The 72,089-nt window shown below is 46.7% G+C and overlaps 1 long non-coding RNA gene across 2 annotated transcripts; it reads right to left on the bottom strand.

Moving 5' to 3' along the window:
* Positions 1-39,458: 39,458 nt before the first annotated feature.
* LOC134911791 (uncharacterized) lies at positions 39,459-71,715 on the bottom strand. Of its 2 annotated transcripts, none has more exons than XR_010176842.1 (3): positions 71,511-71,715; positions 68,528-68,602; positions 39,459-39,552 (listed from the first exon to the last, which is right to left on the bottom strand). It is a non-coding gene; the product is annotated as an uncharacterized LOC134911791 (long non-coding RNA). The 2 variants fall into 2 exon arrangements; XR_010176843.1 differs by lacking the exon at positions 39,459-39,552 and adding an exon at positions 67,103-67,317.
* Positions 71,716-72,089: the final 374 nt, after the last annotated feature.

The following is a 72,089-nucleotide window of genomic DNA, read 5'->3' as shown; positions in this document are numbered from 1 at the left end:
TCACCCCGGTCTGTTAGCCCTTCGCCTTTTAGATTGTGTCTTTCCTTTTCTTACTTACACTATCTTATACTCCATACTCCCTTTGATGACACCTAACCCCGGGTTTTCCATACCTGTCCTATATTGTCTTGAACTGTAAGTGATGGTTTTCTTGATTGCTCATTTGATTATGTACTCTGTAATGGGCTCTGCGGATCCCTTGTGGCGCCATATAAATAAAAGATAATAATAATAACAACTGCTCAAATCATAGATACAGTGGAGAGTTTATTTGTTTATTTTTAAATGCAGGTGTGACCTTGTGGAGCTTCATTACTTTCTTTAAACCATCTTTGCTCAACCAAGCCACATAACCAGCTGCTCGGAGCTGTGGACCAGACTTGCAGCATTCTGTCTGCTGGTCTTCTAGCCTCAGGCAGTCTGTGACTGGAAGACAGTTCATTTCTCTGAGCCTGAAGTACCAAATTCTTGCTGACAAGAACATTGAATACAAGATTCATTACAATGTTATTGTTCTGCCAAGTGAACTGAAGCCTGTACTAACATGAACCATGAGTTATTACATATAAAATGCTGGAAATCTATAGCAAGTTGTTAAGAGAAAGAGTCTGGTTTTGTGGCTGTATGATCTCATTAAAATCTGATGTTGTACTGTTGATTCTGAAGTAATTCATAGTAGAATAATATATACACCACACAAAAGTTACTCATATCACAGGTATGTATTCCATACCTCCCAACATTAGGACTTCACGAAGAGGGACACCTCAGAAAAGGGGGACGTAACCTGCAGAAAATGGGGCATAGCTTCGCAGGAGGGCCCGCAATCGCGAGCCACGCCTCCATTTTCATCACTGAGGGTGCATGCCCAGCGATCCGTGAGCTGCTGGCATTCCCCCTCTCCCTCTGTCTCCACAGAATAGACGCTGTGTGCATGTGCACAGCGTTTATTCTCCGCTGCTCTGCTAAGCAGAGCAGCAGTTACAGGAGATGCCCAACTGCCCCCCCTCACCCCCCCCCCCCCCACTGCAGGACACTGCGGCCCATGGGTGGGACAGCGGGACAGTCCAAAAAAAACGGGACTGTCCCGCGGAAATTGGGACAGTTGGGTGGTATGGTATTCCACAAGGCAATGAATAGCACATTGAGAGGTCTATTTAGTGACTTGTCTATCATGGGTGCAGAGTATGGGGGTATCATGGGACTGTAGGGGTAATTCAGATAAAAACGCACAGCAGCAATCAGATCCTAACTGCGCATGAGTATGCACCGCAATGCACACGCGCGTCAGACATGTTAGGATATGGTGCACTCTGTACCTGTCTCCTTCTGTGTATCAGTCTATGGGTGCATCCCCTAATATTAGACCTCTAGTGCCAAAAGTCCCTCGAAGGTGGTCATATGATGTAGTTTCCTGTTCCTCCATCTCAGATAGAGAGTGAGGAGAGTGTGACACAAACAGAGAGAGAGTCCTGGTGTACAAATGTGCAGACCTGAGATTGGGAGCAGACCTCAGCTACAGAGACTCACAGTGTTTCCAGTGCATGAATTATCTTCTCTACAGTGGGAGTCAGACTGCACGGCTGTGCAGTCCTCCATGCTTCACCACCACAGACATCTCCTGATAAGTACCACTACCTAATGCTGTTACCTTGTTTGATATATGGGCTCCAGATTACAGCTATCAGTGTTACATATGAGTCACTTGTGTTTACTAAATAAACCTGCACTACTGTTTAAGTCACTAAGAGTGTGGACTGACGTCACTGCACCAGGCAGCCCAGAGCACTCTGCCAACAGGTTATGGGCCCAGTCCCATGCCCAGACCCGTGTGTACTTGAAGATTAACCCCCTGAGTGGAATAATCACAGTGACACAGTTTAAAGTGACATTTTATACAAATTCAGAAAGGATGTTTAGCACAGGACACAGCATGTACTTTGCTAAGCTGAAGGGTTCAGAGAACTATGCTACATGGAAGTTTGCCATGGAGATGCAGTTTAATCCGGAAAAGTTGTGGAAGGTTACTATAGACCCAGGAGCAGGTCCAAACCCAGATGACGTAGACAGAGCCATCGGAACTATAGGTTTAGCTGTGGAGCAGCATAGCTATTCAATAGTCAGTGGGAAAGTGTCAGCTAAGGACATGTGGACAACCCTGCAAAATGCATACAAAGATAAAGGCCCTCATTCCGAGTTGTTCGCTCGGTATTTTTCATCGCATCGCAGTGAAAATCCGCTTAGTACGCATGCGCAAAGTTCGCACTGCGACTGCGCCAAGTAACTTTACTATGAAGAAAGTATTTTTACTCACGGCTTTTTCTTCGCTCCGGCGATCGTAATGTGATTGACAGGAAATGGGTGTTACTGGGCGGAAACACGGCGTTTCAGGGGCGTGTGGCTGAAAACGCTACCGTTTCCGGAAAAAACGCAGGAGTGGCTGGAGAAACGGTGGGAGTGCCTGGGCGAACGCTGGGTGTGTTTGTGACGTCAACCAGGAACGACAAGCACTGAACTGATCGCACAGGCAGAGTAAGTCTGAAGCTACTCTGAAACTGCTAAGTAGTTAGTAATCGCAATATTGCGCATACATCGGTCGCAATTTTAAGAAGCTAAGATTCACTCCCAGTAGGCGGCGGCTTAGCGTGTGTAACTCTGCTAAATTCGCCTTGCGACCGATCAACTCGGAATGAGGGCCAAAGTTCTAATGAGAAGGATAAGTTTAAGACGCATGCTATATGTAACGAAACCGAGTGCCTGCAAGGACATGAACTATTACATTGATAAGTTATTGCCGATAGCTCAGCAGTTGGCATCTGTGGAGGCACAGGTGGACGAGGAAGAAGTTGCAATGGCTATTTCTCTTACGTCCTAGAGGATGCTGCAGAGGATGTATCCTCCCAGGATGATCCCATTCCATGTAATCAGGATAGCAAAGGTTTAGCACAGATACCAGCAAGGGAACCGGAGTGGTTTTCCTCTATCAAATCTTGGATTTCTCAGATTTCTGACAGGGTTGCAAGTAATGAATCTGCAACCCAGGTATTGCAGAGCTCTATGGCAGTATGGCCGGTTTCTGGTACCTCAGGATGGCCCACTATATACCCCCACAAACGTGCGCTTGTGCAGGTCACACAAGAAGACACGGATACCGATTCTGATACCACAGATGGTGATGGGGATTTGTTGCGGGGGTCCGCATCTCCTGCAAAAGGGGTGCAATTGTTGATAGAGGCTATTAGGGATGTGTTGAATGTTAATGATACCACACCTGAGCAGGTTGAGGAGGCCTTTTTTACTGAAAATAAGAAAGCCTCGCTAACCTTCCCTGCGTCAAAGTAATTGAATGCTATATTTGAAAAAGCATGGGTAAACCCTGAGAAAAAATTCCAAGTCCCTAAAAGGGTCCAGGTGGCGTTTCATTTCCCTGAGGAGGATAGGAAAATATGGGAAAACCCGCCGATTGTTGACGCATCTGTGTCCAGACTCTCAAAGAAGGTGGTTTTGCCTGTTCCAGGATCTACCGCCTTAAAGGAGCTGCCTAAAAGTTATTGCTACTGCATGGATTGCAAAGGCAATAGTAAAGTGGTCGGCTACCTTACTTGAGGATTTGGATACGAGGGATAGGGATGATGTTGCTTTATATTTACGCAACATACATGATTCAGCAGGTTTTATGGTAGAATACATGAAAGACCTGGGTTCCATGGCTGCGGGAATATTTTCCATGTCTGTTTCAGCTCGTCGGGGACTGTGGCTGCGCCAGTGGTCGGCCGGCATGGAATCCAGAAAAAGTGTGGAGTCCCTACCCTATACAGGTCAGGCTCTCTTTGGGGAAGCTCTAGCAGCGTGGATATCCACGGCTACAGTGGGTAAGTCTCCGTTTCTTCCCTCAGCAGCACCTGCTCCGAAGAAATCCTTCTCTTCATCTGCACCGTAGTCCTTTCGGCCTAACAGGCCTAGAAAGGCCAGAACGTCTAATACCTTCTTTAGGGGAGGTCGAGTTAAGTCCAAGAAACCTGCAGCTGCAGGTTCCCAGGAACAAAAGCCTGCTTCAGGTACGCCAAAGTCCTCCGCATGACGGTGGACCACGCGGCCTGGAGGTGGGGCCAGTGGGAGCGAGACTCAGACACTTCAGTCACGTCTGGGTATAGTCCGGCCTGGATCACTGAGTGATAGATATTGTATCTCAGGGATACAGGCTGGAATTTCAAAGTCTCCCTCCTCATCGTTTTTTCAAATCAGGCTTACCAACTCTGTTGGCAGACAGCACTGTACTACAAGAAGCTGTCCAGTACCACCTCATATGCAGAACACGTTACTATTCGAACCTTTTCGTGGTACCGAAACCAGATGGTTCGGTCAGGCCCATTCTGAACCTGAAATCACTGAACCCCTTTTCTAAAGGAGTTCAAGTTCAAGATGGAGTCTCTCAGGGCGGTGATATCAGGTCTGGAAGAGGGAGAATTTCTGGTATCACTGGATATCAAGGATGCGTACCTCCACATTCCGATCTGGCTGTCGCATCAGGCTTATCTCCGTTTCGCATTACTGGACTGTCATTTCCAGTTCCAGGCCCTGCCATTCGGCCTTTCCACAGCACCAAGGGTGTTTACCAAGGTGATGGCAGAAATGATGGTTCTCCTCCGCAAACAGGGTGTGAACATCATTCCATATCTGGACGATCTGCTGCTAAAGGCATCGTCCAAGGAGAAGCTGCTGCAATCCATTGTTCTCACAACACGCTTCCTCGAGAGTCATGGTTGGATTCTGAACCTTCCAAAGTCACATTTGGAACCAACCCAGAGGTTGTCCTTTCTGGGAATGATCCTGGATACGGAAGTGCAAAAGGTGTTTCTTCTGCAGGAAAAGGCGTTGGTGATACAAGCTTTGGGTGGGATGTCCTGAAGCCAGCCCGGGTGTCGGTTCATCAATACATTCGCCTATTGGGAAAGATGGTGGCCTCTTACGAGGCTCTCTAGTACGGGAAGTTCCAGGCTCGGACCTACCAACTGGATCTCCTGGACAAGTGGTCGGGATCTCACCTCCACATGCACCAGAGAATTTGTCTGTCGCCAAAGGCCAGGATTTCACTCCTCTGGTGGCTCCAATTACCTCACCTTCTGGAGGGCCGCCGGTTCGGGATTCAGGACTGGATCCTTCTAACCACGGATGCGAGCCTTCAGGGCTGGGGAGCAGTCACTCAAGGAGTAACCTTCCAAGGACAGTGGTCAAGCCTGGAAGCCAGCCTGCCCATCAACATTCTGGAACTGGGAGCTGTCTACAACGGTCTTCTTCACGGGGCCCCTTGTCACTGACCTAGGTTGGGGGTGTTGTGAACTCGTGGGTTCTTCCGATGGTAGGGAAGAGGAACCACAGCTGGGTCGGAACAGGGATGGCCTGATATAGGTCTTCCTCATACAGGACTCTGACAGTAAGGCTTGGTGAAAATATTGAAGAACTTTATTGCAGGAAGGGAGCAACACAATGTGACATAGCAGCGAGGGAACTTATGGGAGAATGTCCAGGCCTATAGAAGAACCTGTAAGCAATGTTAAAGATGCTAATAAATGAAGTACTTGTGAGTGATGGTGAAAGACACTGAGAACGATGCTTTATAAAGATACTGGTGATTAAAGAGCTTGTGAGCGATGTAAAAGATACTGGTGGTGACTGAAGAACTTGTGAGCGATGTTTTAAAGACACTGATGATTTGAGGAACTTGCGAACGGTGTTTAAAGACACTGAAGATTTGTAGAATTTGAGAACGGGGTTTAAAGACACTGGTGACTTGTAGAACTTGAGAGCGGTGTTTAAAGACACTGATGATTTGTAGGACTTGAGAGCGGTGTTTAAAGACACTGATGACTTGTAGAACTTGAGAGCGGTGTTTGAAGACACTGATGATTTGTAGAACTTGAGAGCGGTGGTTAAAGACACAGATGATTTGTAGAACTTGAGAGTGGTGGTTAAAGACACTGATGATTTGTAGAACTTGAGAGCGGTGGTTAAAGACACTGATGATTTGTAGAACTTGAGAGCGGTGGTTAAAGACACTGATGATTTGTAGAACTTGAGAGCGGTGGTTAAAGACACTGATGACCTGTAGAACTTGAGAGCGGTGTTTAGCCCGCAGCCCACGCTGACTCCGAGAGGCGCTGGTGACTGGACCGCAGAGGAACATACCAGCCGCTGGGAACGCTGGAAACTGTACAGCAACTGGCACCTGGAAATGCCGGAGACACTGGAGTACAACTACAGAGAGACACGCCGGGAACAAGAGCACTGGCATCCACTTCAGGGGAAAAGACGATACTCAGGCGCCGAGGCTCTGCCCGGCGTCTGACTTTGAATCTCCCGCCTCCACTGGATTGGCGGAACAGTCTGATGACCTCACCCGTTAACGGCCCCATGATGCCGGGTGTCATGGTGGCGCCCCTGCCCTGGGGAACCGCCGGGAGCCACGCCAGCCAGACGCTGGAGCCCGTGGACCACCGAAGGCGGAGGCCGCAACACAGACCAGCAGGCACGCAGGGGTAAGCGCGCCGAACGCCGCCTCTGGCGTGTGACAGTAACCCCTCCTCCAGGAGTGGCCCCCGGACACTTTCCAGGTTTTGTTGGATGTCTGGAATGGAAGATCCGCACCAGTCGGCGAGCCATAACTTCAGTAGCCTTGACCCAGCTCCTCTCCTCGGGGCCAAAACCTTTCCACTCCACCAAATACTGTATATTCTTGTGAAGATAACGAGAGTCAAGAATAGCTTTGATTTCAAAGTCCGTTCCAGCTTTAGTCTCTGCAGAGGTTGGCCTCAGGGACTTTGAATGGAACCGGTTTAAAATAAGGGGGCGAAGGAGAGAGACATGGAAGGAATTTGGTATCCGGAGGTGGGAAGGTAATCCCAATTTGCAGACAACCGGGTTCAGGACTTGTAACACGGGGTAAGGACCAATAAACCTCGGAGCGAATTTCATAGTGGGCACCCTTAACCGAAGATTGCGGGTAGAGAGCCATACCCTGTCACCAACCTTGTATTGGGGAGCTGCTCGTCGCTTCCTATCCGCAAAGGACTTATAGCGGCCGGAGACTCTCTTGAGGTTAGCATGGACTCGACTCCAAATTTGACTGAAGTGCCGGAGAGTAGAGGCTGCAGCAGGAACATCCTCCGGAGGACAAATGGGTAATTCTGGAACTTGGGGATGAAATCCATAATTAATGAAAAATGGGGACTCACCAGTCGAAGAGTGGTACAGATGATTATGGGCAAACTCGGCCCATGGCAACAGTTCCACCCAATCATCTTGCGAGGGAGAAAGATAAACACGGAGAAAAGTCTCTAAATCTTGATTGACGCGTTCAGTTTGCCCATTGGTTTGTGGATGGTAAGCGGATGAAAACTTGAGTTTTATTTGTAAGGCCGTGCAGAGGGCTCTCCAGAATCTTGCAGTGAACTGTACCCCCCGATCAGAGAAGATTTCCTGTGGTAACCCGTGCAGGAGGAAATGTTCCCGGATAAATAACAAAGCCAGCTTGGGAGCTGATGGTAACCCGGTCAAAGGTACAAAATGTGCCATCTTAGAGAAACGGTCAATAATTACCCAGACGGTATTGTGACCCTTGGAGAGGGGTAATTCAGTGACAAAGTCCATAGAGATATGAGTCCAAGGCCTCTTAGGGATGGACAGTGGATGCAACAACCCCGCAGGAGGCAGATGAAGAAATTTGGGCTGAGCACACTGAGGACATGAGTTGACATAACCTTGAATATCCTTCTTCATAGTGTCCCACCAGTAAGATCTTCGTAGAAACTCCCACATCTTTTGAACTCCAGGATGACCGGAAAACTTGGAAATATGAGCCCACTGCAACAACCTTGGTCGGAATTTAGCTAGCACAGACATTCTCCCAGGAGGAGGACCCAGAGCGGTGGGAGCCGCTGACATAGAAACTGGACTGAGAATCAAAGCCTTCTCAACGGAATTCTCCTCATCCGAAGCCGTTAAGGAATGGGATAAAGCATCAGCCTTGGTGTTAAAAGTCCCAGCCCGGTACTGAATAACAAACGAGAATCGGGTAAAGAAGAGCACCCATTTAGCTTGACGGGGATTCAAGCACTGGGCCGTCTTGAGGTACAGCAAATTCTTGTGATCAGTGAAAATTGTAATTAGGTGTTTAGCACCTTCCAAAAGATATCTCCATTCTTCCAAGGCAGATTTTATTGCCAAAAGCTCTTTGTCTCCAATGGTGTAATTCCGTTCAGCAGGACAGAACTTGCGAGAATGGAAATCACATGGATGTAACTTCCCGTCTGGAGCGTACTGCGAAAGCACGGCACCTATGCCTACCGTGGAAGCATCAACCTCCAAAAAGAATGGTTTTGAAAAACTTGGTTGTTGAAGTACCGGAGCGGACATAAAGGCTGCCTTCAACTGAGCGAATGCTGCTACAGCTACAGAGGACCAATGACTTGGGTCAGAACCCTTCTTGGTTACGGCAGTGATAGGTGCCACAATGGTAGAGAATCCCTTTATGATTTTCCGGTAGTAATTTGCAAAACCCAAAGATCGTTGTACCGCTTTCAAGGAAAGAGGCTGAGTCCAGTCCCGAATGGCAGTGAGTTTCTCCGGATCCATACGAAGCTCTGTGCCCGAAATGATGTAACCAAGAAATGGAACAGAAGGGACCTCAAAGGTACATTTGGAAATCTTGCCATAAAGATGATTCTCTCGCAATCGAAGAAGTACCTCTTTGACCTGTATTCTGTGCTCTGTGAGATTCTTAGAAAATATCAGAATATCATCCAAATATACCACTACACTTAGGTATAGCATATCCCAAAAGATTTCATTAATGAATCCCTGGAAGACGGCAGGGGCGTTGCTGAGGCCAAACGGCATTACCAGATACTCATAATGCCCATCCCTGGTATTGAAGGCCGTCTTCCATTCGTCCCCCTGTCAGATACGTATCAAATTATAAGCTCCCCTTAAGTCGAGCTTGGTGAAGACTCAGGCTCCGCGAACTCTGTCAAAAAGCTTCATGATGAGCGGCAACGGATACTTATTCTTAATGGTGACATCATTTAGACCACGATAGTCAATACATGGTCTCAGCCCTCCGTCCTTCTTCACAAAAAAGAACCCTGTCCCCGCCGGGGAGGTAGAGGGGCGAATGAATCCTTTCTGCAGACTAGACTTGATGTAGTCCGACATAGCTTGGGTCTCGGGTAATGATAAGGGATAAGTGCGACCCCGAGGTGGCATTTTCCCCGGAATGAGCTCAATGGGGCAGTCCCAGGGTCTATGCGGTGGTAACTGATCGGCCGCCTGTTCCGTCTGAAAACTCCCGATAGGCCTCCGGAATGAGCCCTTCATCTGACTTGGAAGATACACGGAGTGGGTAGACAGGAGTGAGACAATTTGAATGACAAAATGGACTCCAAGATATTATTTGTGTCGAACTCCAGTCGACGTGAGGGTTGTGAAGTTTAAGCCAAGGAAGGCCGAGAACAAGATCGTGGGGCATCTCCCGAATCACTAGGAACTCCAGGCGTTCTTGATGCAGAGCTCCCACTTGCAGCTTGATTGGCACTGTACAACTTGAAATCAGACCGTTAGAAATGTGGGTACCATTGATAGCAGTCAACGCAGGGCCGGATTAACAATGGGGCTGATGGAGCTGCAGCTCCAAGCCCACCCTGAAAAATAGGCCCACGGAATCTGCAAATGTCTTTGCTGCTGTAAACAGGATTTTTTTTCTTCCTGCTACGGCAGCCTGCAGCGCACCCTAGGGCCCGTCCCCTCCGGCATCACCAACACCGGACCCCCCTTACCCCCCAGCCGCAGCGCCAAGCAGTGGCACATGATAAATCAAGTTTTTTTTCATGTTCGCCTCCCACGTCCGTAGCTCCGCCCCCTCACGGCATTAGATTAGGCCACGCCCCTCGCTGCATTATGCCCGCAATCTGCTAGCCTGTTGGTAAGTGAGTCCCGCTGCTGACAGGTAGTCCAATGTCAGGAAGGGAGATGAAGACATTTTTTTTTAGCCCTAACTGAAGGAGCTTCATCACCAGGCTTCCCGGCAAAAGCCCTGGTGCCAGAACAGGAAATCTATTGATCAGCATTGCAAATGAATTGTGGCTCTGTACTTGCATCCTCCTTCTCCCAAGGAGAGAACCGGTGGGCTGATTGGTGTGTGTGGCCGCCTGTCATCTGTGGTCCCGCCTACCCCACCCACTCGTCACTAACTTAATGTACGTTGCCTTGTGCGCTGCGGCCGCCGACCACTAACAGGTGAAGAGGTCTCGCCCCCACACCACCCGGCTGTCAGGAAGAGGTCTGCACGCCAATCTCCGCTGACGTAATCACGCGTACCTCGGAGGAAGAGATGGTGCGGCTGCAGTGGATCCAGCAGGATTGGTATGAGTCTTCTCTAATCTCTCTGACCTCTGCCTACAAACAAAGTGCACTTGTGATAGAGCAGTACTATCACTCCCCTCACCCCCCCTCCCCCCGCACACCCCACTCACGTCACCCCCCGCCCGCGGTGTACTGTGAGTAACAGATGTTGCTGGGCGATTTAATATGAGTATCGGCTAACACTGGGCTTAAGTGGGCTTAAGTAATACACGTCGCTGTGCGGTGTAATGTGAGTAATGGACACCTCTGTGCGGTACAATGTGAGTAATGGACGCCTCTGTGTGGTATATTGTGAGGAATGGACGCCTCTGTGCGGTACAATGTGAGTAATGGACGCCTCTGTGCAGTGTAATGTGAGTAATGGACGCCTCTGTGCGGTACAATGTGAGTAATGGACGCCTCTGTGCGGTGTAATGTGAGGAATGGATGCCTCTGCGCGGTGTAATGTGAGTAACGGATGTTGAAGGGCGCTGTAATGTGACACTACTGTGCTCTGTAATGTGAATAACGGATGCCTCTGTGTGGTGTAATGTGAGCTAGGGACGCCGCTGGGCGTTGTATTGTGAGTAACGGATGCCGCTGGGCAGTGTAATGTGAATAACAGATGCCACTGTGCGTTGTATTGTGAGTAACGGACGTCGCTGGGCGGTGTAATGTGAGTAACGAATGCTGCTGGGTGACATAATGTGCATAAAGGATGCCGCAGTGCACTGTAATGTGAACAATGGATGCCGCAGTGCAGTGTAATGGGAATAAAGGATGCCGCTGTGGGGTGTAATGTGATGCCGCTGTACACTGTAATGTAAATAATGTGATGCTGCTGTGCGGTGTAATGTGAGTAACGGATGCTGTCGTGCGCATAATGTGTACTATGGGTGCCTCTGTGCAGTCTAATGGGAATAACAGATGCCTCCGTGGGGTGTAATGTGACGCCGCTGTACGCTGTATTGTGAATAATGGACGTTGCTGTGCAGTGTAATATGTATAATGGACAGTGCCGGGTGGTGTAATGTGAATAACAGATGCCACTGTGCGTTGTAATGTGACTAACGGACATCGCTGGGCGGTGTAACGTGAGTAACAAATGCTGCTGGGTGACGTAATGTGCATAAAGGATGCCGCAGTGCGGTGTAATGTGACAGTGCTGTGCAGTGTAATGTGAGCAACGGATTCCGCTGTGCGGTTTAATGTAAGTAACGATCGTCGCTGGGAGCTGTCATAAATAAATCTATCTACACACAGAGATGGGAGAGATGTACTAAGCCTTGAAAAGTGATAAATTTCACGGTGATAAAGTACCAGCCAATCAGCTTCTGGGTGGTATTCAGTATACCGGTTGTTGGGATCCCGGCGCACAGTATACCGGCAACGGAATCCCAACACCCGGCATACCGACACCTTTTCTCCCTCTTGGAGGTCCACGACACCCCCGGAGGGGCTCATTTGCGCTCACCCCACTGTCGGCAAGCCAGCAGTCAGGATCCCGGCGCCGGTATGCTGGCCGCCGGGGACTCGGCCGCCGGCAACTCATACTACACCCCAGCTCCTAACTGCCATGTTACAGGCTGGGATTGAGAAATGACAGTTAGGAGCTGGTTGCTTGGTACTTTATCACCGTGAAATTTATCACTTTTCAAGGCTTAGTACATCTGGCCCAAATAATCATCCAGTAAAGGAGCGCAGCACACCACACTCATTTCTTTTACTTAAAACCACTCAGGTTTAAATAAAAGCCGCTGAGGTTACCATACCACAAACAGACTGAGACCTCCCGCAATCAGCGCCAGGTGAACTGGAGCTATTGGTTACAAGGGGCTACATAATCTGAATGTGACCACACAGACTGATCCTTCCTAGCAGACCTTGGTCAAGCGGTTACACTCTGATTAGAACAGCCCTATTGTTATGAGCCACGGCTGTGGCTCATTCCTGTTTTGCATTTTTGTTATGTATTTTATGTTATACTTCTGTTTATGTTCCCCGTGGGTGTCATGGGGTGCTCGGAGCTCACCCTTAAGGAGGGGATACTGTTATGAACCACAGGTAGTGGTTCATTTCTATTTTATGTTTATTTTGTTGTCTTGCATGCCAGGATTTCCCATTGCTCTGTTTTAGATTACTCTTGTCTGCTGCCACTGGTGAGTCTGTGCAATTGCAGCTTGTTCCCATGTGTTCAGCCTCATCTGGCTGCTAATTGCATCTTGTCAGCTTGGAGTCCTGCAATAGGCCAGCTGCACTGGATTATTAATTAGGCCTCTCTGTTATATGCTGGCTGATTGCAGTTCGCAGATGCTGGTGATATTCCTGGGTTTTCAGTCTGCTTGAGTTCTGAACTTGGTTCCTGCTAGTTCCTGAGCTTCCTGTGTCGATTCCTGTGTCAGTCCCTGTGTCGATTCCTATGTCTGATCCCGTGTCCTGCCGTGAGGCGTAACTGTCCTGAGGTCCGGTACCTTTGCCTGTGCAAGTTTCTGGCTTCTTGGTGTCCACCGGTCTGTCGTTTGGGATTCTGCCTGTCCTCCAGTTCTGAGAGTCTGTGTCAGCAGCATTGGGAGTTCCTGTCCGTTTGCCAGTATTCGTACCGGTTCCGTGAGTAGCGGCACGGCCGCGTCCGTTGGCTTAGGCCGCGGTATTCCCTTATTATTTCTGTCACTGGTGTTTTGCAGAGGGTTCTGCTTATGCTGTCACCGCCGGTACACAAAAGTATTGTCGGCGTGTGATCAGCATTTCCTTTGTTGTTCTTTTCCTTTGGCGGCAAGCCGCACATACTTTGCTTTAGGTTTGTTAGTAGCCCCTGGCCTTGTTGTTTAGTCAGAGGGCCCCTTGTTATCACCCTGTCTCGGTTCACTCTTTGTCTCTCATTAAGACCTGAGGGGGCATCGAAGTTGGGCAGACGTAATCCGCCCTTCAAACGCGGCTGCCATGGGCTCAAGCAACCATAGTCTCGCAAGAGTGTACTGACAGCACGGGTGAGACAACGGAGATAGGGCGCCAGGGGCTATTCCCTTTCCATTCCCCTTTCCCAGCATTCCGTCCTGGTGCTCTGGACTCGCTTCATAACATCTCCCTTGTTCTGAGCACCAGGAACCTAACACCTATTATGTATATGCTTCATTTAAGCAAAGAGGTGAAGGAGATTGAAGTGGGTAAAGGAAGGGGTGGGTAGCTATGCCCTCCTTGGTGCTAGTTGCACCTCACGGCACAGACCACACCCCCATATTAGTAGTCACACCCCCTGCGGTAGCCCACAATAGGCCCTTTATAAATTTCAGCTCCAGGCCCATCAGGACCTTAATCTGGCACCGAGTCAACGTAATAGGTCGTTCGACCGACCGTAACTGAAAACCCAGATTCTGGGCACAGGAAAGGGAAATAAAATTCCCCGCAGCCCCTGAGTCCAGCAGAGCCTTAACGGGTTTGGCTATTGACTCAGAAAATAGAGACACGGAGAGTAAACAGTCCACTGTTGGAGAAGGTTTAGAAGAAACCCCTAGCTCGACTCCTCCAGAACAAGCTAGGACTGCCCGTTTCCCGGGCGAGACTTGCAAAACTTGAGAAAATGATCCACGGTTCCACAGTAGAGGCAGAGTCTACCCTCACGACGACGCTGACGTTCCTCTGGGGACAGCCGAGATCGATTAATCTGCATGGGTTCGTCAGGACTCGGAATAACCGTTTGCTTAGATGGAAGAGATCGGACCCTTGATCGATCTGACCGACTACGTTCGCCACCTCGTTCCCGCATGCGAAGATCCACCTTTACACAGAGCGAGATCAACTGTTCTAAGGAATCTGGCAAATCTCTAGTGATCAACTTGTCCTTTAGACGATCAGAGAGCCCGTTCCAAAAGGCAGCCCGGAGGGCATCATTATTCCAGCGCAGTTCAGAAGCTATGGACTGAAAATGAATCACATACTGTCCCACTGAACGAGAGCCTTGTCGGACACGGAGCAAGTCTGCAGAGGCAGCGGTCGTCCTGCCGGGCTCATCAAAGATCCTCCGGAATAACATAATGAAGTTGGTGTAACTAGAAACCAACGGATCAGATCGCTCCCATAACGGAGACACCCAATCCAACGCTGAACCCTCTAGCAAGGAAATAATGTATGCCACCTTGGACCGATCAGTAGGGAAGTTATGTGAAAGGAGTTCAAAATGTACCTCGCACTGATTGAGGAAACCACGGCAATTCTTTGGATTCCCGTTATAACGAGAAGGAGTAGGGAGCTGAAGGCGTGACCTGGTTCCAGACAAGGATGGAACATTACTAGAGACAACCACTGGAGCAGAAACTGGAACTGGGGCCGGAACTACTGAAGCCAGAGAAGTCTGAATTTGATCCAGCCGGCCAGATAATTCCTGGAGATAATGCATCACCTGGCTCTGTGCTGCTTCCTGACTTTGAACTCGGGAAACCAGGTCCTGGATGGTACTTGCCTCTGGGTTCCGATCCCCCGGGTCCATGGTGCCTGAGTATACTGTCACTGACCTAGGTTGGGGGTGTTGTGAACTCGGGGGTTCTTCCGATGGTAGGGAAGAGGAACCACAGCTGGGTCGGAACAGGGATGGCCTGATATAGGTCTTCCTCATACAGGACTCTGACAGTAAGGCTTGGTGAAAATATTGAAGAACTTTATTGCAGGAAGGGAGCAACACAATGTGACATAGCAGCGAGGGAACTTATGGGAGAATGTCCAGGCCTATAGAAGAACTTGTAAGTAATGTTAAAGATGCTAATAAATGAAGTACTTGTGAGTGATGGTGAAAGACACTGAGAACGATGCTTTATAAAGATACTGGTGATTAAAGAGCTTGTGAGCGATGTAAAAGATACTGGTGACTGAAGAACTTGTGAGCGATGTTTTAAAGACACTGATGATTTGAGGAACTTGTGAACGGTGTTTAAAGACACTGAAGATTTGTAGAATTTGAGAACGGTGTTTAAAGACACTGGTGACTTGTAGAACTTGAGAGCGGTGTTTAAAGACGCTGATGACTTGTAGAACTTGAGAGCGGTGTTTGAAGACACTGATGATTTGTAGAACTTGAGAGCGGTGGTTAAAGACACAGATGATTTGTAGAACTTGAGAGCGGTGGTTAAAGACACTGATGATTTGTAGAACTTGAGAGCGGTGGTTAAAGACACTGATGATTTGTAGAACTTGAGAGCGGTGGTTAAAGACACTGATGATTTGTAGAACTTGAGAGCGGTGGTTAAAGACACTGATGACCTGTAGAACTTGAGAGCGGTGTTTAGCCCGCAGCCCACGCTGACTCCGAGAGGCGCTGGTGACTGGACCGCAGAGGAACACACCAGCCGCTGGGAACGCTGGAAACTGTACAGCAACTGGCACCTGGAAATGCCGGAGACACTGGAGTACAACTACAGAGAGACACGCCGGGAACAAGAGCACTTCAGGGGAAAAGACGATACTCATGCGCCGAGGCTCTGCCCGGCGTCTGACTTTGAATCTCCTGCCTCCACTGGATTGGCGGAACAGTCTGATGTCGTCACCCGCTCCCCGCCCACGTGATGCCGGGTGTCATGGATGGCGCCCCTGCCCCGGGGAACCGCCGGGAGCCGTGCCAGCCAGACGCCGGAGCCCGTGGACCACCGAAGGCGGAGGCCGCAACACAGACCAGCAGGCACGCAGGGGTAAGCGCGGCGAACGCCGCCTCTGGCGTGTGACACCCCTCTTCTAAGAAATCAGGCCATTCAAGTGCAGTCGGACAACGTAACAACAGTGGCTTACATAAACCGACAAGGCGGAACGAAGAGCAGAGCAGCAATGTCAGAGGTGACAAGAATACTCCTCTGGACAGAAAAGCACGCGTTGGCGCTGTCAGCCATCTTCATTCCGGGAGTAGACTGGGAAGCAGACTTCCTCAGCATCCAGGGGAGTAGGGTCTCCATCCGGAGGTGTTCACGGAAATAACAGACCTTTGGGGATTACCCCAAATAGACATGATGGCCTCTCGTCTCAACAAGAAGCTTTGGCGCTATTGTTCCAAGTCGAGGGACCCACAGGCAGTGGTTTCTCCGTGGGTGTTCCAGTCAGTGTACATGTTTCCACCACTCCCACTCATCCCAAGAATCCTAAAGTTCATAAGGATAACAAGGGTTCAAGCGATCCTCATTGCCCCAGACTGGCCAAGAAGGGCTTAGTATGCGGACCTACTGAATCTACTGCAAGAAGAACCGAGGCCTCTTCCTCTTCGGGAGGACCTGCTGCAGCAGGGGCTGTTCGCCTATCAAGACTTACCGCGGCTACGTTTGATGGCATGGAAGTTGAGAACCTGATGCTTGCTCGGAAGGGCATTCCGAAGAAGGTCATTCCTACCCTGATACAGGCTAGGAAAGGGGTAATGTCTAAACATTACCATTGTATTTGAAAGAAATATGTCTCTTGGTGTAAATCCAAGACGTTTCCTAATGTGGAGTTTCAACTCGGACGTTTTCTCCTCTTCCTGCAAACAGGTGTGGATATGGGTCTGAGGTTAGGATCTGTGAAGGTCCAGATTTCGGCCCTATCCATTTTCTTTCAGAAACAATTGGCTGCCCTCCCTGAGGTTCAGACTTTTTTGAAGGGAGTTCTGCACATCCAACCTCCCTTTGTACCACCTACGGTGCCTTGGGACCTTAACGTGGTGTTGCAGTTCCTCCAGTCGGATTGGTTTGAGCCTCTACAGGAGGTGAGGTCAAATTTCTTACATGGAAGGCGGTCACGTTGTTGGCCTTAGCTTCTGCTAGACGCGTGTTCGAGTTGGGGGCTTTATCCTGTAAAAGCCCTTACTTGATCTTCCACGAAGATAGAGCTGAGCTCCGGACACGTCAGCAGTTTCTTCTGAAGGTTGTGTCGGCATTTCATATCAACCAACCTATTGTGGTGCAAGTGGCTACTGACTCCTCAATTACATCAAAGTCCTTGAATGTTGTAAGGGCTCTGAAGATATATGTGAAGAGAACTTCTCGTCACAGAAAGTCGGACCCTCTGTTTGTCCTATATGATGCCAAGAAAATTGGGTGTTCTGCTTCTAAGCAGACTATTTCTCGCTCGATTAGGTTCACTATCCAGCACGCTTATTCTACGGCCGGACTGCCGTGTCCACAATCTGTTAAGGCCCACTCTACTCGTAAGGTGGGGTCTTCCTGGGCGGCTGCCCAGGGTGTCTCGGCTGTGCAACATGTTGATTTATTCTTAATGTTTTACCTTTACATTATGTTTTTGGTTACAGGAGTGACTTTATTGATTTTTTTTATAAAATGTCATGTTCCTTAAGCTTGTGACCGGAGACAGTCTTGAGCGAGGGGTAGTGTTAGGATATGATGCACTCTGTACCTGTCTCCTTCTGTGTATCAGTCTATGGGTGCATCCCCTAATGTTAGACCTCTAGTGCAAGGAGTCACTCGAAGGTGGTCATATGTAGAGATGTGCACCGGAAATTTTTTGTGTTTTGTGTTTGGATTCGGTTCCGTGGCCGTGTTTTGGATTCAGACGCGTTTTGGCAGAACCTCCCTGAAATTTTTTTGTCGGATCGGGTGTGTTTTGGATTCGGGTGTTTTTTTTCAAAAAACCCTCAAAAACAGCTTAAATCATAGAATTTGGGGGTAATTTTGATCCCATAGTATTATTAACCTCAATGACCATAATTTCCACTCATTTCCTGTCTATTCTGAACACCTCACACCTCACAATATTATTTTTAGTCCTAAAATTTGCACCGAGGTCGCTGGCTGACTAAGCTAAACGACCCAAGTGGGCGGCAGAAACACCTGGCCCATCTAGGAGTGGCACTGCAGTGTCAGACAGGATGGCACCTAAAAAAATTAGCCCCAAACATCACATGATGCAAAGATAAATAAATAAAAAAAGAGGTGCAAGATGGAATTGTCCTTGGGCCCGCCCACCCACCCTTATGCTGTATAAACAGGAAATGCACACTTTAACAAACCCATCATTTCAGCGACAGGGTCTGCCACATGACTGTGGCTGAAATGACTGGTTGGTTTGGGCCCCCACCAAAAAAGAAGCAATCAATCTCTCCTTGCACAAACTGGCTCTTCAGAGGCAAGATGTCCACCTCCTCCTCATCGTCCGATTCATCACCCCTTTCACTGTGTACATCCCCCTCCTCACAGAGTATTAATTCGTCCACACTGGAATCCCCCATCTCAGGTCCCTGTGTACTTTCTGGAGGCAATTGCTGGTGAATCTCTCCACTGAGGAATTGATTATAATTCATTTTGATGAACATCATCTTCTCCACATTTTGTGGAAGTAACCTCGTACGCCGATCGCTGACAAGGTGACCGGCTGCACTAAACACTCTTTCGGAGTACACACTGGAGGGGGGGCAACTTAGTTAAATAAAGCCAGTTTGTGCAAGGGCCTCCAAATTGCCTCTTTTTCCTGCCAGTATACGTACGGACTGTCTGACGTGCCTACTTGGATGCTGTCACTCATATAATCCTCCACCATTCTTTCAATGGTGACAGAATCATATGCAGTGACAGTAGACAACATGTCAGTAATCGTTGGCAGGTCCTTCAGTCCGGACCAGATGTCAGCACTCGCTCCAGACTGCCCTGCATTACCGCCAGTGGGTGGGCTCAGAATTCTTAGCCTTTTCCTCGCAGCCCCAGTTGCGGGAGAATGTGAAGGAGGAGCTGTTGATGGGTCACGTTCCGCTTGACTTGATCATTTTCTCACCAGCAGGTCTTTGAACCTCTGCAGACTTGTGTCTGCCGGAAAGAGAGATACAACGTAGGCTTTATACCTAGGATCGAGCACAGTGACCAAAATGTAGTGCTCTGATTTCAACAGATTGACCAGCCGTGAATCCTGGTTAAGCGAATGAAGGGCTCCATCCACAAGTCCCACATGCCTAACGGAATTGTTCCATATTAGCTCCTCCTTCAATCTCTCCAGCTGCTTCTGCAAAAGCCTGATGAGGGGAATGATCTGACTCAGGCTGGCAGTGTCTGAACTGACTTCATGTGTGGTAAGTTCAAAGGGTTGCAGAACCTTCCACAACGTTGAAATCATTCTCCACTGCACTTGAGTCAGGTGCATTCCCCCTCCTTTGCCTATATCATAGGCAGATGTATAGGCTTGAATGGCCTTTTGCTGCTCCTCCATCCTCTGAAGCATATAGAGGGTTGAATTCCACCTCGTTACCACCTCTTGCTTCAGATGATGGCGGGGCAGGTTCAGGAGTGTTTGCTGGTGCTCCAGTCTTCGGCACGCGGTGGCTGAATGCCGAAAGTGGCCCGCAATTCTTCGGGCCACCGACAGCATCTCTTGCATGCCCCTGTCATTTTTTAAATAATTCTGCACCACCAAATTCAATGTATGTGCAAAACATGGGACGTGCTGGAATTTGCCCACATGTAATGCACGCACACTATTGGTGGCGTTGTCCGATGTCACAAATCCCCAGGAGAGTCCAATTGGGGTAAGCCATTCTGCGATGATGTTCCTCAGTTTCCGTAAGAGGTTGTCAGCTGTGTGCCTCTTATGGAAAGCGGTGATACAAAGCGTAGCCTGCCTAGGAACGAGTTGGCGTTTGCGAGATGCTGCTACTGGTGCCGCCGCTGCTGTTCTTGCTGCGGGAGGCAATACATCTACCTAGTAGGCTGTCACAGTCATATAGTCCGTGGTTAAGTGGACATTGGGTACAACTGCATTTTTAGGACACTGTTGAGTCTTTTTTTGACGTCTGTGTACATTCTCGGTATCGCATGCCTAGAGAAGTGGAACCTAGATGGTATTTGGTACCGGGGATACACTACCTCAAGAAATTCTCTAATTGCCTGTGAACTAACGGCGGATACCAGACGCACGTCTAACACCAACACAGCTGCCAAGGCCTGAGTTATCCGCTTTGCAACAGGATGACTGCTGTGATATTTCATCTTCCTCGCAAAGGACTGTTGGACAGTCAATTGCTTACTGGAAGTAGTACAAGTGGTCTTCCGACTTCCCCTCTGGGATGATGATCGACTCCCAGCAGCAACAACAGCAGAGCCAGGAGCAGTCGGCGTTACACTTAAGAATCCATCGGAGGAATCCCAGGCAGGAGAGGACTCGTCAGACTTGCCAGTGACATGGCCTGCAGGACTATTGGCTTTCCTGTCTAAGGAAGAAATTGACACTGAGGGAGTTGGTGATGTGGTTTGCAGGAGCTTGGGTACAAGAGGAAGGGATTTAGTTGTCAGTGGACTGCTTCCGCTGTCACCCAAAGTTTTTGAACTTGTCAATGACTTCTGATGAATGCGCTCCAGGTGACGTATAAGGGAGGATGTTCCTAGGTAGTTAACGTCCTTACCCCTACTTATTACAGCTTGACAAAGGCAACACATGGCTTAACACCTGTTGTCCGCATTTCTGTTAAAATAATTCCACACCGAAGAGGTGATTTTTCATGTAATTTGACCAGGCATGTCAATGGCCATATTCATCCCACGGACAACAGGTGTCTCCCTGGGTGCCTGACTTAAACAAACCACCTCACCATCAGAATCCTCCTCGTCAATTTCCTCCTCAGCGCCTGCAACACCCATATCCTCATCCTGGTGTACTTCAACAGTGACATCTTCAATTTGACTATCAGGAACTGGACTGTGGGTGCTCCTTCCAGCACTTGCAGGGGGCGTGCAAATGGTGGAAGGCGCCACCTCTTTCCGTCCAGTGTTGGGAAGGTCAGGCATCGCAACCGACACAATTGGACTCTCCTTGGGGATTTGTGATTTAGAAGAACGCACAGTTTTTTGCTGTGCTTTTGCCATCTTAAGTCTTTTCATTTTTCTAGCGGGAGGATGAGTGCTTCCATCCTCATGTGAAGCTGATCCACTAGTCATGAGGAACATAGGAGAGGGCCTTAGCCGTTCCTTGCCACTCCGTGTCGTAAATGGCATATTGGCAAGTTTACACTTCTCCTCAGACGCTTTTAATTTAGATTTTTGGGTCATTTTACTGAACTTTTGTTTTTTTGGATTTTACATGCTCTCTACTATGACATTGGGCATCGGCCTTGGCAGACGACGTTGATGGCATTTCATCGTCTCGACCATGACTAGTGGCAGCAGCTTCAGCACGAGGTGGAAGTGGATCTTGATCTTTCCCTATTTACCCTCCACATTTTTGTTCTCCATTTTTTAATGTGTGGAATTATATGCCAGTAAAATATCAATAGCAAATGCCTACTGTACTGTCTGCACTACTACTGCTGGTCACCAAAATGCTGCACTGTCCTACTATATACTGCTCACAATAATGCAGCACAGATATGGATAGTATACTTGACACAGAGCTGCAAGATACAGCAATGGCCTACTGTACTATTCTATATGTATACTGCTGGTCACCAAAATGCTGCACTGTCCCACTATATACTGCTCACAATAATGCAGCACAGATATGGATAGTATACTTGACACAGAGCTGCAAGATACAGCAATGGCCTGCTGTACTGTACTATATGTATACTGCTGGTCACCAAAATGCTGCACTGTCCCACTATATACTGCTCACAATAATGCAGCACAGATATGGATAGTATACTTGACACAGAGCTGCAAGATACAGCAATGGCCTACCGTACTGTACTATATGTATACTGCTGGTCACCAAAATGCTGCACTGTCCTACTATATACTGCTCACAATAATGCAGCACAGATATGGATAGTATACTTGACACAGAGCTGCAAGATACAGCAATGGCCTACTATACTGTACTATATGTATACTGCTGGTCACCAAAATGCTGCACTGTCCTACTATATACTGCTCACAATAATGCAGCACAGATATGGATAGTACACTTGACACAGAGCTGCAAGATACAGCAATGACCTACCGTACTGTACTATATGTATTACTGCTGGTCACCAAAATGCTGCACTGTCCTACTATATACTGCTCACAATAATGCAGCACAGATATGGATAGTATACTTGACACAGAGCTGCAAGATACAGCAATGGCCTACTGTACTGTACTATATGTATACTGCTGATTACCAAAATGCTGCACTGTCCCACTATATACAGCTCACAATAATGCAGCACAGATATGGATAGTATACTTGACACAGAGCTGCAAGATACAGCAATGGCCTACTGTACTGTACTATATGTATACTACCACAAAATCAGAGATCTGTGTTTATTTTTTTTTTAAATCAAGTACTTTTTTATTTGTTTTTTTAACATTTATACATAACTCAAAACAAACATCAACATTCTATTAACTGTAACAGTTGCCATCAATAAAATTATATATGTTAAAATTCAACATTCTGTGTGTGCGTCAATTATAGTCACTGAAAGTTTCTTATCAAACGACATCTGTGTAAAGAAGGACTAAGTGTCCAGTATCGGTCTGCCCAACCTTGTGCTGCACCAACGGTCCCATTTCTCTGTAAATTGAGAGGAGGAACCCCTTATCTTATACATATATCTCTCGTGTCGTATTACTGAATTTACCAATGCCCTCCATTGCTCCACCCTAGGCATGTCAGCTGAGAACCAAACCCTGGCAATGACAACCCTCGCCAGCGTAGTGAGACACAGGACATATTTGTATAGTACCACAGAGTGTGTTTCCTCAAGATCTAATCCAAACAGACATAGGCCGGGGTCTAGTACGGGGAGGGATGGGGCAGTCATGGTTATATTACTCCATACCTTTTGCCAAAAAAGGGAAATTGCAGGGCAGTCCCATAACAAATGCCAGAATCCGGCATCGGTCTCCCGGCATCTGGGGCAGCAAGAGTTATCTCTAATACCAGCCCTCTGCATAGTGACAGGAGTTCGATACACCCTGTGCAGAATGTAAAAAAAGACTTGTTTATATCGTATACATGGCGTAGTATATTTAATGGAGCCCAGGATCTGGATCCACTGCTCCTGGGATAAAGGTCCCAAATCAGTCTCCCATTTGATGCGAAGTGTGTTCAAATGGTCGCGACCATATTTATTATTTAAAGCAGTATATATGACAGATATTTTTCCCCTTCGACTAAGAGAAGTGAGCAACGACTTAACGGGTGAGTCTGCAATTGGAGGTGAGCCATGAGGAAACTGGGTCTGCACAGCATGTCTAAGTTGAAAGTACCGAAACAAGGCAGTGTTAGGTATATCAAATTCGAGTTTCAATTGCTGAAAAGACTTGAGCACTCCATCTTGGTAGAGTTGTTTTAGAGATATTACACCCTTAGTTATCCAAATATTATCTGGAGATATCTTGTATAACTCTGAATACGTACTATTAAACCATAGCGGAGTACTGGCATCCTGCCCCTCCCAATCATATATAGTATGTGCATAGCGCCAGATTAGCAAGGCTTGGCGTAACAAGGGAGGCAAACCAGAAGCCGCACGGCCAGAAAGAAGGAGTTGAAGAGGAGAAAAGGAGAAAGCAGGAGAGCACCTCACCCGCTCAGCCAGAAGACCCCCCATTGTTGGATCCAAAGAATCTCCAGTCCACTCACCAAGATGGGACATTTGCGCTGCTACGTAATATAGTCTCAGATTGGGAAGACTCGCACCCCCCGAGAGTTGTGACCTACTCAGCGTTTTAATAGAGACTCTTGCTGGTTTATTACCCCATATAAATGAGGACATGACGCCCTCAATTATAGTGAAGACTTTTTTCGGAAGGTAGACCGGAGAGTTATGTAGGGCATATAGGAACTTTGGTTGCATTATCATTTTGAATAAATTAACCCGACCCAGGATAGACAGTGGTAGTTTTTTCCAGCTATGCGCCCTCTCTTTAAATGACATCGTAATGGGGTCAATATTTTGGGCCACATAACTACGTGCCATAGGGGTGATCCAGATACCCAAGTATTTAAACCGCAGCGTCCACTGCAAGGGGTACACTCCCCGGGTATTTTCAGGGAGAAAGCCAGACAAGGGAAAAATATGCGATTTATCCCAGTTGATTAATAAACCAGAAAAAACTCCAAATTCCTTCACTACCCGCAGCATAGCCTGCAGGGAGCCCTCTGAGTCCTGTAAGAAAAGGAGCATATCGTCTGCATACAGGGCCACAACATCCACATGACCCCCAACCTTAATACCCCTAATCTCGTCATTAGATCGTAGCAAGGCGGCCAACGGCTCCACGGCAATTGCGAACAGCGCAGGGGATAGGGGGCAACCCTGTCGAGTGCCCCTCTCCAACGCAAACATCTCTGACGTGAAACCATTGGCCGTCACACGGGCCATAGGTAAAAAATACAATAACTGGAGAAATTTAATAAAGCGAGGGCCAAAAGCAAACTTTTCCAGTACCCCCCACAGATATGTCCACTCTACTGAGTCGAATGCTTTGGCTGCATCTAGGGACACCACCACCGAGTCCAACTCCCCCAGATCGCGCCTCTGTAGGTGACAAAACAGTCTACGTAAATTTTGGGCAGTTGATTTACCTGGCATAAATCCCGTCTGATCCGGGTGAATGATTGTTGTGATAACTAAGTTCAATCTAGATGCCAAGATTTTTGCCAGTATCTTGACATCTGTATTGAGGAGGGAAATAGGTCTGTAAGACTCGGGGCGTAGGGGGTCTTTTCCCGGTTTCAGCAAGACAATTATATTTGCCTCGGCCATAGAGCGAGGGAGAGTCCCACCCTCCAACAATAGGTCAAATAATTGTAGAAGATAGGGGGCAAAAAAGCTGCTAAATTTCTTATAAACTTCACCCGGAAGTCCATCACAACCCGGTGCCTTAGACGCTGGAAGGGACAGGATCGCAGCGTTCACCTCCTCCAGAGTAATTGGTGCATCTAGAGCCCCAGAGTCTTCCTGGGACAGACAGGGCAAATCCAACCGAGCCAAATATTCCCTCAATTGATCAGTGGAGTAAGTGGCTCGGGATGTATATAGCGAGGAATAGTAACTACGAAATGTCTCAGACACCGCCGAGCCCGAGTAACACATTTGGCCGTCAGAGTTCCTCACACATTGAATCATTGTTCTAGTAGATTCAGACCGAGCCAAAAAAGCTAAATAACTGCCATTCATCTCCGCCTGAAAATAGTGTGCATGTCCCGCAAAAAGGAGTCTACGCCTGGACTTCTCATATAAGCAATCGGACCACTCTCCCTGCGCGTCTCGCCACAATAGTTCATCAGAACGTAAATGTGTAGCTATATATTGGGATTCCAACTGCTGACATAAGGCCTCCAGTCTTATTTCCTCCCTTTTACTAGATAATTTAACCTCAGATATTCGTTTTATAAAGGAGCCCCGCTGGAACGCTTTGAAAGCGTCATGTTTGACCGCCAGCTCGGTACAAGACAGATTACAAACCTGGAACCCTTCCCAGGCATCAACCAAATCCGCACCCTCCCCTAATAAGGTTAACCAGAAGGGATTAAGTTTCCACATTTTTGCACCGCGCTCCCAACCGACACTAACTGTAAGTGATACAGGAGAGTGATCCGATATACCCCTAGGAAGATAGTCCACCGCCAACACATCAGGGGACAGGTCAGGAGAGATCAAGATCAAATCAATGCGAGAGAAGGCATGATAGGTAGCGGAGTGGCAGGAGAACTGGTTAGCCGTGGGATTGCGACTCCTCCATACATCCACCAACCCCAATTCCCCCACCAGTCGTGCAAATGGAGTAGGGGATTCAGAAGGGGAGGGAGAAGCAACCGACTCTCTCCATCTGTCCAGGGCGTGATCCATCACATTGTTAAAATCCCCCAAGCATATCACTGGGGCAGCAGGGGATTGGGCTAGAAATCGGGCAGCATGCCGCAGAACCTCATTGTTATATGGCGGGGGGACATAGACAGCTAATATGTGGAATAATCTACGATTAATATGTGCGCGCAGAAAGACGTATCTGCCATATTGATCTGTTTCACAGAAGTCTAGGTGAAATTGTATAGATTTTCTAATTAATACAGAGACACCCCTAGCGCTACCTGAGAAAGTGGAGTGGTAAACATGACTAATCCAGGGTTTCTTGAGTGCCAACACCCTACTTCCAACCAAATGGGTTTCGGAGAGACAAATTATGTCTGCCTGGTATTTTTTAACCTGAGTCAAGATCAACGATCTCTTAATTTTTTCGTTCAAACCCCTGACGTTCCAGCTGAGCAGACGAAGCTCCCTAGATACAGCAGACATATAAAGTAGGCAAGAAAAGGGTAGCAGGATATAAAAGAGAGACAAATATCAGAGCCTGGCCGTTCCGGGTCGCAGAGCATTGTAGGCTGTGAATAGGGACACCCAGTCCCCCCATGACCCTGGAAACAGAGGAAATCAAAGCAATATCTTTCGTAAACATCGCAACACAACAGAGCACACACATAAACAAAAATTGATGGCATGAAAAAATACAAACTAACCCCCCCCCCCACTCCCACCCTGTATCACCTTGGAAACTTAAGGTATACCTGGATCCCATAACTCCCACCAAATTAACTAAACTAAGGGATAGGGGCCTAACCAAGAGCCCAAAGAAGAGCCCCTACACTATCTTCGGCATAGGCTCTCCATAGAATACCGATAGAAGTAGTGCCCTAACCCTGAAAAAACATATCTAGCAGCGTACTTCAACCGTAATAATCAAACAAAAGGGGGGAAAACACAAGAACCCTCATTGATATTAGGTTGCCCGATATTACCCCATCAAAGCATTGCTTATGCACTCACAGTGTGACTAGCAAAATAAGAATATGAGACAATTAGGCTTAGCATTAGGAGAGCAATAAATCAACAATTGTGCAGTAACACATCATCGAGGAGGGTGAGGCTGTCGTTCCAGCCATGCAGCAGCATCTTGAGGAGTTGAAAAAAAATGAGTGGTGTTATCAAACACCACACGCAGCCTGGCCGGAAACAGCATAGAGTACTGTATGTTACGGTCACGGAGTTGACGTTTGATTTGCAGAAACTGTGATCTACTCTTTTGCACCTCCAGGGCAAAATCAGGGAAAACGGATATATTATGTCCATCCAGTCGGAGAGGGCCCTGCGTCCGGGCCAGACGGAGTATAGCGTCACGGTCCTTAAAATGTAGGAAACGGGCAATGAATGTTCTAGACGGAGCTCCGGGTGGCGGCATTCTAGGCGGGAGTCTGTGTGCTCTTTCCACTGCAAATTGAGAGGTAAATGCTTCTCTGCCCAATAAACTAATAAGCCAGGTTTCTAGAAATAATTCTTGGGAGGTGCCCTCCGCTTTTTCGGGGAGTCCAACAAACCGAATGTTGTTGCGCCGCAGTCTCCCCTCTATATCGGAAATTTTAGCCTGCATAGACACCATTTGGGCAGACAAGTCGGTCACTTTCGTCTGTAGGGGTGACGTATTATCTTCCAGAGTCGATATCCGATGTTCAGTTTCACCCACTCTTTCCCGGATTTTCTGTAGATCTTGTCTAAGCAGAGAGACGTCCGCCTGTACCTGCCCAATTTTGTCTGTGACCCTGTGTTCAGACGCAGAAATGGCCTGTAGTATTTGCTGGGTAGAGTGAACTTGCTCAGCGGGATCAGAGGCACCAACCTCTGTCGCAGGCGAGGATGGGTCAGTGTCACCCTGCTTTGCCGAATGAGACGGCTGCTGCGACCTAGCATATTTCTCCAGTTTCGCAGCGGCGTTAGCCGCGTTTTGACCTCCTTTCACCATTGCAGCACTGGGCGCGGAGTCAGGACACCGAGAATATTACAGCAAAAAAGTCTCCAATCAGTATGGGGACAGCACAGGGGGCCACCTGGGTCGGGCAGATATGATAAACAATAATATAGCAGAGCAGAGTGGGCTTATGGGCACACTGCAGAGTATTCTGTGTACAGGGAGTATTTCTGCACGGTAGCTAGTTTATGGGCACATGTGTGGCTATTGCAGAGATGCAGGAATCATTCACAGAGAGTATTCTCCCTTTCTCCTCCTTCACCCCTCCCCTGCAGCTATATATGTTTCTGAATATATATGGGGAGGAACCAAGTTCAGGGAACTTCTCTGTACATATCCATTAAGCCCAGGAGGGAGAAAGAGGGGCAGCCCCAGCCGCAGCTCACTCCGCCGTACGGCACCACAGGACAGAGAGGATATCAGGTGCAGGGGGAAGCCTGCAAGATGGCGGTTTTCGCGGGCTTTCCTGCCCGCACTCACCCGTCCGCAGCACCTCCGCAGGGCTTCAGGCAAGTGCTGCCACGATATGCCCGCCGGTCAGAGCCTCCCCCGTCCCGGTCCCCCAGCCGGAGGATCACAGCAAGTCCGCCGCTGTTGTGAGCGCCGTCACGCGTCTTCCCGGACAGAGAGGCAGGGAGCCGGGGCGGCACGTCGGAGGTGTCAGATGCAGGGAGCCGCGTCTCGCACCGGACCAGTGCGGGTATGTGCAGGTGCAGTACAGCTACTTGTGTCAGCTGGCAGGTCACAGTAGCCACGGGTTAGGGGAGAAACGGATAATTAAACAGGATTTCTATGGAGAGCTGAATCTTCCCACTGCTACTCCATGCCTGTCCAAGCCACGCCCCCCAGAGATCTGTGTTTATAACCACAGCGCTTTAACACAAAATTATAGACAAATAAAAATCACCATAACGTCCCTTAATGAAGGTTCCTGTGATGGAGTCCTCAAAGCGAATGTTCTGATGGAATTTCTCCAGAGTATAGTAACATGTAAGGGAATAAAAATAAAGACCAATGTGTAGTAGATTCCTTTTATGTATCCACAGTTCTTAGTGTATTTTTTATATGATAAAGAGGTGGCTTAGGAGCGTACCCCACTCACACTTTGATTAAGAAGCTATAAGCCCATCAAGGTTTCTTTGCCTAATGATGTGGCCTCGCCCACTTGAAATACGCCCGGCGTGATGTTTTAGGATGGAAATATATATAAATGAAGCGTACCCAAGAACTTACACTCGCAAGGTGGGTGTTAAACACATCAAGGTATCTTTAATATGGAAAGGAGTGAAATATGGGTCCACTCAAGCGTACCCCAACTCACAGTGCTCGGTGTGATGATAATCCCATGAAGGTATCTTTCAGTTCTGTTTCCTGGACTGTGTTCATAAAGTGGTAATGTTGGCTTCCCAAAGAAACTCACTCTCCTCAAGTGGAAGCAGGGGGGTACACAAATTTAATAAAAATCACAAACATGAACACTGCTGGTCACCAAAATGCTGCACTGTCCTACTATATACTGCTCACAATAATGCAGCACAGATATGGATAGCATACTTGACACAGCTGCAAGATACAGCAATGGCCTACTGTACTGTACTATATGTATACTGCTGGTCACCAAAATGCTGCACTGTCCTACTATATACTGCTCACAATAATGCAGCACAGATATGGATAGTATACTTGACAGAGCTGCAAGATATAGCAATGGCCTACTGCACTGTACTATATGTATACTGCTGGTCACCAAAATGCTGCACTGTCCTACTATATACTGCTCACAATAATGCAGCACAGATATGGAGTGTATACTTGATACAGAGCTGCAAGATAGAGCAATGGCCTGCTGTACTGTACTACTATAATTATATACTGGTGGTCCCCACAATGCAGCACACTGAGTACAGATATTTGCAGCACACTGAGCACAGATATGGAGCGTTTTCAGGCAGGGAATGTAGATATTTTCAGCACACTGAGCACAGATATTTGCAGCACACAGAGCACAGATATTTGCAGCACACTGAGCACAGATACGGAGCTTTTCAGGGAGAGAACGCAGCCACGTCCTCTCCGTTCAATCTCCAATGCACGAGTGAAAATGGCGGCGACGCGCAGCTCTTTATATAGAATACGAATCTCGCGAGAATCCGACAGCGGGATGATGACGTTCGGCCGTGTTCGGGTTAACCGAGCAAGGCGGGAAGATCTGAGGCTGCCTCGGACCCGTGTAAAATAGGTGAAGTTCGGGGGGGTTCGGATCTCGACGAACCGAACCCGCTCATCTCTAGTCATATGATGTAGTTTCCTATTCTTCCATCTCAGATAGAGAGTGAGGAAAGTGTGACACAAACAGAGAGACAGAGTCCTGGTGTACAAATGTGCAGACCTGAGATTGGGAGCAGATCTCAGCTGCAGAGACTCACAGTGTTTCAAATGCATGAATTATCTTCTCTACAGTGGGAGTCAGTCTTTACGGCTGTGCAGTCCTCCATGCTTCACCACCACAGACATCTCCTAATAAGTACCACTACCTCATGCTGTTACCTTGTTTGATATATGGGCTCCTGATTACAGATATCAGTGTTACATCTGAGTCACCTGTGTTCACTAAATAAACTTGCATTACTGTTTTAGTCACTGAGGGGGAGATTCAAATGTTTGAAAAGTCTGTTGGGTGTCTGTTTTTTCCTGTCTATTAGATAGGAAAAAACAGACTCCCAACTGACTTTTCAAACATTTGAATCTCCCCCTAAGTGTGTGGACTGACATCACTGCACCAGATAGCCCAGAACACTCTGCCAACAGCTACAATGGGCATCGCCGGTCAGCGACGGGATGGTGTGAAGGATCCATTCGCACGGGCGTATGCAAGGTGATTGACAGGAAGAGGCCATTTGTGGGTAGCAACTGACCATTTACAGGGAGTGTCCGAAAAAAAGGAAGGCTTGTCCTAGCGTTTTGAGGGAGGGTGTCTGACATCAGCTCCAGCCCAATCAGCAGGATTCAATCGCACTGGAAGAGTAAGTCCTGGGCTGCGCAGACTGCACAAACTGATTTTTTAGCAGCTCTGCTAACACATAGGAATGCACACTTGCACAGCGAAAATACACTCCCCCTGTAGGCGACTACTATCTGATCGCAAGACAGCAAAAAACGCTGCCCAGCGATCAAATCTGAATTAGGCGTCATGGGACATTTTCTGCCCTCAGTAAGAACTTACTGGCCTCCCAGCACTTTCTGGAGATGTCTTCTAAAAGATTTCCCTGGTACAGGAGATAGCAAATACTCCTGGCACTGTGTCAGAGTCCTTGCTATATTCTGCACATGAAAGATGGTTCTGGTGGCAGCTAGGTAGGGAACATGCCACACACCAAATGTTTTTGTCACTGTGCAAGCACTGGGTTTGCAGTGATGTCACTGCAACCCTGGTCGCAGTGCCCTGGACGCCGCAGCCTGATTGACAGTGCATGTCGTGCAAGATGTATGCACACCTGGAGCTACCGGCCCAGTGTGATTACATCTGCACGAGGTGTGTGCGAACGGTTGCCCTGGAAGCCCAGGTAACTGATCTAGAGCAAACCGTTACGCGACTGAGGGAGATTCACAATCTCGAGCGTAGTTTAGACAGAACGGTGGAGGAGTTGCTGCAGGGGTCACTGGTAGAAGAGGATGATGATCAGGTAGCCAGTTGGGTCACAGTTAGAAGGAAGAAAAAGAGGGGGAGGCTCGACATCTCCGAACTATCAAACCCGAACAAATTTGCCCGGTTGGACGAGGAATTGGAGGATGATAGTGAAGAAATGACGGTGCCGGAGGAGACTGCTCCCTCTAGCATCCAGAGGAACGGTCCCTCTGGCGCGGTTGGGATAAAAGATAGTGAGGTACCTAGTCAGATGGTGGTGGTAGGGAATTCTATCATCAGGAAGGCAGATAGGGCAATCTGCTACCGGGACCGTGATTGCCGTACAGTCTGTTGTCTCCCGGGTACTCGGGTACGGCACATCGCGTTCCGGGTAGATAGATTGTTGGGAGGGGCTGGGAAAGACCCGGCGGTCTTGGTGCACGTTGGCACCAATGACAAAGTTAGCGGAAGGTGGGATGTCCTAAAGAAAGACTATAGGGACTTAGGAAAGAAACTGAAGGCAAGGACATCTAAGGTAATATTCTCGGAATTATTACCCGTGCCACGCGCTAGTCCAGGGAGGCAGAGGGAGATTAGGAAGGTAAATGTGTGGCTTAGGGATTGGTGCAGGAAAGAGGGGTTTGTGTTCCTGGAACACTGGGCGGCTTCTCAGTCAGGCGCCATCTCTTTTGTTGTGATGGATTGCACCTGACTGAGGAGGGGGCAGCGGTGCTGGGGGGAAGGATGGTTAGAAGGTTGGAGGAGATTTTAAACTAGGAGCCTGGGGGGAGGGTTTAGCTAGAAACTACGGGTCATGCAATGAGAAAAGTGGGGATGGCGGTAGTAAACGAAATGGGGGAGAAGTTGGGGGGAGGGTAAGAGCAGGCGGTAAGGTTACTAACATGGGTACTAAAAGAGATTTTACCAAAGCACTAACCAATGACGATTACAGGTCATCATTGCTACATAAGGTGAAAGATGTCCCTAACGCAAGGGAAAATACTTATCTTAGTTGTATGTATGTAAACGCCAGAAGCATTACTGGTAAAAAGGGTGAACTAGAAATACTTGCAGCAAGCAAACAGTATGATATTATAGGCATTACTGAAACTTGGTGGGACGAATCTCATGATTGGACAGTCAATCTAGAGGGCTATACACTGTTTAGGAGAGACAGACTAAATAAAAAGGGTGGAGGGGTGTGTCTTTACGTAAAGCCGTTTTTAAAACCTGATATATGGGAAGATATTCAGGAGGGGACTGTAGACACTGTCGAGACATTATGGGTAGAAATTGCATGCGGGGAAAAAGGAATAAAAAAGTTAGTATTGGGTGTATGCTATAGGCCGCCTGGTATCAACGCATCTGATGAGGAATTGTTACTAAAGCAAATTGAAAGAGCAGCAGGAGAAGGAGACATAGTGATGGGAGATTTTAACTATCCAAAGATAAACTGGAAAAACGATTCATGTGATACTGCTAGGGGCAATATGTTTTTAAACACACTTAATGATAACTACTTAGTTTAACTAATTGAGGAACCAACTAGGTACAATGCAATCTTAGACCTGGTATTAACAAACAATGGGGATTTGGTATCAGGTATTATAGTAGGGGAACCCATAGGAAACAGCGACCACAATATGGTCACATTCAATATCAGTTTCCATAAACAGCCCTATACTGGCTCAACTAGGACTCTAAACTTTAGCAAAGCAAATTTTGAAAAGATGAGAGTATTTTTCAGGGATATTGAATGGGAAGGTTTGTTTTTAGGAAAAAATACTACGGAGAAATGGGAGGTACTAAAATTCCTGCTAGCTAAAAATACACTCAAATTTATTCCTATGAGCAGTAAAAAAAGGAATAAAAATCATAAACCGATGTGGCTTAACAAAAAGATAAAGGAACTTATGGGCAAGAAAAGGCGAGCATTTAAAAAATACAAATCTGACGGGGAAGCAGAGTCATTTCAGCACTATAAGGAATGTAACAAAATTTGCAAAAAGGAAATAAGAGCGGCTAAAGTAGATACTGAAAAACTAGTAGCAAAGGAAAGCAAAGCGAATCCCAAAAAATTCTTTAAATACATTAATAGCAAGAGATTAAAGAAGGAGAGTATAGGCCCTTTAAAAGACAAGTTGGGAGTCTTAAGCAAAAATGATAATGACATAGCGGACACACTAAATTAGTTTTTTTCAACAGTATTCACTAGAGAGGACCCAATTCAGGGACTGACACACAATCTCAATAATGAGAATATCCCACTGATAGGTACTTATTTAAGCGAGAAAGTAGTCTGTGACCGATTAAAACATTTAAAGATAAATAAATCACCAGGGCCCGATGGTATTCACCCAAGGGTTCTAATGGAGCTTCACTCTGAACTGGCAAAACCGCTATCTTTGATCTTTAAGGATTCAGTTATATCAGGTATGGTTCCCAAAGACTGGCATATAGCGGAAGTAGTGCCTATATTCAAAAAGGGAAGTAAAGCTGACCAGGTAATTATAGACCAGTTAGTCTTACATCTATAGTGGGGAAAGTATTGGAAGGTATTCTAAGAGATAGTATTCAGAAGTTCCTTGAAGTCAATAAGGTCATTAAAAGGAATCAACATGGGTTTATGAAGGACAGATCCTGTCAAACCAACTTACTTGGCTTTTATGAAACAGTAAGCGCAAGCCTAGATCAGGGTAAAGACGTGGATGTAATCTTTTTAGACTTTGCCAAAGCGTTCGATACTGTACCACACATGAGACTTATCTACAAGCTACAAGAATCAGGACTAGGAAGCACAATATGCACTTGGGTCAAAAACTGGTTAGATAATAGGGAGCAGCGCGTTGTGGTTAATGGATCTTTTTCAACATTGACTGAAGTGCTAAGTGGTGTGCCGCAAGGCTCAGTATTAGGACCGCTATTGTTCAATATTTTCATTAACGACCTAACAGAAGGTCTAGAGAGTATGGTGTCAATTTTTGCAGATGATACCAAATTGTGTAAGGCTATAAATACAGAGGAGGATGCCGAGTCTCTTCAGAACGACTTAGTTAAATTAGAAGCATGGGCAGCCAAATGGAGAATGCGCTTCAACACAGACAAGTGTAAGGTAATGCACTGTGGTAACAAGAAAAAAAAATGACACCTACCTACTAAATGGGGTAAAATTAGGGGATTCTGTACTGGAAAAGGACTTAGGTGTCCTCATAGATAGCAAACTAAGCAGTAGTACCCAAAGTAGGACTGCAGCAAAGAAGGCTAATAAGATATTAGCATGCATAAAACGGGGTATTGATGCTAGGGACGAGAGTATTATACTCCCGTTATATAAATCACTAGTGAGGCCACACCTTGAATACTGTGTACAATTCTGGGCACCGTACTACAAAAAGGATATCCTGGAGCTAGAAAAGGTTCAGAGGAGGGCGACCAAACTAATTAAGGGCATGGAGACGATGGAATACAAGGAAAGGCTTGAAAGACTAGGCATGTTTACATTGGAAAAGCGGAGACTAAGAGGGGATATGATCAACATCTACAAATATATTAGGGGACAATACACAGAGCTTGCGCGGGACCTGTTTTTGGTTAGATCAACACAGAGGACTCGTGGACACTCGCTCAGGTTAGAGGAGAGGAGATTCCGCACAATACAGCGTAAAGGCTTTTTCACGGTAAGGACAATACATGTTTGGAATTCCCTGCCTGAGGGAGCTGTAATGGCGGAATCTGTCAACACCTTTAAGAATGGGTTAGATAAATTCCTAATGGATACGGATATCCAGGGGTATGGTGCATAGTCATGCATTATAGTTACTATAAATAGGGATAAAATGCAACGGCTGACAGCAGCATCAGTCAGAAATTTTAGTCAAATCATCATGCATAGGAGACCACAAATAGGTTGAACTCGATGGACAATTGTCTTTTTTCAACCTCAGATACTATGTATTTGGGGGAGGAGACGGGGACCATTTCACAAAACTGAGATATATTGATATTGTTTTATGGGAGTGCCGAGGCCAGTGACTGAATCATCAAGTGCAGATATATCTGGCTATATTATTCCTGTAGGCCAATTGCTGTATAGGTCTGATATATACAGGGACGTGCAGTCAGGGGAGGCAGGGGAGGCAGTGCCTCCCCTGTCATAATGATTAAAATAATAGAAAGAAGATACTTATGACACATATTCTGTGTCATAAGTATCTGCTTTAACCTTAATATTATTTTAATCATAATTATCTTTATAAAAAAACAGTTTTAAAGTGTTTTGGAGGCACCTTTCTTGGTGCCTCCCGATGTCAGCGTGACAGGGCTGGAAGCGGGGGGCGGGGCCAGGCGATGTACAGCAAACACCCATTGAAAAAATCCCTGTAAGCGGCACCTAGTAGAAGTGCCGCTTTGACAGGGGCGTGCTTTCAGCTCATATGAAAGCACGCCCCTGTCACTTTAGTCGGAATCGATTGGCCAGTGTTTGATTTGGGAGGGGGGCACGAAGGAACCTTCCCCCGCCATCCCTGCCCGCCCGTCCCCCAGCTCGTCCCCCTGTATAGTGCCCGGTGCCGTCAGAACTTAAAGTATTTTTCTGTTACCAGGAGCCTACGGAATGACCGCTTTACGGCTGGCCACAGCAATTCGGAGCACCCGGCAGCAGTTCCCCGCACTGGGCAACTTGGAGGCCATCCACGCTGCACGGAGCAGTGGAACTCCAGGGCGGTGGTGCTCCCTTCTCCCTCTACACCCACTTCAAGCATCGCGGCCCGGGGGAGCATCAGGTGAGTGCGGGCTCTGCTGCTCCTGTGCCTCCACCCTTCTCTGGGGCAATGCCTGCCTTAATGTGTAAAACGGGGGCAATGCCTGCCTTATTGTGTAAAACGGGGACAATGCCTGCCTTATTGTGTAAAACGGGGACAATGCCTGCCGTAATGTGTAAAACGGGGACAATGCCTGCCTTATTGTGTAAAACGGGGACAATGCCTGCCTTATTGTGTAAAACGGGGACAATGCCTGCCGTAATGTGTAAAACGGGGACAATGCCTGCCTTATTGTGTAAAACGGGGACAATGCCTGCCGTAATGTGTAAAACGGGGACAATGCCTGCCTTATTGTTTAAAACGGGGACAATGCCTGCCGTAATGTGTAAAACGGGGACAATGCCTGCCTTATTGTGTAAAACGGGGACAATGCCTGCCTTAATGTGTAAAACGGGGACAATGCCTGCCTTATTGTGTAAAACGGGGACAATGCCTGCCGTAATGTGTAAAACGGGGACAATGCCTGCCTTATTGTGTAAAACGGGGACAATGCCTGCCTTATTGTGTAAAAGGGGGACAATGCCTGCCGTAATGTGTAAAACGGGGACAATGCCTGCCTTATTGTGTAAAACGGGGACAATGCCTGCCTTAATGTGTAAAACGGGGACAATGCCTGCCGTAATGTGTAAAACGGGGAAAATGCCTGCCTTAATGTGTAAAACGGGGACAATGCCTGCCATACTGTGTAAAAAGGGGACAATGCCTGCCATACTGTGTAAAAAGGGGACAACGCCTGCCATACTGTGTAAAAAGGGGACAACGCCTGCCGTACTGTGTAAAAAGGGGACAACGCTTGCCGTACTGTGTAAAAAGGGGACAACACCTGTCGTACTGTGTAAAAAGGGGACGATGCCTGCCGTACTGTGTAAAAGTGAGCTTTACCTGGCGTAATGTGTGACAGGGGTTCTACCTGGTGTAATGTGTGTGAGTGGCGCTACTGTGTGGCGTAATTTGAATAATGGAGACTATTGTACAGCTTAATATGCATTGGTATTATTTTGTGGCCACGCCGCTATCCCCATGAAGCCATGCCCCTATATTTTTTGGCACGCACTGGCCCTATTTTAAATACGAGGAGGGGGGTGTGCCAATGCTGTTTCTTTTCTTATACACTTATACGACATGACAGTCCGTCATGTCATATAAGATTTCCTCCAACCTCCCGGCATCCTCCCCGTTGGTAAGATAGTATTAGATATATCGTATGCCGTTTTTTTTGCATACGATGTATCTTTTACTTTCCCATCAATTAACTGCGGGAACCGACATATAATGAGTTATATGTACATGATATGTGATATGTCAGATCTAGGGGGATCCGATCCAATGCACACGGGAACGCGCATCGGATCGGGGGGAAAGCACACCAAAAATGCCCGATTTCACCCAATATATCGGGCCGAATGCCCGAATTGGGCTGAAAGCGGGCATTATCGGTCTAATGTATGGGGCCCTTAAGCGCCACACTACAGTTCTAGGCCTAGGACCAGGTAAGTAAATAGCACTATAATGTAATTCACTGCCTATCCCCATTACCCTTTATTTCTCTCTGTCATACTCTAACGCACTGCTACTGCTGTTACCCTTTCCCTGGCATCACTCCCTGTCTCCCGCTGCTGTTGCCCTTTCCCTGGCATCACTCCCTGTCACCCGCTGCTGTCACCTTCTCCCTGGCGTCACTCCCTGTCACCCTGTCCCTGGCGTCACTCCCTGTCATCCGCTGCTGTCACCATCTCCCTGGCATCACTCTCTCCCTGTCACTTTCTCGCTGGTGTCACCCTCTCCTTGTCATCCACTGCTGTCACCGTCTCCCTGGCATCACACTCTCCCTGTCACCTTCTCGCTGGTGTCACCCTCTCCCTGTCAGCGACTGCTGTCACCCTCTCTGTCGTCACCATCTCCCTGTCAGTGACTGCTGTCACCCACTCTGTCGTCACCATCTCCCTGTCACCCTCTCCCTCTCAGCCACTGCTGTCAACTACCTGGCGTCACCATCTCCCTGTCACCCACTGCTGGCTATTTTGTTGTCTTGGACTTCCGTTAAATTAATAGCGTCGCATCCACGGCGCTATTAAGTTAATGGAAGCCCTGGACAACAAATTTGCATTCATGTACTCCACCCACTCCCTTCCCAGTCCTAAACACGAATATTTATTTTATAAAAATGTACAATATATTAGCCGCCTGCTCATCACAAGTCTTCTGAGCAGGCTGGCTGCAGGCATTGACAGCGACAGTATTAGACTGAGATGCGAATTAGTGGCGGGGGGCCTGGGCAGTTGATGGTGGGTGATTTTGTAAGCCATCGGTGGGGGCAGTGGCCATTAATAATGGGGGTAGCGGGCATCAGGGATGGCGACGGTAGCGGGCATTGGTTCCATGATGGTAGGTTTCGTTGGCAGGACTCGGCGGACATTATGGCTGTAGTGCCTCACCAGCCACTGACCTCACCGCACGCCACTGGATATATATATATATATATATATATATATATATATATATAGTATATATATATCAGACCTATACACCAATTGGCTATATTATTACTGTAGGCCAATTGGTGTATGGGTCTGATTATATATATATATATATATATATATATATATATATATATATATATATATATATGTGTGTGTGTTATCCGGCACTCTGGATGAATAGTATTATTTATGCCTGGGTGCCCTCCTCTATCGGCATGTAGACAAAAGGATGCTTTGTGGAAGGAAACACAGGCGGCACTCCAAGGTCTTGTTAAATAGATTTGTATTGAAAAATTACAACATGGTGCAAAAGCAGCAACGTTTCAAGACCATTACGGTCTTTTCATCAGGCTGTGCATCATAAATAGTGATACAAGTGACTAAACAGTGCTAACATGTGCTTACCTGTGTTAAATACCTGTGTGTGCAGCGTGCGGTGTCTCTCGGAGTCCCGGGCCGTCGGCTTCCGGGTGCGTCAGCAGGTCGCTCCGTCCGTGACGTCATGGTTGCTGGGCAACCCGATCAAGCCTCAGGACCCGTTACGCCGGGAGAACCTGGAGTGTAAAAATAAAAAAAGATCAAGCTTCAATGTTCCAAATGCTTATAAATAAGCTTGAATGTTAATGATAGGTGATAAAAATAAAGTGAATGTGAGTTAAAAATTACAATTAAAAACTAAAGGTACAGATGCTCTACCATAATAAATTGTAAGCTACCTATGTAATGCAAAAAATACGTTATTGAAGTATATACTTAATAAAATCTACTTCTATTCATAATTACAACGTTTATATTATAGGAGCATAATTTTAATTAATATGGTGAGCTATTTCAAGTTAGGAAGGTGTTCCAGGTGAATTTTTCATTTAATCCATTGGGTGCCAACGCTCCCAACGGGAATATCCATTTAGATTCACATTTGGTCAAGAGTTTTTGACGGTCACCTCCTCTTGTCAAGGTTGGGATATGATCTATGATTTTGCAACGAAGATCTGACAGACGATGTCCATGTAGTCGGTAGTGTCTCGCTACTGGTTGATCTATATTTTTGCCTTCTAGCGCTGCTTTAACTGCCGATCTATGTAGGGCCATACGATCACGTAGATTGCGTATAGTTTGTCCCACGTAAGTGAGACCACAAGGGCATGTGATAGTGTACACAATATGTGATGTAGTGCATGTCACTACATGTTTTATTTTATATTTATGTCCGGTTTGTTGGTTGACAAAGAAATGTCCTGGATCCATATATTTACAAGTGGTGCAAGATATGCACCCATAACATCCCGGTTTACCAAAACTTCATAAGAATCCTGTGCAGCCGCCGGAAGACCCATCATCTCGACGAGAGATTCACTGTATCAGCCGGTAGCACGTCTTCTGGATCATATTCTCCAACCACTGCTCCCACGGAAAAAATAATTCCTTAAGGACACTACGAGTTTCCTGAATCTATTATCTAGTTTTAAGGAGTTGACGCCGAATACACTGCTATGCTGTTTGGATGTATGCAGTCTTTATACATCCATACCTCACGACGCAGGGCTCATTGCGATGGAGCAATTCTTGAGTGAATATTTATCATCTACAGTGTTTGATCAAGACCTGTTTCTTCAATTATTATCCCTGACTCTACATCGAAACTTCTTTCTATATGATGGGAAATTCTATCGCCAAGAACAGGGCTGCACCATGGGGTCCTCAGTCGCTCCGTCATACGTGAATATATATATGTTTGCACAGGAAGAGAAGCTGTTCTTTGCAGATGAGAATATTTCGCAACATATATTATTATATACACGATACATAGATGACGTGTTTGTACTATGGTCTGGAGGCGCACGTCGATTTGAGGAACTGATGACTTCTATCAATGTACTCAATAACGCCATCAAATTTACATACACATACAGTGAGGAATTCGCCCAGTTTCTAGATGTGATGGTTCGAGTTAAGGATGGTGTTCTGTCTACAGAAATTTACTATAAGCCTACTGACAGAAACACCATTTTGGCAGCGTCTAGTTATCATCCAGCAACCCTGAAAAAGGGACTGCCATTCTCCCAGATGGTGAGGGTGGCAAGAATAACCAGCAACCCGAACATGGTGCCTCAGTGTCTGGATGCTCTGATTAATAAATTTCAACAAAGGGGTTATGATAGGAATGAGTTGCTTCGATCTAAACACAAAGTGCTACAATTACGACGTGAGCAATTACTGTGCCCTAAAGCTAAGGATAGTAAAAAAATTCTACCATTGTCAAGTGACTTTACCACAGCTAGCCCTATTATTCGACGTGCTTCCCAAGCTTTGTGGTCCATTGTCAAGTCGGATAAGGACTTGCCGTCCCTGAGAGACATTAGGCCGGTGGCGGCTTTTTCGACGTGGACGTAATTTACGAGACTTTCTGGTCCACACTGATATCACAGGGATGAACACTCCTAAGATTCCTAATGTGTATTCGAAGGCACCAGGTTGTTACAAATGCGTACAATGCGAAACTTGTAAATTCATGATTAGTACTAAGACTTTTAAACATCCCCACAATGAGCGATTATACAGTATCAGACATGTGTTGACCTGTACTACTACGCATGTCGTGTATATTATAGTATGCCCATGTGGCTTATATTATGTGGGTCAGACCATCAGGAAGTTTCGCGAGCGGATGGCACTTCATCGATCCGCCATTAAAGCGGCCCTTTCGGGCAAGGAAGTTGAACAACCGGTGGCGAGACATTTTAAACTACATGGCCACAGCTTATCATCCTTAAGATACTTTATCATCGATCATGTGAAGGAATCAATCAGAGGTGGCGATAGATCCAGGAAATTGTTGAATTTGGAAACTAGCTGGATTTTCAGGATGAACACGGTGCTACCGTATGGTCTGAATGAGAAAATCAATTGGAACTCTCTAATCTAACTACTATTTCCTTACTATTAATTGCAGGCATTGTGTAGTATTATGCTATCATTATAGTAAGATCTTTCCATTGATAGAATTATTATAATACAGCCCTGGTATATTGTGAACCCTATATGCTCTCTGCTATTTAGAGGTCAGGTTGATGTGTATGTTTATAGATCAAGTTTATATTTAAACACTTCGTTCATTTTTAAATTGTTTTTAATTTATCACGTAGATTTGGTCATGGAGCTTCCACCGTCACTAACGCGATCCCTGAGCATGCTGTCAGAAGCCTGGAACCACTCTGATTCGCCACCATATGGGCAATGGAAGCACTGCGCTGCCCGTAGACAGTAGTGTTACCATGGAAACGGGTGAAACGCAGGGCTGACTTCCGCCATTGGGTGGAACGCACGGACCGGAAGTGTGTCTGAGAACGGCGGACGTGCACGAGGATGCGGGTGCCAGCGGGAGCTTCTCAAGCGCACAGCGGTGGGGTATTTAGTGGGTAAGTTTTCTGTATCACTGTTATGTATGTTTATGCTGTGATTCTGAGAAAGGGGGTTGCACCCCGAAACGTCGATCTCAATACATCCTTTTGCATTTAAAAATTTAAGTCTCTGAGTGCCATCTGTCTTCTTGGATATTGCATTACTACTTATGGATGGAGCACCTGAGCTTGCTGTATTTGAGTACCTGAGTGCCGGCTGTTTGTGGATGGTATATATATATATATTGTAACACTGTAGGGGTGCAAGGTGCCTTTTCCTGGGGAATATGGCAGCACGCAGCAGCTGAGGAACAACACAAGTCCAGTTTCTGGTACAACTGACCCCGGCCAGTTTTATTGAAACAGAAAATAAAACAAACCCCAAAATAAAAATACCTTGCCTGTCCGGCACTAACTAAACATAAGATGTTCCTAACTGTCACTAAACAAAACACAGAGTTCTTCAGTACATACTGTATAGCTTACTTGCATCAGAAAGCGTGTCTCTCACACACAGATCCTGCAGCCTTCCCAGGCAGTCTGCCCATACTAATCAGGTTAGAAGCACTATATCACTCTTACACAGCTGAAACCCTGATTAGCCCTCTGTGAGGCCAAAGACCCGAACTGGGCCCAATGTCTAGAACTCGCCTTATCTCTCTCTCAGAGCCTTTACCCAGCTTTTACAGCAAACTGAAAAGGTTCAGACAAAACAAAAAGCATTTTTCCTAGAAGTTAACATTTTCTAAAACATGTAAGACAAGAACCTGGGACAAATATACCTGCCCTCAAACACTATCCCAGTGTTCTTGTCACATATCCCCCTCCCCTGTTTCGACCTAGGGGCCGGAACACTTGTAGCCCCCAAACAGAAGATGCGAGACAATGCATCTGCGTTGGCCAATTGTGTTCCCGGTCTATGTTCGACAGTAAACTTAAAGTCCTGCAACGCTAGAAACCATCTAGTTACACGAGCATTCTTGCCTCTATTTACATACATCCATTTTAAAGGGGCATGGTCTGTCACTAGTCTGAATTGTCTACCCAAGAGGTAATATCTCAAGGTATCTAGTGCCCACTTAATGGCCAAAGCCTCCTTTTCCACAATGGCATACCTTTTTTCATGCTCATTGAGTTTCCTACTCAAATAAATGATAGGGTGTTCGTCCCCATCTCTGGTTTGGGACAGCACAGCACCTATCCCTACCTCTGAGGCATCTGTCTGTACCACAAATTCTTTTGAAAAATCTGGTGTTATCAACACCGGTTGTGAACACAAAGCCACTTTTAACGCTTGGAACGCCTTTTCTGCATCAGGGTTCCATTTCGCCACATTTGACTGCTTCCCTTTGGTAAGGTCTGACAACGGCACCGCTGTGGTCGCAAAATTAGGAATAAACCGTCTATAGTACCCAGTAATTCCCAAAAAAGCCCTTACCTGTTTTTTATTCACTGGACGAGGCCAGTTTTGAATAGCATCAACTTTATTCAATTGGGGCCTAATCAGACCTCTGCCTATGGTGAAGCCCAAGTATTTGACCTCCTCCATTGCGAGGCAGCACTTCTTTGGGTTAGCAGTTAACCCTGCCTTTCTGATTGAGTCCAGTACTGCTTGTACTTTAACCAAATGTGACCCCCAGTCTGTACTGTGAATTACCACATCATCCAAATAGGCAGCTGCATATTTTCTATGGGGCCTCAAAATTTTATCCATCGCCCGTTGAAAGGTTGCTGGAGCCCCATGCAACCCAAAGGGTAACATCTTATACTGGTACAGCCCCTCCGGAACCGAAAAGGCTGTTTTTTCTTTGGCGCTATCAGATAATGGTATTTGCCAGTAACCTTTGGTCAGGTCCAATGTGGTGAGAAACCTGGCTGTTCCCAGCCTTTCTACAAGCTCATCCACACGGGGCATGGGGTATGCGTCAAACTTGGACACCTCATTTAACTTACGAAAGTCATTACAGAAGCGTATGCTACCGTCGGGCTTCGGGATGAGCACTATGGGACTGGACCACTCACTGTTAGACTCCTCTATGACTCCAAGTTCTAACATGGTTTTAACTTCCTTAGAAATAGCTTCTCGCTGAGCTTCAGGAATCCTATATGGCTTTAAATGAACCCTGACCCCTGGTTCTGTGACAATGTCATGTTTTATTATGGTCGTTCGGCCAGGCAGCTCTGAAAATACCTCCCTATTTTGGATGAGAAATTCTTTAACCTGATTGTTCTGATCAGCTGATAATGTCTCTGACACCTTCACTGCGGGAAGCAACCGGGGTGAAGACACCGAAGGGCAAGGCTCCGCTGACAGAGACAACCTATCTTTCCAGGGTTTGATTAAGTTAACATGGTAGATCTGTTCGGGTTTTCTCTTTCCCGGCTGGTATACTTTGTAATTAACCTCATTCACTTTTTCCCTAATCTCAAATGGACCCTGCCATTTAGCTAGGAATTTGCTTTCCACAGTGGGTACCAAAACAAGAACTCTATCTCCAGGAGCAAATTCCCGTATCTTGGCACTCCGGTTATAGACCCTCTGTTGAGCACTTTGGGCCTGTTCCATGTGCTCTCTGACAACAGGTACCACGGCTGCAATCCTATCCTGCATTTGTGTTACATGCTCAATAACGCTTCTATAAGGAGTGGGCTGTCCTTCCCACGTCTCTTTGGCAACATCCAACAGCCCTCTGGGGTGTCTACCATACAACAAATCAAATGGAGAAAACCCCGTAGAGGACTGAGGAACTTCTCTGATGGCCATTAACAAGTAGGGCAACAAACAATCCCAGTTTTTCCCATCTCTCTCAACAACCTTTTTTAACATACTTTTTAATGTTTTATTAAACCTTTCCACCAACCCGTCAGTTTGGGGATGGTAGATGGACGTCCTGAGGTGAGTGACCTTAAATAACTTGCACAATTCTTTCATGATCCTTGACATAAATGGAGTACCTTGGTCAGTCAAAATTTCTTTTGGTATTCCCACTCTACTAAATACCTGCACCAGCTCCCTAGCTATCGCCTTGGTTGTGATAGTGCGTAAAGGGACAGCCTCAGGATATCGAGTGGCATAGTCCATAATTACCAGGATATACTGATGGCCCCGAGCAGACTTTAACAAGGGCCCCACGAGATCCATGGCTATTCTGTCAAACGGGACCTCTATAATAGGCATGGGAACTAGTGGGCTCCTGAAATGGGGTCTAGGGGCATGATACTGGCATTCAGGACAGGAAGAACAATATTCAGACACTTCTTTATAAACCCCTGGCCAAAAGAACCTTTGTAAAACTCTTTCAGTGTTTTTTTCTGCCCCTAAATGTCCTGCGGTAACGTGACTATGAGCTAAATCTAGTACCGTTCTCCGATAAGGCTGGGGAACTACCAGCTGTTCCACCACATCCTCACCCCTTTTGACAATGTGGTACAAGAGCTCATTACAGATGGCCATGTGGGGATACGTAACCCTGTCACCTGGTACCACAGGTTCCCCATTAACAATCTTAACATTCTCTCTAGCCTTTATTAAGGTAGGATCCTTTAACTGTTCAGACGCAAACAGATCCTTCTTTACCTCCAGGTCAGGCACGCTTTCAGTTCTAACTACTATGTCTCTGTTCCCGGCAAGAGGGTCCTCACTGGACTCCCCATCTGTCACTTCCCCAGCCAAACTAGCAAAAGGCAAAGGGCCAGAAAGTTCCGAAGACCCACGTACATCCAAAAAATCACCGGTATTATCAACTGGCTTTTTACTTCTCACATCTGTTGATAACCGTGATTCCCACAGTTTCCAAAAATGAGGAAAATCCCTCCCTATTATGGCCTCATGCACCAAGGTAGGGACCAGTCCCACTTTAACCATTGCTGACCCACAACAAGTTTCTATATTCACCTCAGCAGTGGCATAATATTGGGTATCCCCATGTATGCAAGTTACCCCAATAGGTATTTGCTGGACCTTTAAGGGGTTCACTAACCCAGCTTTCACGAGGGTAACTAAACTTCCTGAATCTAGCAAGGCCTCTACCCGGTTACCTTCTAAGAACACATCACACATTTGTTTTTCCAGCTCAGGTGAAGGTACCACAGTACAGGCTAACCTAGCAAAGAAAGACATTCTGCGACATTCAAAGGCAGCATCACATTGCATGGGTTCTTGCGTGACTGGGCAATTGGCAATAACATGACCTGGCATACCACACCTAAAACATTTAACCACACGATTATCAACCCATTTGGGCAGCATAGACCGTTCTAGCCCCATTGGCCTGTTTCCAGGGCCAGTGTTTACAGTCTCTCCAGCCTTGCGTTCTCTTAACCGCCCAGCAACGTTTTCCCACGGAACAGTCTTACCAGTCTTTACTGAAGGGCGCTGTCGAGGATCTATGGGTTGCTGGGTGGTCATCAGTAGTTCCTCTGCTGCCAAATACCTCTCTACCATGTCCACTAATTGGTCAGCAGTACCCGGGTTTCCATGGCTCACCCACTTGCGCAGGACCATGGGCAAAGATCTCAAGTAGCGGTCCATGACGACTCTTTCCACCATCTGGGGACCAGTTAATGTCTCTGGCTGCAGCCATTTTTTTGTTAGCTGAATAAGGTCGTGCATCTGGGAGCGCGGAGGCTTCTCCATGGCGTACAGCCAACGGTGCACCCGTTGCGCTCGTACTGACAGCGTGACTCCCAGGCGGGTCAGGATCTCAGTCTTTAGTTTATCATAGTCCCGAGCCTCAGCAGGGCTTAAATCAAAGTAAGCTTTTTGGGGCTCACCTGACAGGAAAGGTGCCAGCAGACTGGCCCACTGTGCTTTCGGCCAGTTCTCACGCTCGGCAGTCCTTTCAAACGTGGTCAGATAGGCCTCCACATCATCAGCCTCTGTCATTTTCTGCAGGAAGTGACTGGCTCGTATAGAACTAGAGCTGGTTGGAGCACTGACGGCCACATCTCCAACCCGAGCTGCAAGTCTCTGCACCACTTCTGCTAAGGCCTCTCTATCCTGACGCTGTAGTCTCCAATTTTCCTCCATTGCCACCTGCTGCTGTCGGTTGGCCTCCTGCTGAGCCGCTGTAGCTTGCAGCAAGGCTTTAAGCAGATCCTCCATGTCAACAGATTTTTCAGGCGGCTTTGCAGCTGCTTTCACCCAGGACATATATCAAACCCTCAGGGGTGAGTCTCAGTAACTTCACACTGGGCTGTATCTGCATAAACCACCGTTTTCTGCAGGCCTCACAAAGCTGCTGCTTTCACTTATGCGCAGAACGGCCTGCTCGCATTCTCCACCAAGTTGTAACACTGTAGGGGTGCAAGGTGCCTTTTCCTGGGGAATATGGCAGCACGCAGCAGCTGAGGAACAACACAAGTCCAGTTTCTGGTACAACTGACCCCGGCCAGTTTTATTGAAACAGAAAATAAAACAAACCCCAAAATAAAAATACCTTGCCTGTCCGGCACTAACTAAACATAAGATGTTCCTAACTGTCACTAAACAAAACACAGAGTTCTTCAGTACATACTGTATAGCTTACTTGCATCAGAAAGCGTGTCTCTCACACACAGATCCTGCAGCCTTCCCAGGCAGTCTGCCCATACTAATCAGGTTAGAAGCACTATATCACTCTTACACAGCTGAAACCCTGATTAGCCCTCTGTGAGGCCAAAGACCCGAACTGGGCCCAATGTCTAGAACTCGCCTTATCTCTCTCTCAGAGCCTTTACCCAGCTTTTACAGCAAACTGAAAAGGTTCAGACAAAACAAAAAGCATTTTTCCTAGAAGTTAACATTTTCTAAAACATGTAAGACAAGAACCTGGGACAAATATACCTGCCCTCAAACACTATCCCAGTGTTCTTGTCACAATATATATATATATATATATATATTTATATATATATTGTATTCCCTTAGGCCACTAGCTGTATAGAACTATAATATACTGTGTATGGCTCTTGAGGGGTATCGTACGGTATGCCGGCGCTCGGGCTCCCGGCGACCAGCATACCGGCGCCGGGAGCCCGACCGCCGGCATACCGACAGCGTGGCGAGCGCAAAGGAGCCCCTTGCGGGCTCGCTGCGCTCGCCACGCTGCGCTCGCCACGCTGCGCTCGCCACGCTGCGCTCGCCACGCTGCGGGCATGGTGGCGCGCTACGCGCGCCACACTATTTTATTCTCCCTCCAGGGGGGTCGTGGACCCCCACGAGGGAGAATAGTTGTCGGTATGCCGGGTGTCGGGATTCCGGCGCCGGTATACTGTGCGCCGGTATCCCGACATTCGGCATACAGAAGACCACCCCTCTTGAGGAGTAAGAGACAGTTGTAACTATTTTGGGTAAGCCCAAAATTATATTTACTAAATAGATCCCTAGGTGTGTAGGAGTATTGTATATATGTGCATATTATTCCCTTAAGCCAATAGCGGTATATGTCTGTTAAATATGTATGTATCTTATTCCCTTAGGCCAATAGCTGCATATAACTGTATATGGCTCTGGTGAAGTATGAGACATTTGTAACTATTTTGGGAATAGTATCTCTGCACAGGTGCAAAAGATAATAAGATAATCAGGGCCAAAACTAGGATATCTGGCACCCAGAGCACGGTAGTTATATGTGCCCCCCCCCTTCACCACCACCACCACCACCACCGCATACAAACACACACAATTGGGCGTAGTAGAAATAAGATTGATTTAAAAAAAAAACACAACATTTCTAATATGGCCGATCTCTGACGTTTTTTAAAAGGGGCAATCACTTACAAGGAAAAACCATGCCTTGTAAGTGAATACCCCTTTAAAAAAATGTCCGAGTTCAGCTGGCATCCGGCACAGCCGCTAAACTCGGGAGTAATTACATTCGGCCCGTATTGTTTACATTCACTGCCACTTGTAGCACCGGACTGAAACAGCCAGAGAATCCAACCCACAAACAGCAAAATACACAAAATAATTGATCCAAGATCGATAGCCTATACCATAATGCATGCAACCTAAGACAGTGCTTGTAAAACACAGCTTTGGAACAGAGTCAAAAACACAGTAATAAACGGCTGGCAAAGTGACAACCAGCACCACATACCTCCCAAATTTGACTCGGCTTGAAGAAGGACACACGCGCGGCTTCGCCGAGCGCGCTCCCGAAAAGGTGGCATGGTCTATGAAAATGGGCGTGGCTTCACGGGAGGACCCGCGATCGCGAGCCACGACCCCTTTTCGTCACTGAGGGGTCATGCCCAGCGCTTTGTGAGCCGCTGGCATGCCCCCTCTCCCTCTGACTCCAGTGAATAGACGTTGTGCTCATGCGCAGAGCCTCCCAACTGCCCCCCCCCCCACACACACCACGGGACACTGTGGCCCACGGATGGGACAGCGTGACAGTCCCCAAAAAACGGGACTGTCCCGCGAAAATCGGGACAGTTGGGAGGTATGGCACCATCAGGGTGCATCCAGCACACATTCTCTGGGAAAATGGGTAGGAACACATGAAAATGAACATGCACTTCAGATACAGTATATGTAGTGATATACTGTCATGTTTTTGAAATGATATATTTCCATGTATTTCTCAGAAACATAGATCATACTGCTGGTGTTATATACCTGAATTTAGATATGCAATCACTGTATCACACACACAAGGAGGGGTGCGGGGGACTCTGGCTGGCCAACTGCTATAGGACTACAAAGCCCAGCATGCCAGCCGGGACCTAGTACCGCACTTTGGGAGGCAGCAGCTTTCCTGGTGCATACAGACCTCACCTCAGTGCCCATACTGATGATTGGCTGCTGCTGCTTCCTCTCGCCCTGTCCTACTCCGGTGGAGCTGCCTGGTGAGATGGGGGAGGCGCTGGGAAGCTGGGCTGGGAGCAGACATCACGTACACATACTGTACACAGGCTCAGTGTGTGAGCGGCCACGGACCAGTATTTGGGAAATGAAAGGGGGTGTGGCTATGGCTGGACCAATCAGCTGGAGAGTCCGTCATCATCGCCCCCGACTCGGCCACATTCATTAATGTTCTAGTTGCTGAAGTGGGGTTTCCCAGGAGTCCACATTGGTGGAGTTGGGGAGCTGGGACCTGCGGCGGGGGTTCTGGGAACCGGCAGAAGGTAGCCACATGGGGCTGAGAGGAGAAGGGGAGGCACCCCCTAGTTGCGTCCCTGAGATAATGAAAAGCCAGCATATGAGAAAGTGAATACTGGGAATACTGTGGGCAGAACCTGGTACGTTATTTATAATATATCAGTTTTGGCGGTGCTCACACGGAGTTTAAGAGACAAACTCATAGCTACAGGAGAAATAAGAAACTTTTTTATGGGGTCACATCTATAATATAACTGTTAAAAACAAATTATATTTTATTACATTAAAATGTCCACATACAACACCTAATTTAAGGTTGACTCCAAACTTAAAAGGTTAAGAGGGTTATTTCAACAGTAATACACTAATAAATGTATGATGTATCCTGTATAGTAGATACTATCAGCCTCTAAGAAAAGTGTCAAAGCTGGATACACACTATTTGGATTATCTGTCCAATCTGGCTGGTTATAACGAAAATTTGATAATGTCTGGGAACAAATGACAATCAACCATTTGCTCCCAAAATCCAGACAATGGTTGTTCAGATAAATTCAGATAAATTGGTTAAATAAAATGGATTTAACCAATTTGTTGGAATGAACATTTTTGTCTGTTTTCCAGTGTTTGGGAGCAATTGGTCAATTGCATACTTGCCTACTTATCTTTTATCCTCTCTGGGAGAAGCCCGGAGAGGAGACGCTGCAGGGATCTTCAGGGGGCGAGGCCGGGCATTGACATCATCAAGGCCTGCTCCCACTTCAGGAAAATGCCACAATTAACGGAAATGCCCCTGCGGATTGCGGCCTACCTCCAGCATAGAAGCCGGGACCTGGATTCCGGGTGGAGACCGCCGTGGAAGTTCCCTCCCGAGCTCAGCTCAACCTGCATCGTGGACCCCCCTTCCTCCTGGTCTCCACTCTTCACCCCTCGCCCAGCGGACCCCACTGCCCTGCAGGCGGCCGGAGGCTTGGGAACTCGCGGGTGGACAAGGTCGGTGTACATCTCCCCGGCGGACGGCGACCATCTTGCGGTTGGCGACGCTTGGTTTCTGAGGCCTGCTCCGCCCGCGCCGCGGCTCTTTTGCACTCCCGGGTCCCGGCCCCCATCTCCTGCACCCTCGACCTGCTGACTCTCCTGGTCTGCCGGCGGCCGAGGGCTGGGGGAATCGCGGGAGAAGCGCTGGATGCTGACGGGTGGCGGCCATCTTGCGACTGGCGCTACACTCGCCCTGCTCTGCAGCCGTGAGGACCATGCAGCACCTGCTGAATTTGAAGCTGTGCCCTCTGCTGCCTAGTCCACTGCCCCTACCTTCCTGCTGGCACCCCTCAAGTGAGCTGAAAAGCACAGCCTCGTGACTGCCTAATCGTGAGGTACATGCTTAATTGAGTTCCAGCTAAGGTGGCTCTGACCTCACCTTTCCCTGCACATCCGATCTCCCAGTTCTCTCACCCAGCCACCGCAGCCCCTTCTGCTGACCTGTCTGCTGTATGGGGAGCAGTGGGACCTGCTGGCTCCAGTCCGCGGACCGGGGCCTACCCTTGCCGGTGAAGCCGTGGTCTCTGGTGATGGGCCGCTTCTGGAGCCACTGCTGAGGGTCCACGAATAGCCGTTACCCTCTACTAAGGGGCACAACAGCTGTATCCTTGTCTTTACTCTGATATAACGCCCCTGCTTGGATTCTGCTGAACCATTTTTGATACACTGACCCCCTCCAGTGGTCACTGTTACCCACGGCTACGATATTGTCTTTCCTGCCTATACAGTCTGGCCCTGGTGTTTCTCGCGGCTGCGATGGTCTCTGGATGAATAACACCCCATGGTCGGCCTGACCGCCTCATAACCCACCTGTGTCAATTCCTATTCTCTACCCCACCACTCCTCCCCCCTCTCTATTGCAACTTTACTGAAGAAGATAGCTTTCTCCCCGGCTGGCATCCATTATGTCACAAAGGAACAAGAAGGCTCCCCAGGCCTCCGCAAACTTTTTTGGCAGCAAGGCTAAGGGTCCCCAGAATATGGCGAACTCCCCGGAGTCCCCTTCGTCACCACGCTCCTCGGTGTTGGGTATTGACCCTCAGATTCAGGCAGTGATGTCCGGCCTCCTGGAAGGCGTGCAAACAGCCTTTAAGCAAGAACTGTCCAAAGCTGTCTTGGATTTCAAAACGGAGATTGCCTCGCTTGGAAATCGTACGGATGCCTTGGAGATGAAGACTGACGACTTATGTCGCTCGCAACAACGTCTAGACCACGAACTCTCGAGGCTCCATGCTGAGGTTGCATACGCGCACGCAGGGGGGGTTTCTGAGTACCTAGAAACCCCCCCTGCCCTCCAATCCATCGGCGCTGCCATCCGTTTTTTTTTTAAACGAGGAGAAGCTTATAAAGCATCTCCCTCCTCCTTACACTGTCCGAGTGACAGTGAGAACCTGGCTGCTGCCGCTGCTGGCTGCCTGTAGGGGGAGCTGCAGCGGAAGCGCAGCTCCTCTCAGGCAGTTCAAGGGGCCATGAGACAGAGCTACGTGAGGCAGTGGCTGCTGTCTTCGGCTCCCACTGTAGTTTGTGAGTAGTATAAGGTGAGGAGGGGGTTTTGTTTACTGTTAATGGATGTGTGTGTATTGTTATGTAAATGTATAGTGTGTGTGTAATAATGTATGTGTAGTGTGTGTTTGTGTAACTATGTATATATGCTGTATGCATGTGTACTGTGTGTGCATGTATACTGTGTGTGTATGCATAGTATGCTGTGTGCATGTATTGTGTGTGTGTGTATGTATGTATGTATGTATGTATGTATGTATGCATGTTGTGTGCATGTATACTATGTATGTACAGTGTGTGTGTGTATGCTGTGTGCATGCATACTATGTATGTGTATGTTTGCATGTATACTGTGTTAGTATGTATGTATACTCTGTGTGTGTGTGTATGATGTGTGCATGTAAACTGTGTATGCATGTATGCTGTGTACAGTATGTGTGTGTATGTCTATGTACAGATGTTCTGTGTGTGTGTATATGTATGTATGTATGTATGTATGTGTGTGTGTGTGTATGTATATATATATATATATATATATATATAATATATATATATATATGTGTGTGTGTGTGTGTGTGTGTGTATGTGTGTGTGTGTGTGTGTGTGTGTGTGTGTGTGTATATATATATATATATATATATATATATACATACACAGCTTGTGCAGTGTGCTGGCTGCTCAATTACAAACACACACACAAGTACGGAAACGCCCCCATGAAAATCCTGCGTTTGCCACTGGGTTGAGACCCTGAAGGAGCGCCAAGAGGACCGAGAGAATCGGTCCCGTCGCAATAATTTGCGCAAACGTAATGTGGCGGAATCAGTCCAGAGCTCTACGTTGCCCTCCTTCTTGAAAGACCTTTTCCAGCATTTAATCCCAGAATTATCTGATGAGGATTGCCTCTTTGATAGGGCACATAGGGCCCTGCGGGCCAAACCTTCAACGTCACAACCCCCTCGGGACATTATAGCCCGTCTCCATTATTACCGCGCGAAGGAAAAAATAATGGCTTCCGTCCGGGATTCCTCTGATATAGTCTTCCGGGGCATGCAATTGCAGATTTACCAGGACTTGGCGCCCTCGACCATCCAGAAAAGACGGGACCTCCAACCGATTACTAGGCTTCTACCCAAGCACCCTGATTGCCTGCCCTCTTCTCTACTATTGGTTTCACTAAGCTATTGTACCAGTTTGCTGGAGGTTCCCCCTGGTCTGGACTAACCTCCCTGGTTCCTTGGACCTCCTTTGTTTCTCTTTATATGTTGATTGATATTTTGCCTTTAATGTTCTATATCCAATAACAATAGTTGTTTGTTTGTTTTTTGGTAACGGGGGCCTTCCACGGAGCGGGTTGACCTGGTCCCTGCTTCCTGGTCCCCCTGGTTTATCTCAGGCACTATCTATGATGGTTCTTTGAATGTTCCACTTGTTATGTTTTTTATTGTACATTTTGCATTCAGGTTCGTGGCCACAAGATAACCGGTCGTTTTACGGTTTGGTGCTAATATTAGCAGTTTCTTATATAGCGCAGCATATTCCGTTGCGCTTTACAATGATGCCTATCCTATTATTTGGACCACATCTTATTGCTATACTACTCCCCTTGATGCCCCTCTTACCTGTCCTTCCTTCCCGGTCCCCCCCCCCCCACCACCCCCCCCTCCTTTTTTTTTCTTTTCTTCCCCTCCTCCCTCCCTTCCCCTCCCTTCCCCTCCTGACACAGATTTTATCTTCGTATGTTATACTTTTTTGGCCTCGGCCATTTTATTCTCGGTCAGGCCGCACAGCCTGATATGGTGGTTCGTGCCACTACCCCCATGCTCCCTGCTTTGATTACTATATTGACTATGTTTTTCTTTAGTTTGGCGGTCCTGTTACGGGCCCCATTGCTACAGGGTTTTTGCCCTAATGGGGTTTTTTTTTCCTCTCTTCTTGCTCTTCTTTACTCTCCTTCTGTGGCCTTCTTTTCTCTCATTCCCCTTTTTTCCCCTCGTCCTTGTGGTGGGTTCTGGGTATCCATTCTACTTGCCCTTATTCCTTTATGTGTAGTTGGGTCCCGGGAGGCCTTTGTTTTTGTGCCCCCATTTTTATGGCTCTCTATGAGATGTTGTTACTTAGGCCACCATGCCCCTAAAGATATTATCTGTTAATGTAAATGGCCTCAACTCCCCCAAAAAACGGACGGTGCTCTTGGGCGCCTGTAGAAGTGAGAAAGCTGACGTAGTTTTTCTTCAGGAAACCCACCTTACGGACTCCCATACACAACTCCGCGGTAGGCAATTTACACAAACTTTTTTTGCTTCAGCAGATTGTAAGAAACATGGGGTTGCAATTTTAATTAATCGCCACGTTCCATTCACACACAGCAAAACTGTGGCGGACCCAGACGGTCGGTACTTGATGGTTATTGGTACTCTCCGCTCTGAAGTCCTGACACTTATCTCTATATACGCTCCTAATCAGGATCAGCCTCAGTTTTTCCATTCCCTTTTCCGTCACATTGGCAAGGTTGCACAGGGCCACATTGTGTTGGGTGGGGATTTTAACACCATTCTTGACCCCAGTTTAGATAGGACTGGTCCCCCCCTTGCCTCTAGAGCTTCACACATACTTGCAGCCTCCCTTAAGTTTCACGATCTGCGGGACTCGTGGCGTCTCGGCCACTCTGTAGCCAGAGACTATACCCACTATTCAGCCCCGCATCAACACTACACCCGGATTGATATGTTACATATCTCGTCCTCCATTGCCTCTAGAATTACTGACGCGGGAATAACCCCTTTCACTTGGACTGACCATTCCGGTGTTTACATTCTCATGGATCTGCATCATTCCGCACACTCTGTTCGCAAATGGCGATTTGATGAATCCCTGTTGCTTAACTCGTCAGTCTCCGCGAAAATACAAATGGCGATAGAACAATATTTTACTGAGAATACCACGCCTGATATCTCTTCTAGTATAATTTGGGAGGCTCATAAGGCCACCTTGAGAGGGCTGCTTATGGCACGGACCTCCTCGCTGCGCAAGAAAGCGACGCAGGAGATACACTTGTTGGAATCTCAAATAGCTACCCTAACCACCCAGCATAAATTAACTCCCTGCCCTGCCTTACTTGCACAAATCACTAACTTACAAGGCCAACTGAACGCACTTTTATCCCGACGTGCGGCTCTAATTCTGCGGAAATTAAATCAGAAATTCTATGACAAGGCGGACAAGTTAGATTCCCTGCTGGCGAATAAACTGCGACGTAAACAGGCGACTGGCGCAATTGACAAATTGTATTCCCGAACTCTGGGTAGGCCTACTTACGACCCTAAACAAATGGTTGATGAGTTTAAGGACTACTATAGCTCTCTTTATAACTTGACGACCCCGATGCATTCCGCTTTCCTTGATCCGAAGAGGTTACGTTCCTACCTGTCCTCAACCCCTCTGCCGGGCATATCCGCAGCTCAATTAGACACACTAAATCAGGATATCTCAGTAGAGGAGACGTTAACAGCAGTGAAATCCATGCGGTCCTCAGCCGCTCCTGGCCCTGACGGTTTCACGGCACACTACTATAAACACTTTGCTAAAATATTAGCCCCTCATCTTACCGCCCTCTTTAACCAGATCTTGGGGGGTGCATCCTTTGCTCCGGCAACTACTCAAGCTGATATTGTTGTGATCCCTAAGCCTGACAGAGACCCCACTCAATGCGGTAACTATAGGCCCATCTCATTGCTAAATGTTGATTTGAAAATTTATGGAAAAATCCTAGCCTTGAGATTGGCCCCCCTTCTCTCTGCACTGATCAGGTTGGATTTATTCCAGGCCGACAGGCCTCCGATAACACCAGAAGGGCCATTGATGTTATCCATTCTATTCACCAACAGAAGTCCTCTTCCCTGTTGCTAGCCCTGGATGCGGAGAAGGCGTTTGATCGCATTTCGTGGCCTTTCGCCTTCTCGGTCTTCCAACGCATGGGCTTTTCTGGTAAGTTTTATGATGGTGTCTCAGCACTGTATCGCAACTCCTCAGCGCGGGTCTCTGTCAATGGGGTCACTTCCTCATGCTTTGAGATATCTAATGGTATCCGACAGGGATGCCGCTCTCGCCCTTGATTTTTGCCCTTTTTATGGAGCCTTTAGCGGCCAGGGTTCGTCTCAATCCGAATATTACGGGGATTCGAATCGGCCGCATGGAACACAAAATTGCACTTTATGCTGACGATGTGCTGGTTTCTCTTTCAAACCCGACATCGTCACTCTCTCCTCTCCTCTCTGAGATTGACCTCTATTCGCAATACTCGGGTTATAAGATTAACGCTACTAAAACAGAAGTACTCGATTTTGACATTACCCCTGCGGTCTAGGTCGCAACTTGAATCAATATTTCCATTTTCCTGGCATAACTGAAAAATCAAATACTTAGGTATTTATCTAACCCACAGACACCACCAACTCTTTCAGGCGAATTTCCCACGTCTTTTGGACCGAATTCGCTCTGATCTCCAAACTTGGTCCTCCAATTTCATTTCGTGGATTGGACGTGCCAATTCTGTAAAGATGAATGTTCTTCCCAGACTTACTTATCTTTTCCAGATGCTCCCGATCTATATTCCCCCCTACGTTTTTAATTTCTTGCAGCATCAAACTTCCCGCTTTATTTGGGCCAATAAACATCCTAGAATTAAACTTTCGCTGCTACAACGGCCTTCATGGGGCGGAGGTCTAGGCATACCCAATTTTAAATACTATTACCACGCAGCCCAGATGGCATCCTGTGTCCAGTGGTGTGGCCCGGGGGTGGACAAGGTGTGGATAGCTATTGAAGCCGGTGAGCTGGGACTCTCCACACTCTCTTCCCTCTTGTGGCTTCCGAGAACCGCCCGCCCTCGTGCCACCTCATCTCACCCAGTGGTGGCCCGTTCTTTATACATTTGGGATCTTGTTGTGAGGAAACATCAATTGGCCCCTAACCCATCCCCCCTCATACCTCTGTTCCACAACCCTGCCTTCCCTCCGGGAATGGTTAAATCTGCTTTCTCACTTTGGAAACAGGGAAACATTGCCTTTCTTAACTACATTACCTCTAGTACACCCTTTCCTTCGTTTACCCAGGTTCAGACACAATACTCTCTCCCTCACAGTGAATTTTTCCGCTACCTCCAACTTGGACACTTTCACTCCGGGGTTCATACCACTCTCTCTTCTAGGCCTCTCACCACTCTTGAAAGTATATGTTTGCGACGCTCTTCTACGAAAGGTCTTATATCAGATCTCTAATCTTTGCTATTGCAGGGCTCTGCTACTCCCAGAGATCACAGAGAATTGGCCTGGGAGAGGGATTTGGGTGTCACTTTGGATGAGGAGGAATGGGGTGAAATATGGAGCAATGAGTCCTCTAGCTCTATCTGTGTTAGGATAAAGGAAAATGTGTATAAACTGGTATATCGTTGGTATTATGTACCTTCTCGTTTGAAGGCGATGTTCCCTGATGTTACAGACGGCTGTTGGAGGGGTTGTGCTTCTGAGGGGACATACATGCATATTTGGTGGACCTGCCCGAAGTTAGTACCTTTATGGAAAGAAGTTGTCCGACTTCTTTCATCCCTATTTTCCACCCCAATCCCCCTGGACCCTAAATACTTTCTGCTGCCTCTAGACCTTCCGAATTTAACTACGCATCAGAACAAGTTATTACGCCATGTGGCTACTGCCACAACATGTCAAATTGCGAAGGCCTGGAGGTTGCCCTCCCCACCATCCCTACAATCCGTTGTCACTTACATTTGGTACATTTATAAGATGGAATATATAACCAGTGTCATTAGACAATCTGCCAGGGCGTTCAATAAAATCTGGGCACCATGGCTCACTTCTCAAAATGCCCCCTCCCCATTCTGTAGCTAATTAAGCTACGCACCCTTATATTTATGTTGGCTGCCCGGATCCCGCCACTCGGTCCCCCCTCCTCTTTTACCTACTTCCACTTTTGCCCACAATCTTGTTTCTTCCTTTTCCTTTCTCTATTCTTCCCATTCTCTCACTCCCCTGGGCTGGTTGGCCACACCATAGACCTAGAGGACTTTTCTTTTCTTGCACTATTTTTGTCGTCTCACTTAAAAAAAAAGGATTTAGTTACTTGATTATTGTTATTTCTTTGTTGTGTACGTTTTAGTGCTATAATGTTTTTTTAGACCTATGAAACACACCGTTTATGTATATTACTGTAAATCAACCAATAAAACTTTTCTAAAAAAAAATAAAAATTCCCTGGTCATAGACCTTATATAGCAGCGTAACAGCATAAATCTCATATGTGGAAAGCAAAACATACAAGAACAGAATTCATACCTAATATTTAAAAAAAATGTTCTATTTAAATCCCAGAATAACCAGACACTTAAAGACATTTACCATAGTTGTGTCCCTCATATGTGTCAGGCATAACTCTGGGAGGCAACGGAGTCATCTGCCGCCGGGATCCTGCTTTGAAAGGGGGCATCTCTCCTCCCATTCTGTGACACCATTGAATTAAGTTAATTGATAGCTGCTGCTATCTCTTCAGTGGCCAACTTCCTCACTGGTCCCTGCACCTTACAATTCACATTCTTTTTATTACACTGTAGATACACATTTTACAAGTGTCATCCCCAGGATTAGAAATCACAACCTATTACACTGTAAGCAGACACCTTACTGATGAAGCTGTTTGCTCCTGTATAGGAAATAATAGAATTCTAGCTATATGAATTTACTTCTCTGACAATTAGACATAACTTCATATAGTAAGAATTCTCATGCTTCCTGTACAGGAGCAAATAGCTCCATCAGTGAAGTGTAACAGGTCATGGGTTCCAATCCTGGGTATGATCGCTAAGAAACGTGTGATTTAAAATAAGAGACAATGAAATGTACAGTATATATACAGTATATGCATTTTTTTCAGAACACTCCATAGACACAAATACACACACACACACACACACACACACACACACACACACACACCTATATATATATATATATATATATATATATATTAAAGCCAGAAAGTATCCACACTGATCTGCCCATCAAAGTCCACATGAGATGGTGCTCCACTCCAAGGAACGATTAATTCCAATAGACAGTCATTTGTAAAGGAGGGCACTTACCAATTGTTTTGTAAAAAAGTCGATGTAGTTTTAATTATCAGATCATCAAGTCGACGTTTCGATCACATCCAAGTGATCTTTGTCAAGACATCACATAATGTTGTAAACAGGACACCACAAGCAGCATGTCCAACCAGTTTACATATACAGCTATTTATACCCCTGCTAATTGAGCACACCTAAGACACACCCACTGCCATTCATTGTATAGGGCCAGAAATAAAACTATAATAAAGCTCATCTGTAGATAGAAATCATTCATAGAATTGACAACAATAATTGCTGGTGAACCCATAAGGGCCAAACACGCCACCCACAGTGCTGTATAAACATTTAAAAAACAACTAAATCATACAACCGGAAGTGCTCGTGCGTTCCAACAGCCATGGAACGCACACGCCGAATGGAAGTATAACACGGGGCGGAAGTGACGTCCCGTTGCCATAAAGACTATAGAAATAACAGAGGACATCAGGAACGGCCTAGCCACCAGCGGCAGTGCCGCCCCCTGATAACGTTGTAATCGAGACAACAGACGCCCACTGGCCAACGGGAAAACATATGATTGAAGTTTGATTATAAACAGAGGCTAGCCAAACGGCGCATGCCAGATCTAAACTTAGTACATGTAGCGTCAGAGGGGTGTCCGATGTCTCATCCAGCAGGGGAATCAGTTCCTATGTCAAGCCAGTTGTCAGATGGCTTGACATATCAGAAAGTGACCTCTAACCCTATGCCTGACATTAAAAAAGTGGTTGATGCTACCATTACTATGGGATTCCAAAATGGGTGGATTGATGACAAAATTGCTGCCTATCTTACGGTCGATCACCCTGTGTGTCCAATTCTCTTTATGCTCCCGAAAATCCATAAATCGCTAGATGTGCCCCCGGGTCGCCCCATCATCTCAGCGAGAGATTCAATCCTGCAACCAATTGCAAAGTTTGTTGACAGTTTCCTGCAACCCTTTGTTAGTGGCATGTCGAGTTATATCAGAGATACTGGGGATTTTCTACACAAAATTTCCCAAATGGGAATCTTGTTGGCCTCATTAAATGTCAATTCACTTTACACAGTGATTCCCCACTCTGCTGGTTTGGGTTCGCTTCGGATGGTGCTGGGGCAGGGTGCACATGTCGGCCCCCCTGTTGAGTTTCTGTTGGCACTAGCTGAGTTGGTTCTTAGCAAGAACCATTTCTGCTATGGTAATGAGTTTTTCATTCAGAGCACGGGGACCACCATGGGCTCCAACCTGGCGCCGTCCTACGCGAACCTATTCATGTATGAATATGAAAACACATATATTGTCCCAAAATTTGGTGATAAACTTGCCTATTTTGGGCGTTATATTGACGACATTTTTATTTTATGGAAGGGTACCACTAGTGAATTCTGTGACATGGTCCAGTACCTCAACTCAATTGATAGTCCCATTCGGTTCACGTACCAAGTTGACCATGACTCAATGAATTTCTTGGATGTAACGATTTTTAGGGAGCATAATCATTTAGGATCCACCCTATTCCGCAAACAAACTGATCGCAACACATTATTGTTTGCCACCAGCCACCATCCCGAGAATCTAAAAGAAAGCATGCCAATTTCCCAATTCTTATGTGTGCTGCGCAATAACTCCTCTCCAGAGATTGCAGAGCACCAATTGACAGAAATGTCCGAAAGGTTCCTGGATAGAGGGTACTCACCATTAGTTGTCTCCAGATGCCTTAAGAAAGCTAAAGTGAAATTCAACAATAGTGTTGAGAAGTCATCGTTGACATTGGACACAAGCAGACTAATATTCACCTCAACTTTTGATACCAATGCAAGAATTGCGGAAAAGGCCATTAAAAAACATTGGCCGATAGTTGCAACGGATGCCAAATTGGAAGGTTTAAGCCACAGACCTCCTATGCACTCATACCGCAGAGGACCAAATCTACGGCAACTGCTGATGCGTCCAACTTTACAACCTCAAAAAATCAACACAACCTGGTTGACGGTGAGAAAAACTGGTTGCTTCCGTTGTCCAGACTGCACCACTTGCAGGTCAATGACCAGTGGTTCCTCGTTCGCACATCCACATAATGGATAAAGGATCCCCATCAAACATAAGTTATCTTGCATGTCTGATTTTGTTATTTACATAATTATTTGTCCATGTGGACTGTATTATGTTGGGTTAACGATGCGTTGCTTTCGTGAACGGATGGCCAACCACCTTTATTCCATCCGTCAGGCACTGGAAACAAACAAAACAGACAAGCCAGTAGCAAAACACTGGCTGCAACAAAAACACTCCATATCCAGCCTTAAATGCATGCTGATCGATCATATTCCCTTTTCTATTCGTGGTGGCGGCAGGGAATTGAGACTTAAACAACGTGAATCAAGGTGGATCTTTGAATTAGGGACTACTACTCCTCAAGGACTTAATGAAGCTAACCCATATGGAATTTTCCTATAATTTAAAAAAATTTTTTTTTTGTCTTTTTCAGTACCAACAGCAGAGTCTTTCCATTTTTTTCTTGTTTTTTTGTTTTGTTTTTTCTTTTTGGGAATGTTGTTGTTCTATTTAGTTTAGGTCATTTCTAGGGGTAAATTTACTAAGATTCGTATTTTCCCGTTTCAGGTCAAAGTTCAATCACGAATGACATCGAAAGTGTAAAACTGCAACTTTTTTAATTTGTTACGATGGATTTACTAAGCTGTCGTATTCGGGTTTTTCTTTTCTTCCGATGTCGATGTCATTCGTGTTTTTTTTGTGTTTTTTACGGCAGTGATTAGCAAAACACTGCCGACTTTTTTACAATTAATCTCGGCCGGATCTGTGTGATCCGTGCTGGGGTTCTATTTTTTTATTTTTTTTAATTAAACACTGTAAAATTTTAAAAAAAAATTGCGTGGGGTCCCCCCTCCTAAGCATAACCAACCTCGGGCTCTTTGAGCCGATCCTGGTTGCCGAAATATGGGAAAAAAAATGACAGGGGTTCCCCCATATTTAAGCAACCAGCATCGGGCTCTGCGCCTGGTCCTGGTCCCAAAAATACGGGGGACAAAAAGAGTAGGGGTCCCCCGTATTTTTAAAACCAGCACCGGGCTCCACTAGCTGGACAGATAATGCCACAGCCGGGGGTCACTTTTATATAGTGCCCTGCGGCCGTGGCATCAAAAATCCAACTAGTCACTCCTGGCCGGGGTACCCTGGGGGAGTGGGGACCCCTTCAATCAAGGGGTCCCCCCCCCCCAGCCACCCAAGGGCCAGGGGTGAAGCCCGAGGCTGTCCCCCCCCATCCAATGGGCTGCGGATGGGGAGGCTGATAGCCTTTGTTGTAAAAGAAAAGATATTGTTTTTAGTAGCAGTACTACAAGGCCCAGCAAGCCTCCCCCGCATGCTGGTACTTGGAGAACCACAAGTACCAGCATGCGACGGAAAAACGGGCCCGCTGGTACCTGTAGTACTACTACTAAAAAAATACCCAAAAAAAGACAAGACACACACACCGTGAAAGTATAATTTTATTACATACATACATACACACATACATACATACTTACCTTAAGTTCCCACGCAGGTCGGTCCTCTTCTCCAGTAGAATCCAAGGGGTACCTGTTGAAGAAATTATACTCACGAGATCCAGGGGTCCAGGCTCCTCGGGAAATCCAGGGGTAATCCACGTACTTGAAAAAAATAACAAAACGGTGTCCCGACCACGAACTGAAAGGGGACCCATGTTTGCACATGGATCCCCTTTTCCCGACTGCCAGAAACCCACTCTGACTGATGTCTAAGTGGGTTTCTTCAGCCAATCAGGGAGTGCCACGTTGTAGCACTCTCCTGATCGGCTGTGTGCTCCTGTCCTAACTGACAGGCAGCACACGGCAGTGTTACAATGTAGCGCCTATGCGCTCCATTGTAACCAATGCTGGGAACTTTCTTGCTCAGCGGTGACGTCACTTTAGGTCAACCACAGGGCAGAAAGTTCCCATCATTGGTTACAATGTAGCGCATAGGCGCTACATTGTAACACTGCCGTGTGCTGCCTGTCAGTGAGGACAGGAGCACACAGCTGATCAGGAGAGTGCTACAACGTGGCGCTCCCTGATTGGCTGAAGAAACCCACTTAGACAGAAGTCAAAGTGGGTTTCTGGCATTCGTGGAAAGGTGACCCATGTGCAAACATGGGTCCCCTTTCAGTTCGTGGTCGGGACACCGTTTTGTTATTTTTTTCAAGTACGTGGATTACCCCTGGATTTCCCGAGGAGCCTGGACCCCTGGATCTCGTGAGTATAATTTCTTCAACAGGTACCCCTTGGATTCTACTGGAGAAGAGGACCGACCTGCGTGGGAACTTAAGGTAAGTATGTATGTATGTGTGTATGTATGTAATAAAATTATACTTTCACGGTGTGTGTGTCTTGTCTTTTTTGGGGTATTTTTTTAGTAGTAGTACTACAGGTACCAGCGGGCCCGTTTTTCCGTCGCATGCTGGTACTTGTGGTTCTCCAAGTACCAGCATGCGGGGGAGGCTTGCTGGGCCTTGTAGTACTGCTACTAAAAACAATATCTTTTCTTTTATAACAAAGGCTATCAGCCTCCCCATCCGCAGCCCATTGGATGGGGGGGGACAGCCTCGGGCTTCACCCCTGGCCCTTGGGTGGCTGGGGGGGGGGGGACCCCTTGATTGAAGGGGTCCCCACTCCCCCAGGGTACCCCGGCCAGGAGTGACTAGTTGGATTTTTGATGCCACGGCCGCAGGGCACTATATAAAAGTGACCCCCGGCTGTGGCATTATCTGTCCAGCTAGTGGAGCCCGGTGCTGGTTTTAAAAATACGGGGGACCCCTACTCTTTTTGTCCCCCGTATTTTTCGGACCAGGACCAGGCGCAGAGCCCGATGCTGGTTGCTTAAATATGGGGGAACCCCTGTCATTTTTTCCCCCATATTTCTGCAACCAGGATCGGCTCAAAGAGCCCGAGGCTGGTTATGCTTAGGAGGGGGGACCCCACGCAATTTTTTTTTCAAAAATAAGCACTTTCCCACCCCTTCCCACTGATATACATGCACGGATCTCATGGGTCCGTGCATGCCTATCCAATCACGAATATAAAAAAAAGGTCTGTTTTTTTTTAGCACTTTTTTCCGAGTTGTAATTTTTCACGGCAGTGTTTGTTTGTTTTTTGCTTTGCACTTCTTAGTAAATGACCGAGATTCATACTTAAACAGCCGCGTTTTGACCGATGGTGTATTCATTCGTAATTTTTTACTTGGACTTGCAAAAAATTACGAATGCCCTCATCTCTGCCGTGATTAGTGTTTAGTAAATTACCGAGATGACACTTTGATGAAAAAACGGCATCTCGGTCAAAATCGGGAGCTTAGTAAATTTCCCCCCTAGTGTTTAATTATGCCTGGCTAGTCTTGTGTGCATATGGCTAGACTGGTGTAACTGACATCACCGATAGGGGTGGTGCCACTTTTTCCACCAGTCGGCCATGGTACGCTTTAGACTATCCAGTCTCCATTTTTAATAATAAAGGTCACGGTTTTATTGATACATATTTGTAGTGTGATATATGATAATTATGTGTAGGAACTGTTTCCCCTGCTGGATGAGACATCGGAAACCCCTCTGACACTACATGTACTAAGTTTAGATCTGGCATGCGCCGTTTGGCTAGCCTGTGTTTATAATCAAACTTCAATCATATGTTTTCCTGTTGGCCAGTGGGCGTCTGTTGTCTCGATGACAACGTTATCAGGGGGCGGCACTGCCGCTGGTGGCTAGGCCGTTCCTGATGTCCTCTGTTATTTCTATAGTCTCTATGGCAACGGGACGTCACTTCCGCCCCGTGTTATACTTCCGTTCGGCGTGTGCGTTCCATGGCTGTTGGAACGCACGAGCACTTCCGGTTGTATGATTTAGTTGTTTTTGTTATGTTTATACAGCACTGTGGGTGGCGTGTTTGGCCCTGATGGGTTCACCAGCATTTATTGTTGTCAATTCTATGAATGATTTCTATCTACAGATGAGCTTTATTATAGTTTAGTTTCTGGCCCTATACAATGAGTGGCAGTGGGTGTGTCTTAGGTGTGCTCAATTAGCAGGGGTATAAATAGCTGTATATGTGAACTGGTTGGACATGCTGCTTGTGGTGTCCTGTTGTTTACAACATTATGTGATGTCTTGACAAAGATCACTTGGATGTGATCGAAACGTCGACTTGATGATCTGATAATTAAAACTACATCGACTTTTTTACAAAACAATTGGTGAGTGCCCTCCTTTACAAATGACTATATATATATATATATATATATATATATATATATATAGTTACCGAAAAGGCAGGCACTCCCGTTCAACACATAACTGATGCCAGGGTGCCAGAAGAAGTAGAGCATACAAAAATGAGCGGACGACACTCCTTGGTCTTACTGTATATAAAAGACTTCACAACAACATCATGTTGTGAAGTCTTTTATATAAGTCCATGGAGTGCCGTCCGCTGGTTTATATATATATATATATATATATATATATACATACGCATGCATACATACATATATTTATCTACATATGGGGGACACACACCAATATTTATCTTAAGCTTAAGGGCTGGATGAGCGCTGTTCAATATCTGCTGCGAAGCATTGAACATAGAATGAGTGTTTCCACACCTTCTACTGTAGTTAAAATAGTAAGTGGTATAGTGAGAATATTAGGAACAGACCCAGTGTTACGTGGGGCCGGCTTCTACTTTTCTCCCTCTTGCTTCCAATGTCCGTGCAGAAGAGGAAGAATGAGAGTGCCATATTAGCCCTAGTTCTGAGTGTAAAAAGCTGTATCTGCTGTCAGTTAAATGGTGTCTGACTCCTGCAGAGACCAAGCCGATGAGAGTAAAGTAATATAGTGGAAAATACCTGAAATAGATGGAATGCTGTCTGTGTTGTCTGGTGTAGTAGGTGCAGGTCCCGCTGTGTGCACAGCTGAGTTCTCCGGTCCCGACAATATAATTTGGCTTACTGGCATGGTCACGGATACTTCTGGATCCGAGAGCTGAATCAGTATTCATTCATTCTGGTAACCAATCAAGAGCTCTCTCCCCCCGTCATGACAGGTCTGCGTTGGCTAGGGATTCCCTATATAGTAGCGTATCAACAGTTTTGGATTTGTACATGCAACCGTGTATACAAGCTGGTAATACGTATTTGAAAGACACAACAATTTGTTAATACAATTGAAAGCATTGGGTGAATTACCAAATAACATCTGGTTATGCACCATGGATATTACCAGCTTGTATACCAATATTCCACACGAAGAAGGTTTATTGGCAGCTAGTAAGTTGCTTGTAGATAACGAGCTGTATAGGGGACCGGAGATTGGTTTCGTTCTTACTCTGTTGGAATTAGTGTTGATACGGAATTATTTTGATTTTAATGGACAGTACTTTCAGCAGTGTTCTGGTTGTGCAATGGGTTCGCATGTGGCTCCGACATATGCGAACTCATACATGGGAAAAGGAGTTATTTTTCAACGGAGAGGTGAGAGACCAAATCATCCTCCACAAACGTTATATAGATGACGTACTATTGTTTTGGAGGGGGAGCTTTGAGGCTTTTGAAGAAATTATTAAACAAATGAATTTGTAGGATTGTCCTATCAATTTTACATATGCAGCTAGTGTGGAGGAGATAGCTTTTTTAGATGTGAAGATCAAAGTGAATCCACAGAACTGTATAGTAAACTAACTGATAGAAGTACTCTACTGCAAGCAGATAGCTTTCATCCTCAAGCAACAATCAATGGATTGCCGTTCTCGCAATTTTTTAGAGCAAAGAGTATTGTAAGCGAGGCTGAGCAATTGGAAACAACATTGGCAGAAATTACCAGTAAGTTTAGAACATGTGGATATGCTGGCCATACACTTAAGAAAGCAAGGCCCAAGGTTGATCAGTTTTCCCGTAGTGAAGCGCTTGAACACAAGGCAGATACAAAGGAAGAACATACTCTTAATTGGGTGTATAAATACAATACGGGACATACTGTAGGGCCTAATACAGACCTGATCGCAGCAGCAAAATTGCTCTCTAATCAACAAAACCATGTGCAGTGCAGGTGGGGCAGATATAACATAGAACAGATTATTATGATCGATGAAAAATGCAATAGGATGTTAAGCTCCTTCTAACAAATATCTCCACTCTTCAACAGCCAACTTAATAGCTAGCAATTCCTGCTCACCAATGGCGTAGTTTCACTGAGCAGGTTTGTTCAAACTGAAATATAAATTGCAGTGTAAAAATAAAAAAGTTAGTATTTACCCTGCACAGAAACAAAATAACCCACCTTAATCTAAATCCATCACAGCCGGTAGAGTTTGTGAATCCGCTGGATGTGTGCTAGCGGTAGAAGTGCATACCTCTGCGAAGAGAAAACGAGGAGGACAAATGTAGTTTTTTCTCTTATGCTTTTATTAATGAAAAGACATAAGAATAAATATTTTTTTTAAAAAGATGAGGAATTCAAAAAAATTAGGAAACAGGGTATTCATGGGCAGAGTTATTGAAATAGTCCATATAATAAATGATTGTCTGATATGGCTAGTGAATACTGAAAGAGTTTGTACGTTGGATAGTTAATTGTCGTGACTGAAGAACTCTGAAGGAGTTTTGCAGAATGGTTGATTATTAGACGTGGCTGAAGAACACTGAATGGGTTTTGCAGAATGGATGATTGTTAGACGTGGCTGAAGAACACCGAAGGAGTTTTACAAAATGGGTGATTATTAGATGTGGCTGAAGAGCACTGCAGGACTGCTGGGAAATCCTCTACGGATAAGACTCCAGGAGACACTGGGCCTAATTCAGGCACACCGAAAGGCACACAGGTGGACCTGTGCAGAGCCGGATTAAGGGAGGAGTCCAGTGGGTACGTTACCCTGGGCCCCCCAAATCTCATGGGCCCCCTGGACGACCCGTAGGAATCTTTCACTTTAGCTCCAAGATCACGCAGCTTCTGCTGCTGCATTGCTGCTGTCATCAGGGCCAGAACTCAGTGCAGCAGCCAGTCACAGCTGCTGAACTGGTCACCTCCCACTGCCACCAATGGGCTGCGGTGAGGATGTCTCTACTCACTCCCCCCCGCTGAGACTCCGCACCCTATGCTCCGTGTAGCCCCGCCCCCATCTCTCCTCTATCCCTATGTCTTTGCTTATCCTGCTCTAGTCTTCACCCCTTCCCTCTCCTCCTCTCTTCTACCCTATCTGTGACTGTCTAGCCTTCTCCCCATGAGCTCCAGCTCCGCAGTCTGCTGAGAGTCTTAGACCAGGCAGCCTACTTCCTACCAAGGTAAGTATATGGGGAAGTGTAGGGGGCTATATTAATGCAGTCTGGGGTTGTATTAATGTTGTAAGTGGGGGTTATGTTAAGAAGGGTGGTCTTCAGTATGCCGACAGTCGGGATCCCGGCGCACAGTATACTGGCGCCGGAATCCCGACAGCCGACATACCGACACTTTTTCTCCCTCGTGGGGGTCCACGACCCCCCTGGAGGGAGAATAAAACTGTCGGTATGCCGGCGGTCGGGCTCCCGGGGCCGGTATGCTGGTCGCCGGGAGCCCGGCCGCCGGCATACCATACTACACCCGTTAAGAGGATGGGGTGTATTAATATTATGGGGGTATATTACTGTTATCTGGGTGGTGGGGTGGGGTTATATTAATACTGAAAGGGATATTCAATTACCCTGACTTGCTGTCGGGTGTGCTGTATCGCCGCCGGGAGCTATCTAATTAGCCATGATAAGCCGGCGCATGCCGCGGCTTATCTGGGATTTTGTTTCACCTGCCTCCAGCAGGCAAAGCAAAATCCCTAATAACAGCCCCGTTTTTGTCCGAAAACGAGGCTATTTTACCCGTAAACACACAGGTTTCACTGAACCTGTGTGTTTTCGGGTGAAAATGCACTTTTTACCGACCGACTAAATCAAATAGCCCAACCGCAGCACCCGAAGAAGCATCTGGGGTTTTTACTCCCGATGTCTCTTCGGGGGTAACTGAATATCCCTTTGAGCCTGATTTGGAGGTGGGTGGATTTGCAGTAGCTGCAGCAGCTGCTACTACGTCTTTATGCTAATGCCACAGTCGGTGGACGCCCTTATGTGACGTCCACCAGCTGTAATGCAAATCTGTTGATGTATGCATGAAGACGGGCCATCGATTAAACATCGGTTGCACCATTAGACATTATAGAATCCCTTTGGTGCTCAGAATGTCCATTGGATCATGGCTGCCAGTGCCAATAGAACTGCGTCTTATGACACGTCTACCACCATCAACCACTATCCAATCACCTCCCAGGAACACCTAACGAAATTGCATGGCTATCCATGCAATGCAGAAATGTCTCTCCTGGTGGTAACGACTCGGACATACAGTATTATATTGGCCCGACTTGACATAGTGCTAGGGTTCATACATTCATAGGATTCTGTACTTTTACATGTCTGCAGATTTGAAGGCTCGGACATCGAAAAACAAGTATCTAGAAGAGGAGGCAGTGGATTGGAGCAGATGCCCTCAGTAAGTAGCTCTGACATGCACCCACCCACACATTATAAAAAGCACACACACACACACACACACACACACACACACACACACACACACACACGTATATATATATATATATATATATATGTTCTAGTGATAAATCAGTTGCGCCTTCAGTGTTTGTGAATAAACCGTTGTAAATCCTTAAGTGGTAATAAGAATATGCGTACCAGACATATGTAGAGTATTCGCTTTGTTAAAAAAGTCTTTGCATCTGGATGTTCTTTATTCGTACTGACTCTCCATTCCCATCCGTCCAAGCGTTGGTGTGGAGTTTGTACGTATATGCAGAAAACAGTGTGTCAATGTACTGCTCTTAGAGAAGTGACTTAGTGCTATTTTTGTGCAAAATTAGCAATAAAGTGAGTATGTGCAAAGAAAAGTGCTGTGAGTGCTTATTAAAAAGCATATGAATAAAAATGAGTTTTATTACTGGCAGTGTGCTGATTCCCTTTTTCCTTAGGTAATGTGCTTATATACCATTTCTTAGGGGTGCATCACCATATAGCTCAGTGTTTAAATGAAAGGTATATATTTATATGAGGCACTTACATCTAGGGTTGCAGTAGATTAAAAGGATGCTGCCATCATTCCGTCATCAGACCTATATACCTTTAAAAAAGTCCCATATGGGAAGGAAAGGCCTCTGATAGTGCAGTATTATTTAAAAAGCATTTAATAATACATAAAACGACAAAAAGACATACAGATGGACTCGTACAGTTTAAAAGTGCATTTAGGCTTATCTGTTATTTCCTTAGATAGGAGCGGAGTGCCGGTATGTGCCCAACGCGTTTCGTCCCTTAGATCATCTCTGGGACTTCCTCAGGGGTCAATAGTGGTCTGCTCTGCATCCCCACACCTTATATTTACTAAGAATTAGGTCACAATGTCCGAAATGGATCGCGCTCATCAATCGCGCGCGTAGCGCTACTGCGCATGCGCGAGATTTCAGATCTCGCGTGGCTTTTGATGTCAGGTTCCAGAACTACAAGTGGGAACTACAATTTGTCAGTGCGCATGCGCGCCCGCTTCTGCTGCGCATGCGTGCCCGAGACGCCGCCGTGGTGCTCTGATACTGCGTCTCTGAATTCTGGTATAGGAATAAATACAGGTGTTGGGTGCAGATCACAGCACCCAACACCTGTATTTATTCCTATACTTATTCCTTTATTTACAACCTTGATAAGAGCTACGATACAACATATATGAGCAGGACTACAACAGACAGATGTGCGCAGCTGCACACTGACGATTTTACTTTCCGCCTCCCAGAATTCAGAGACGCAGTATCAGAGCA

Source organism: Pseudophryne corroboree, chromosome 4, assembly GCF_028390025.1.
Source record: "Pseudophryne corroboree isolate aPseCor3 chromosome 4, aPseCor3.hap2, whole genome shotgun sequence".
Taxonomy (NCBI): domain Eukaryota; kingdom Metazoa; phylum Chordata; class Amphibia; order Anura; family Myobatrachidae; genus Pseudophryne; species Pseudophryne corroboree.
This window is presented reverse-complemented; position numbering and strand designations above follow the sequence as displayed.